Source organism: Camellia sinensis, unplaced genomic scaffold, assembly GCF_055761805.1.
Source record: "Camellia sinensis isolate YWXY unplaced genomic scaffold, ASM5576180v1 Unanchor1, whole genome shotgun sequence".
Classification (NCBI taxonomy): Eukaryota; Viridiplantae; Streptophyta; class Magnoliopsida; order Ericales; family Theaceae; genus Camellia; species Camellia sinensis.
Genome location: NW_028128987.1, coordinates 19,454,391 through 19,526,479, shown reverse-complemented (window position 1 = coordinate 19,526,479; position 72,089 = coordinate 19,454,391). Strand labels below are relative to the sequence as shown.

Below are 72,089 nucleotides of genomic sequence, written 5' to 3'. Positions count from 1 at the left end.
AGTTCAAGCATGATTTTGGCTTTGTTTTAACATGTTTCAACTCTGTTTTTGGCTGGTTGTAACACTTTTTGCTTGCTTTTGGTACTTGTAGTGCAATCATGCTTTCCTAGCCTAGCATACTTGATGATTTAGCCTATCACTCTAGCTTGTGTTAGTTTGATTCTAGCATGTTTTTGCCACCGATTTAGCATGCTTTAACTCTGTCTTGAGTGGTCTTGGGCATGTGAGACTTATTATGCATGGTTGTAGTGCAAAGCCTTTGCTAGTTTTGAGTTTTAAGGCCCTTAACATGTTATGTATGTGATGATTTCATGTTTTGGCATCATTTAGCATGTAATTTCACTGCATATAGTGTAGCCACACTCTCACATATTTCACTCTTTCATAACTTTTGAGAGTTGTGCTGTATGCCTTGTTTATGAGCCAATACATGAGCATGCATTTCTTGACTTTCATGCTACCATCTCAGCATATTTTAGCCTCTATTTTGGCATGTTTGAGGTTTGTCCAGAGTTGGTTTGGCCATTTGAGTTTGTTATTGCATGGTCCTGGTATAAAGCTCTTCACTAGTTTTGATACTTAAGTCTCCTAACATGTTGTACATGAGTTGTTTACATGTTGCAGTCTTGTGTTTCATGCCATTTCAGCACTGAAATTCTGCCACCTACCTCATTTCTTCATTTTTCTATTTGTTTTGAGGATTGGTTAGTCTTGAGATTGTGTTTAAGCTTGGGACTGAGGCTTATGCTTAAATGGCTTTAACCCTCTTTTGAGGGTTCCTCTTAGTCAAAGGCACAGTCTCTCTCATGTCTTAAACCATTCTTTTGATTGACCTCTCTCTCATTAGAGGACTTTCACATTTGGACAAATCAATTAAGGAATGGTTTGGTAACTTAAAATGTGTAAACAAGAATGGAATCAAGTAAAACATGCCAAGATAAGCATTGTTATTTGCATTGCATTGTGTTCAATTGGACGTTATATTGAACACAAGGTAGATTGGTCCATTTCATACTCAAAGTGATGAAAATGAGCCAATCTTCCTTTGTCTCCATTGCCTTTGATCATCCATGATAAGGTAGTGGTCCTAGTGTCTTGTATTTGTGGTATTTATTGAATTTGTACAAGTTGGATCTTTGGCCATCATGCATTGAGGTGCTTGATTGATGGTTTTGGATCCAATGGTACCTCTCCCTTGATGTTTTGAGATGATAGGGAGGTGCACAATACACATGTACCCTTAGGAGACCCTCCATTTTCCTCTGGTTTGAGCTCTGTTGCAGAATGGTGATGCAGCACACCAGTGGCCGGCAGTGCCTCACTGATGGCCGGTACTGCTTTATCATTGGCCGGCAGTGCACATATTTGGCCGACAGATGGCCGGCAATAGCTCCTCATGGCTAACAGGCCACTGGTCCATTTCCCAGCATGAAATTGGTAAAGTGGAGCAAAAAGTTCTTGGAGACACCCTGCAAACAGAGCCTCTCAAGAGCAAACCGGAGGGCGTTTCGGGGCAACAACCGAGTGCATGCATCCTCCGTTATCTGAACTAGAGCTGAGGCAGTGTAGTTTGTAATTAAATGCTTTACTTGTTAGTTAGGATTTGTATTGTAATCTAATTAACTAGTTGCTAATTAGTTATGTGTTGTAATAATTATGTAGCTTTAACTTAGCTATTTCTTTATGTTTTGTTGTAATAATTAGTAAGTAGTTTACTAGTTATTCGATTGGTTTGTAATAATTAGTCTATTTAGTTTAATTAGATTAGTTTGATTAGCTTAGCTTAGATTAGCTTAGCTATTATTCATTTAGACCCTCTTTCGTGAGGGCACAATGTTGTAATAAGGGTGCGTGTGTATGTGCATGTCTTCCAACCCCATGTCTTTCTCCCTTTTATTTACCCGCTTTCGATGGTTAGATTAGGGACATTTTCAATTAGCATACCTTTTGCTCGCATGTCTGCATCATTTATTTGTCTTGCATGCACCGGGCTCGACGCATCATTCAAACTGCATTGTACTTCAATACTTCTTTGAATACATGTATCAAAGTGTTGCATTCATATGCCATCTTAGATAGCCTAGCCTATTTAGTTGCGTTATTGCATGTGTTGCATTAAGTATCTTCTATAGTTAGGATCATGCATATTTCTAACTAGCTTTTGTTTTGGCTTGGAGTACACTGTGAGTTTTACGCTTTAGCATACTTGCATGAGTGTGAGTGTTGCCATGATAGCATGCTTGCCATGAGGCTATTTGCTTATATGATAAACTGCATGAATGCCTGTGGATGAAGGCTTGATTACTTGAATTGGGATAATTCGATAATTATGGGTTTTAAGCCCACTTTGCGAAGTGGCAAAATCATGTTTTAAAGCCCACCTGAGGGTGGCAAATCCATGCTTTAGCCCACTTGCGTGTGGCACTTTCAAACCATTTCGAAAAACAAACATGAATTGAATTCGTTCCAATTCTTGCGATTTTAGTCTATACTTGTATGTTGTGCGCACCACATTGTAATGTTAGGTAATAATCAGAATAAGAACACATGAGGTTTATAAAACAACATGTCATGTTTAGTAGAGGCCGATCCTTTGATTGGGTGAGCGGTGGTGCTCATTTCATGACCTTCCCCTCTCGTACCCAAGTTCCCGAGCCGAGGTAACTTTGGTGATCACGAACACGTGGCCTTTGACGCGAGTCAGGGTTTCCTAAATTTCCCAAAAACAAAATATTTAGGTGGCGACTCTGTAATCTAGCAAAGTAGTCCAGTTTTGGCATTATTTGATTCAAAATCTGACTTTCCAAAATGATTTGCCGGATTGGACTCTTTGGTGTTTATTAGTTTCACATTGCACTTTGTGAGATTAGATTCAGAACCGTGACAGGAGTCTGAACTGTAGAGGACCAATTCGCGCCTCTCCGAAAGAGGGGCGCGCGAAGAAAGTCGAGTCTATAGCTGGTTGCCAACCACGCCTCTATTGATTGCAAAGCCAAAAAAGATCTCCCTCCAGCTACCAAACCAACTTGAGCTTGTCTTTGATAGAACCAGAATTTCCACCCCTCCTTATCTTATATCCTCTATGACAGCCCAACGACTTCTAAGACAGGGTTGTCGTAGTTATATCTGTTATGTGATCGATACACAAAAAGCGGCCCCCCCCCCGGTTGATGTAATCTTCATGGTTAGAGAATTCCCAGATGTCTTTCCTGAAGACTTACCTGGTACCCTCGTTGACCGGGAAATAGAATTCACCATTGAAACTTAACCTGGTACACAACCAATATCAAAGCTCCTTACCACATGTCAATGACAGAATTGAAAGAACTGAAAACCCAACTTTAGGAACTACTGGATAAAGGCTTCATTCGACCCCTCACCCTAGGGAGCTCCAGTATTGTTCGTAAAGAAAGAGGATGGCATGATGAGGTTATGCATCGATTACTGGGAGCTGAACAAGGTCACCATCAAGAATCGGTATCCTCGGCCACGAATTGATGACTTGTTCGATCAACTGCAAGGTGCCCAAGTATCCTTTTAAATCGACTTACGTTCTGGCTACCATCAACTAAAAGTCAAAATGGAAAGTATCGAAAAGACTGCCTTCAGAACCCATTACGGGCACTACGAGTTTCTCGACATGCCATTTGGTGTCACAAATGCTCCAGCAGCCTTCATGGACCTCATGAACCGAGTGTTCAAACCCTATCTTGACAAGTTCATCATTGTCTTCATTGACGACATTCTCGTATACTCCAAGTCATCGGAGGACCATGAGCAACACTTGCGAACGGTCTTGCAAACACTATGTGATCACAAATTGTATGCCAAGTTGAAGAATTGTGAATTCTGGATCACTAGTGTACACTTCCTCGATTATGTCATTAATAAGGATGGCATCTTAGTCGACCTCCAAAAAGTTGCGGCAGTCGTAGATTGGCCGCGACCTACTAACGTATCTAAAATTTGAAGCTTCTTGGGTCTAGCAGGCTATTAACGACGCTTCATTCACAATTTTTCAAAAATAACATCACCCTTGACCCAACTAACTCAGAAGAACACACCCTTTGAATGGACTGACAAGCAGGAACGTTGCTTCCAAAGCTCCTATACTAGCACTTCCTATGGGAACGGAAGGGTTCGTAATTTATAGTGACGCCTCATAAAATGGTTTGGGTTGCATTCTTATGCAAAATGGAAAGGTCATTATATATGCCTCACATCAACTAAAGACTCACAAGAAGACCTACCCCATCCACAATCTGGAATTGGCTGCAGTAATCTTCGCCCTCAAAATCTAGCGTCATTATCTCTATGGTGCAACCTGCGAAGTTTACACTGATCACAAGAGTCTTAAACATCTATTCACACAGAAGGAACTGAATATAAGGCACAGACGGTGGCTAGAATTTATGAAGGACTACGATGTAGAAATCCATCACCATCCAGGCAAAGCTAATGTGGTGGTAGACACACTGAGCCAAAAAATGACCAGAAGTTTGGCATGTACTCTCATTTTCCACAAGATCAATGGAGTGCTCACCAACATAATCATGTAACCCGCATTGATTGAACAAATTAAAGCACGCCAATGTAAAGGTAAACTTTTGAAGAAAAAGTACAAGCAGCAAAGAAGTACACCCAATCCTAACTTCACTATAAACAATGGGATGCTAAAATTTCAGAATCGAATTTGCATACCTGACGTTCCAACGCTCAAGAAGAAGATATTGGTAGAAGCTCATAGCTCGAGGTTTCCAGTCCACCGTAGTAATACAAAGATGTATCACGATTTGAAGGAACACTACTGGTGGACAGGAATGAAAAGAGACATAGTAAACCACATCTCCAAGTGTCTGTATTGTCAATGTGTTAAAGCAGAATATCAGTGACCTGCAGGAACGTTGCAACCACTCCTTATGGACTTCGTGGTCGGGCTACCACAGTCAGTCTTGAAGAATGATGCTATATGGGTTATAGTAGAGCGATTAATGAAATTGACGCATTTTTTACCAATCAAAATCATGTACTCCCTTACTAAGTTTGTCATTTTATACATTAAGGAAATCATTCCTTTGCATGGTACCCCAGTTTCAATCGTGTCTGACCGAGACCCCCGCTTTGTATCTCACTTCTGGAACAAATTACAAGAAGCTTTGGGAATAACACTGAAGTTTAGCACTGCTTATCACCTGCAAACTGATGGACAATCTGAAAGAACATTCCAGACTTTTGAAGATAGGTTGCGTGTCTACGTGCCAGACCTCAAGGGTAATTGGGATGAGCACCTACCTTTAGTAGAATTCGCATATAACAACAGCTACCAAGCAAGCATTGGTATAGCACGTACGAAGCATTGTATGGAAAGAGATGTCGATCACCTCCGTGTTGGGCGGAAGTCAGAGACTGCAGGTTATTAGGCCTTGAAATCGTACAGATGACGAGTGATAAAATTCAACTCATCCAACAGCGAATCCGTACTACCCAGAGCCACTAGAAAAGCTATGCAGATACACGGAGATGGGACTTGGAATTTCAAATAGGAGATCATGTGTTCCTAAAGATCTCACCAACATGAGGGGTTATCCGATTTGGGAAGCAAGGAAAGTTAAACCCACGTTACATTGGGCTATTCGAGATACTGAAAAAGATTGGTCCTGTGACATATTGCCTTGCACTGCCACCTGAACTATCCAATGTACACAATGTGTTTCACGTTTCGATGCTTCAACGGTATCTCTGAAATCCAAAGCATGTTGTCGATTATGGGAACTTGGAAGTTCAAAAAGATCTCTCTTATGAAGAACAACCAGTGCAGATTCTCGATCATTGTAATCAAGTTTTCCGAAACAAGACTATACCTCTTGTAAAAGTCTTATAGAGAAATCATCGAGTCAAATAAGCGACATGGGAAACTGAAAGTCAAATGTGAGCCAAATACCTACACCTCTTGGAAAAACAAGGTATGTTAAGTTTGAGGACAAATTTCTTTTTAGGAGGGGAGAAATGTGACACCCTAATTGTTTAATTAAATACCATGTATAATTAGAATAAAATAAAATAGTGAATGTTATGGTTGTATGTGATAAAATGAAATTTAATTAGAGGTTATATATTATCAAAAAAAATAGTATATAATTAGTTTAAAACTTGGGCCAAATTAGAATTAAATCAAAGATTTAAAAAAAAAAAAAGAAGAGTACGGTGGTTTATCACCATCCTAATATATAGGATGGCGACTAAGGAATATAGCCAAGGTGAATCACCAGCCTAGGCCATATAACCTTGATGAATAATCCTAGTAGATGGTCACGTGGGGGTAGCGGGAAATGGCACCTGTTAGACAGGTGGCCAGTTTTAAGCAAGCCACACATAATGGTTAATTAGAAACCATGCAATCACCACCTATAAACAGTGAGCAACTGAGGGAGCTTCGAAAATATAGGAAATATACAAATAACTAAGGAGCAGCGTGCTAGTAGCGGGTAGTCTATAGTAGGAAAGTAAAGGCTAAGGGTCAATATTTAGGTGAGCTATATTATACATTGAGTCACCATAATATATTCTGCGTATCCATAATATATTTTACTTATGTTTTGAGTTACTATAATTTATTTTACTCAATTTGTGTTTTATAAATTATATTAATATTTCGATTTCGTTAATTATTTTCTAAACTCTATTTGCTTAAATTAAAACCCATGGATATGTTTGTTTAAATTTTAATAATTATTTGACAATAATTTTATAAACAATTATGTTTTGTAAGTACCACCACGGTAGTTCCATGCCTTGGGAGACTTAAATAAACATTGGCCTCTGTTTGGTCACTTTGTGGCCCTCTGTTTGAGATGGATCTATTGACTTCTGTTCTGACTGCCACTCCAGTGACCTCTGTTCTGTTCTGTTCTGTTCTATTTTGTACCGTGGTTATGGTTATTTATTTGCATCGTTTCTGTATTTCAGTTCTGTCACTTAAATAATTTGTTTATTCAAATTAAGTTATATTAATGTTTTAGCTTAAATAACTATCTATGGTTATTTTATGTCCCCTATACTCTTTGCATAATATTTCTCACTCTGCTGTGGCTTATAGTTGTTACCCTTTCAGGTGATGAGATATAAAGAAGAACTGTAACCTCGTATAATGGGACCCGTACAGAATTTGATGCCGACCTGTTGCATTTTGCTTTTCTTTTGTTTTTCTTTCTTTTTTCCAAAAATATTGTCACCACATAGTAAAATAATAAAAGCCCCACGGATGTATTTTCAATCATTAATAAAGTAAATTTTATGTTTAATTGTTTTCTTACTTCCATTCTGCCTTTGTCTACACCATTTTATTTGTTAAGATTAGAATTAATTAGTAAGTTGCAATTCCAGCCTAAGCCCCTGAGGTTGGGTTGTGACATGCAAAGCTCAACTAGACTGAGCCCTCCAAGCCTCAGCCAAACTAAGCACATGAAGAGCCCAGCCAGACTAAGACACCAAGCCTCAGCTAGATTGAGCATGAAAAACCCAACTAGACCGAACCCTCCAAGCCACAGCCAGACTGAGCATGAAGAACCCAGCCGGACCGAGCCCTCCAAGCCTCAGCCAGGCTGAGCATGCAGAGCCCAGCCAGACTGAGCCACCAACCCTCAACCAAACTAAGCATTAAGAGCCCAGCCAAACTGTGCCATCCAAGCCTCAACCAGACTGAGCATTTAGAGCCCAGCCAGACTGAGCCCTCCAAGCCTCAGCCAAACTGAGCACATGAATAGCCAAGCCAAATCGAGCCACCAAGCCTTAGCCCAACTGAGCATGAAGAGCTTAGCCAGACTGAGCCCTCCAAGCCTCAACCAGACTGAGCATGAAGAACTCAGCCAAACCAAGTCCCCTAAGCCTCAGCCAAACTAAGCCCTCCTAAGCCTCAACCCAACTGAGTTCAAAAAAGCCCCAGCCAGACTGATCACAAAAACCTTAGCCCGACTAAGTTCAAAAAAGCCTCAACCAGACTGAGTACAAAGTCCTTAACCAGACTAAGTTAAAAAAATCTAAAGATCCCATCCCGACCGAATTCCAAACAACCCTAGCCAAACTAAACATGCAGACCTCAGACTGACTGACCAGGATACCTAGCCAACCTACCTTATAGTCAGCCAACCATCCTTAACACCAAAAGTACAACAACAAGAAAGGTCCCACCCCCTTTGATTTAGGCCCTTGTTTACAAGTTTCAACCTTCCTTCTCAAACAAAATCTTCACTAGTTACAACATTGTTTCATTTGTTAAAATTTGACTGATTAAAATTAAAATTTACCTTTTGTTTTTGGACAAGTCCATTTTTTATGCAATCACATGGTTGGTGACCATTCTAACAACCTTTCTTGCAAATCGCCAGAAAGCGTCCCCTTTTTAGTTTTACTTAACATTTGAACCCTCACCTCCACCCTTACATTTTATATTTTTCAAACTCCATTTTGTTATTCATTTCAACTAATGTAACATGTGCAGGGCCAGTTCATTACACAATAGTGAAAAATGCAAAATGAACAACAATTTATTACTCCACAACTTACAAAAAAGGTTTTTTTACTATAACATAAATTTCTTACAAACTGTAAAATTCTTTACAAAGACAAATTAAAACAAAACAAACAAGATAGACAAGTACTAAGCTCTTAATAACTCAACTTGCTCCGCCTTTATCTCCTTCTTCCCTACTGGACACCAGATCTTCTTCTTCAATACCCTTATCTAGTAGGGTCTAGGCAATGTCTCCCTCTCCTGGCTTTATGAAGGCGAAGTCGATGTTTGGAAAGACCTCTCCTATCGTTTGTTAGAAGCTCACCCACCCACTATCCCAATAGATGCTCAACTGATGCTTGAAGTTGTCAGACTGTTGGAAGTTTTCTATTATTTCCGCCCTGGTCTACTCCTCTACCAGTTTAGCCGCCGCCCCATTTGAGGGCCAGCCTCATCTCCTTATTCTCTGGCTAGACTTGTGGCTACAGTAGCATTTATGGCTATTTGGAATTTTGCTGACTATTTATACTGCTCCACAGCTGTGCCACACAGGTCAGGGTAAGCCACTCTTTTTGACGTCGAGATATTGGCCAACTCTGTCAATTTACCCCTCTTTTCCTCCAAAGCCTCCTTCTTAACAGCAAGAGCCCTCTCCAATTCGACAACCCGTACATCTGCTTCATCATTTCCCTTCTAGGCCAAATCATGTAGCTCTTCATTATTGGTGAAGGCCTCCTCTAACCTTCTACTAGCAGTGGTGCAGGCTTCCTAGGCCTCGCTAGCTCTCTTCTACTCGTTCTCCATTTCAAATTCTAGCGACACCACCCTTCGACGTGCAACTTCGAGCTCAACCTTGATGACCGCCAATTCGGTAGCAACTCCAACCTGATCCATTCTGGCACGCTCAGCCATATAACTCTGCACCACTACCGACACTTCCATTTTCTTCGCCTTCTAGGTGTATGCAAGACCCTTCGCGCAAGCACTTCGTGTTGCCTTTCTCCAGCCTGCGGTCTCTACCCTAACATTTTGCAATTGCGCATGGACCTCCTCCATCTGGGCCTTGAGCGACTCCACCTCCATCTTCGCCCCCATTACCTTGCCCAACAAAATGGTCGCCAAGGTCAGTACCTCCATCTATGCTGAGCATAACCCTCTCAGCTTCCGCAAATCGTAAGACATCTTGCACGGCCGCATCCTGAATGGCCCCTAGCAGGCAGTTCGCACCAGCCTTGGCCTCACGCAACACCCTAGAAAACTTGCCCCCATCAACCACTAAGCGGCCGACCACTGCGTTTATGTAACAACCCCATCACGTATAATGATTAGTATTTGATTAATTAAGAGGATTTGAAATTTAATTGCCGCATATTATAATTTAATTTGGGACTTATGAGGATTGTGGTATCTGACTCATATATGATTCTATTAAAGATTTATTTGGAATTAGAAATTGAGGGTCCAAATGGCTTAAGGAAGTGAAGTGAAGAAGTTAAATCAATTTAATCTTAATTATGGACCCATTTGGGAGTTTAATTAAATATTCGATTCAGTTTAGTAACACTGAGATCCGATTAATTAGGTTCGCATTGGAGAAAATTAAGTTAATTAAATTATGAGGATTGAGAATTGTGATTATTACGAATTAAATTTATTTATGGGTTGTCCAATTTGGATATGTAATTTATTGACGGAAATTTGAGGTTTGATTAGAAACTAAAGGCTCAAATAGCTTGAGAAACCAAAATTGAGGATGGAAATAAGTTTAATTTAATATTTGGAGCCTTTTGGGAGTCTGACTAAAAATCTGATTCGGATTGATAAAATTAAACATAATTAATTGGGCCTTAATAGAAGTCAAGTTAGACTAATTAAATTATGCAGGAATTATGATTTGTTATAATTAATTTAATTATGTGTTGATCATGATTTATTAAGATTAAGTGATGCTTAATTGAATTAATCCTAGACATAAATTAAATTATGGAACAAATTAGAATTGTGTGTGGGTGTGCAAAGAAACTTGTGTGGGGGTATTGAGAAATCTGATTGTGTGCATATGTATAAGTGATGTGCTGGAAGCTTGACCCAAGGTGCACGTGTGCAATATGTGTCAACAAGAGAGGTGTGCTTGTGTGTGTGCATATGTTGAAATATTTGAATGAAGGCTTATTTGGGTGTTCTGCTGGAAACCCGTGTGAGAGAGGGAGAGAGTGTTCTAGGCACTTAGTTGCTGGAAAATAAAATAAAATGGGGGAGTTGCTCTATGTCAAGAAGAGAAAGATGGAGCTCAAGGAAGCATGGGTTTAAAGAAAGGAAAGGGGAAATTCAAAGGAAATTCACCACTCAAGAACTCTAGGTATGGAATTTAAGTTCAAATCTTTTAGATTAATCACTTAAAAGCTGGAAAAAAAAAGAAGATGAAGAAAATCAAGTTAAGTGTAGGATTATGGAAATAAATTTGAAAATTAATTAGTTTGAGTTTGATTTTTTATTATTCTTCATAAATTTAAGGTTCATCCTTACATGCATGTTAGAATTTCAAAGTTTTAGATTTAATTCATGTGTGAAAAGACTTATGAGATTAAATTTGGGTTTGCATGTAAAATCAAGTTAGGACCAAGAGTATGAATTATGATTTCTTAAATTTGTTAAACTTGGGTTCAATTTCATATAAGTAGATGAAGTTAGCAAGATGATGAATAAATGGAGTTATGTTCAATTTATGGAAATTAAATTAGAAATCAATTATTTTGACTTTAAATTTGTAATCTTGTATGAGATTAAGTTCCATTTGTTACATGCATGAATAAATTTTACAAGTTTAATACTCTAATGATACATACATCATGGATTTTGAAGGATTTAGATTAATTCAATCTCATATTTTGAAGAGAAAAAGGAAATGTTTTATGAACATCAAGTTTATGGAAAATTAGAATTAATCCCAATGCTAGATGAAGCTTTGATTTTATAATTAGATTTTTAATCCATGCATGTAATGTAATTTAAGATTTTATTTAAATTAAACATATTTTGATTATGAATTAAGTTGAGGTTACAAATTAAGTTGAGTTTAAGATTATGGAAATTAGTTGGAAAATTTATAAGAAGTTTCATGACTCCAATTCCATGATTTCAAGGAAAATAGAAAGAACTTTATGTAATTAAAGAGAAAATGAGAAATTGAAGCTATGGTCAAATGTATGAAAATTAACTTAGAAATTAATTACTTTGAGTTGAATTTATTTGTCCTAACATAAAATTGAGTTCCAATTGTACGTACTTTATGAATTTTTCAAGAGTTTTGAAAGTTTAATTCGTGTTTTGAAATTAGTGGGCTTGAAATTGGGTTTGATATGGAGAAGATGAGTTAAAACTAAATTTCGACAATTAGAGCTTGATTTTGAATGAATGATTTCTAATTGAAAGTGTTTACTAAATTATACAATGGTTCTCCGTTTTTGTGTACCAAAAATTCATGCTTTGAGGCTTTGAATATCAAATTTAAACTTCAATTGCAATTTTGAAAATTTTAGAATTTACGATGTCCGCTTGAGCGAGGAAAGTCTCGCTCGAGCATGAAAATCGAGCTCCCAGAAGTTTTTAAAATTTTACAGTCCGCTCGAGCGACCAAAGTGGCGCTTAAGCGAAGACCCCATTTTCAGCATATTTTAGAAAGTTGTATTTAGTTTATATTTTTATCCTCATCTCTTCCCAAAGCATTCTAGACATGATTTATGACTCAATAAAGATTAATAAGCTATCAATCAACATAAATTAGTTAGTTAAAGAATGAATCATTGATCATTGTTTAAGAAGCCAAGTAAAAGATCAATCTATTTGGAAAAAAAGGACTTAGTAATGAAAGAATATGTGAAATAAGAACCCGGTTTATTTGAATGGGAAATAATAAGCGTAGTAGAACTTCGGACTATTTAGATGGAAAAAGACTAGAAGAGTCAAGTTTGACCAAGGAAGTAATATTGTATTTCAATGTGTATATGTTATGTGCTTGTGTAGGTCACGCGCCATGGTCTGCCTAATTTATCTGATATGTCTTGTCTGTCTAAATTGCTTCTGCAGCTATCTGTGAGTAATAACATAGTAAAGCTATGTTCAACCTTATTTATTTTCTGTATGATGAAATAAGAATTATTTTTTGAAATGTTATGTTCTGTACAATGAATGATTGTCCAATTTCTTATATGTGTTCGTGACATCCTTAGTATCATGTGATATGTGTTGGCTGTTACCCGGTATTGAAGGTTCCATCATGGAACTTAATCTGTCTGCACTCTGGTACCTATACCGGAGGCTCCATCATGGGGCTCAGCGTGTTTATTTTCTGTTACCCGGATCCGGAGGTTCCTTTATGGAACTGGTTATTCGTAACCCTCACGTGTCTGCATCTGTTCTGTATCTGCTCTGTTAGCGCTTATGGATGTATCACGTATACTTACGCATGACTTATGATTTCTATATATGATCTGGACAAATTATGAATTTGATATGAAACTGAATTATGAATTCTGAATATGTACGGACTCATTCATTAAAACCCTTTACTCTGTTATTATTCACTTGGGCTCTAGCTCACTATATTATTTATGTATGTAGGTGATCAGACGCACGACCAGGCTTAGAGGCATCTGCCTAGAATCTGTCTTTGTCAGCCAACTTATGTGCCTCCCGTGGAGGTTCCGAATATGTCAAGTGATTATCGCTATGTGATTTAAAGTTTAAGTTTTGTTTTCTTGTTTAGTTAAACAAGTCTTGTGTATTTTGAAAAAGGGGCTAAGTCCTTTTTGTCTGATCTGTATATATATTATGACGTAGGGATGATATGTATATATGTATATAAAAAGTTTTAAAATTTTTCTGTCTCATATAAGTCTGCACAGCTCAATGGACGTTGTATATTTGTTATTTGCTTCCGCTAGCTCCTAACATTATGTTAATTTATCTCAGAGGCCTTCGGTAATCCCAAGATTACTGGCCGGTTACGATGTTGAACCTATAGGGACGGGTTTGGGTCGTGACAGTTTAGGTGGCGAGTGGTGGTTTTCATTATCTCCCAAGTGGCATTTGACTTTGATTCACTCGCTCGCTCTTCTCCCACTTCCTGCTCACCAACCACTCCCTCCACCTCTTGCCTGGGGGACAGTACCCACTTGCTCACCAACCACCCCCCACCTCTTGCCTTGGCGACAGGTCTGTCAATCGCTCAATAGTTGGCTCCCCCCTTATTCCTCAGTCAGGTCTACCATCTCAGTGATTGAAGGCTCAGCCATGTCCTCCTTCGCTGCTCATTCTGGGCCTAGCTTCTCCCCATCAACTTCTTGGGCTAACTCCACCGCCACCTCTTTAGCCTTCTTCAGAATGAGTCCTTTTTCACCGCCCTCGGAAGCAGATTTCCTCTTCTTCTTCAACACCAACTCCACCTCCCTCCTACTCCTCTCCTTTAGCGGATCCACTGGCACTCGCAAAGGCACAAAATTTCTTAAGTCCTTCTCTACCAAGGGTTTGGGTCGCGGGCGAACAGACCTCTTCGTGACTAGCTTAGGTACTGGACCCAACTCTTTCTCTTTATACCCCTCTACTATCGCCAAGATCCATCTGTCCTCTACCTCTTGGGCTTTCCTCCTTACCTCCATCTCTTTAGAAGTGACATCTCCCTCAGCAGGCTCAGGCCCCAAGTTCAAGGTGAACAAGGCCAAGGGCTTAATGAGATCATCTCATCTCAGTCCCGCCTTCTCCCTCCACTCCTTCACTTCCTTCACTCTCGCCATCACTGGCCTATATAGAGGTGGGCGCACTCCAAGCAGGTAGATTTAAGTTACCTCATATTCGCCCATATCCATGTCAAAGGGGATCGGATCACCCCCAACTACTAAGCCTGTGATCATGGAGATGTCCTAGCGAGTCATCGCCTCTCTACCAATGCTTCGAGTGAAGCTCGGCTCACCATATGTCGTGAGAGTCCGGTGCAGAATAAGCCGAAGCCGGCCTCATCAACAAGGTCACGGACCTCAGGAGGGAGCTCATAATACCAGTCTCTAGTTGTCACTGCCCTATATCCCCTGTAAGAACGGGAGTCCCCCCGTGGCAAAGAAAGAGTGAATAAGATAAAAGAGCATTCAGATGAAAGGCAGTGTCAGAAATACAGTCAAATGAAAGGCAAGAAAGCATGAAAATAAAGTTTGTAACTCAGAAGTGCCAGAGGAAAGGTGGGAGTACAACTCTCTCAGCAAAACGTCCTCTGGCATGCACTAACAAAATCGCCAAAGCACATCATGCCGCCAGGCGCCAGCATATACGTGCAAGCGTGATAAGTGACCAGATCAAAGGGTCATATCCTCAGTAGTAGTGGCTCAGGCTCGAGTCCTGGAGCGAACTCTGCCTCGAAGTCGGCCACAAGGCCTTCTGCCGCCTTGCCGGCCTCAGCGACCACTGGCCCCTCGACCTCGACAAGGGTGATAGTGGAGGTGGAACCTCATGAGGAGCACCATCATGTGGAACATCATTTGCCATTTGGAAAAGTGGGTGAAAATGGGTGAGAATGATAAACAATGGAGAAAATAGGGAAAACTTTGAAAAAGTCAACCTTAGGAGAGAGAAAAATGAAAGAAAAAGTCAAAACCCGGGAAATTTTACAAAACCCAAGAGAAACTCAAGGGGAACAAGCCCGAAGTGGTGAAAACACAATAAATAAATAAATAAATAAAAATTCAACGAAAACAAAATATGTTCGGTTCAAAGTGTAGAGGATTAAAGAGAGTTTACGAATAAAGTTTGCGTGGGGCATTGAAAAACGTGTACAAAGCACAAATCTAGAGAGAGGAAGCACTTAGAGAGAAAAGGGAGAGTGTTTTCGAACTTGGGTGTGTGAGCAAATGAGGTTTCGATGCGTATTTAATGGCGACCCGAGGTGAAATTTCGAATATGCCCCGATTTTACATTAGTGGCTGGCAGGTGGTTGGCAATCCTCACTTGTGGCCAGTTGCGGTTTTGTTCCTTTTTTGCCCTAGCAGTATATGGGAGGTTCTTTCTTGGGTCCAGATCGATTTTTGAGGAGCTCGAAACTGTGTTCTGATTGTGCCATTCCTAATACTCGTTGTGTTCTAGTGCTTGAACGTTCTCCAATTGCCAATATGAATAGAGTGTATCCTTTTTGTGCATGTTGCAAAGTCTCCGAGAGGTAAGTCGGAGGTTGTCACCGAACATCACTTTTGTTCGTTCTGTTAAATTACATATTTGTTCTCTTCTGCTGCATAGAATGTGCGTTTTCATATACACTTATGTTGCACACGTGCCCTGCATCGTTCATGAATTATGCATTGAATATGTTTTCTAATTTGCATAGAATATGCTCTTGTTTCTTGCATAGAACATGCTTTCAATTAACATCATACGTCGGTTGTCTATCATGCATGCAACATGCATTGTCACTGTATTGATATGTAATCTTGTTCACTTCGTGCATCTATCACACTTGTTCACTTTGTGCATCTATCGCACTTGTTCACTCTGTGCATCTATCACACTTGTTCACTCTGTGCATCTATCGCAATTGTTCACTTCGTGCATCCATCGCACTTGTTCACTTTTTGCATCCATCGCACTTGTTCACTTCGTGTATCTATCGCACACTTTCACTACATTGTGTATTTATTGTACAACCTCGTACCTTTTGCCTTTATTTCAGGACGCGTAAAACGCGACCCTGAGCGGTCTTTATCTCAGGACGTGTGAACCGCGACCTTGAGCGGTTTGTATCTCATGATGCGTAAAACGCGACCCTAAGCGGTCTTTATCTCCCTGAACGGTCTTTATCTCAAGATGCGTGAAACGCGACCCTAAGCGATTTTTATCTCAGGATGCGTGAAACGGGACCCTGAGTAGTTTTTCTCCTCTTCTCATGATTTCAGCGTGATTAGAGTATCTCAGGACGCGTGAAACGCGACCTAGAGCGGTTTTTCTTCTCTTCGCGCGATTTCAGCGTGACTAGAGTATGTCACGACGCGTGAAATGCGACCCTGAGCGGTTTTTCTCTTCTCTTCTCACGGCTTTGGTGCGTGGTTAGAGTGCGCATTTTAGTTCTTCCCATGTGAAACGTGTTTGGACTTCCTATTATTGCTTATTGCATCTGTTATTGCTTAGTGCATCATCTTGCATGATCATGAGTTTTCCAAATAGCCGGCTTCGCGAAACGTGTGAGTCCAGCTTTCAAAGTATTTTTTGTACATATCATTTGCATCTTGCCCCAGAACTATACTGGTTTGATTCCCTGCAAAATCAGTTTTTCGAACTGTAAGAGTATCATATTCGAAAGGAGCATGAAAAGCAAGCTAAAGTCATTGCCCAACTTATGGGCAAATTACATAACAAAGCTTGACTATGCCATGTTCCTTTTTATTATTAATAAGTTGCTCTACTTAACTATTATCTACCTGCCACTAATTTATGAGTTTCTTAGGTTCGTAATCCATAATTTCAACATTGAATGACATTGGTCCCTTTAAGTATCAATTCCAATAATAAGACGCATTGCCTCTACTTTAGAACACCATTTTAGCACTTAAAAAAATAGCAACAAGTCATATGATGGTTCCAGCAACTAAGTTTTCCAAAAGCTATCAGACATCACACATTTATAACAAGTGCAATATCAAGTTCTCATTTTTGTTTCACATTACCGTAATAATCTATATTCCAATTACCATTATACTAGAAAGAAGAAGAAAATTTACCTTAGGTCCCTTCACAGTTAAGTAATCACCTTCATGCATCTCCCGAAAATGGTAGAACATCCATCCTTGTGGATACATCTAATTAATATCAAGATTCGAAAACCCAAAAGCAATCTAAAAAGAACGAGAACTAGATAAAACTAAATCCAAAGTAGTAAATAACTAATGGAACATTTTAGAGCTTGTATACCTTTATAACAAGTTCAAAGTAAGCAACAAGTTTACCCTGACTATCCTTTCTTCTATTCGAGAAAAACAATGAAAATGACCCTAATTTTAAAACCAAAAAGTAGAATCGAAGAATAGAGAATGATTGAAAAATAGAGAAGAAGACCTTAATTTTTCGGTTCCTCAATCAAAATCCTTATTTTTCAATGGAAATCCCCAAATCAAAACCCTACTTTGAATCTTCAAACTTGATTTAAAAGTGATAAAATCTTAACTATTGGGTTCCTCAATCAAAATCCTAATTTTTCAATAGAAATTCACAAATAATAAATCGTAGTGTGAATCTGCAAACTTGGTTTAAGAGTGACAAAACCCTAATTTTTGAGTTCCTCAATCAAAATCTTAGGCTCTGTTTGGTTTAGATTTCAAAACATAGTTCCACCACTGATTTGAGTGTGGTATTTAGTTGCAGCTTTCAAATCATAAATCTACACTCATTTCTCAAAACTCATTTCAAACTATAACCATTACTTTTCAAAACTCATAACCAAACACATAACTCAAAACTCTTTTCAAAACTCAAAAATAACTTAATTTTTATTTTAAATATTTTTATTTTTTTATTTTTTTTATTTTAAATATTTTATTTTATTTTAGAGGAATATTTTTAATATTTTAATTTTCATAAAAATATTTTAATATTTTAATTTTAATATTTTGATATTTTAATTGTAAATATTTTGATTTTCGGAATATTTTTAATATTTTATTTTTCAGAATATTTTTAATATTTTAATTTTCTAAATATTTTTAATATTTTAATTTTCTAAATATTTTTAAAATATTTTTAATGTTTATATAGCCTAAAAAATGAATTGACAGAAAAATTAACTGATTTGAAAAAAAAAATTATTCAAAAATATTACTCAAAAACAATTATTTGAAAAAAAAAATTTATTTTTTTTATTTGAGTATTTTAAAAATAGTTTGGTTATGACTGTTGATCAAAAATACGGATATCGAGTTATAAGTTGTGTGTTTGATTATCAATTATAAGTTGAATTAAGTTTTGAAAACTCATCACCAAACAAATTTTCTTATTTCACATGTCACATCAAACTTTCAAAACTCAATTCCACATGCAATTCAAAACTCAATTCAAAAATCATCACCAAACAAATTTTCTACACTCAAATCATAATTCCACAACTCACAAACTCAAAATACAACTCATACTCTCAAATCATATTTACAAAACTCTACCAAACGCAACATTAATTTTTCAATAGAAATTCAAACCTAATTTTAAGAGTGACAAAATCTTAATTTTGGGTTCCTCAATCAAAATCTAATTTTTCAATAGAAATTCACAAATCAAAACCCTAGTTTGAATCTGCAAACCTAGTTTAAGGGTGACAGAAACCTAATTTTTCAGTTCCTCAATCAAAATCTTAATTTTTCAATAGAAATTCCCATATCAAAACCCTAGTTTTAATCTCCAAACATGGTTTAAGGGTGGAAGTGATATTTTTTGCCGAGTCTCTCGTGCATTCGTCTCTTCTATCTTATTCCAGCCATTTTCTCTCTCATCTTTCTTTCTCTCTCTCTCTCTCTCTCTCTCTCTCTCTCTCTCTCTTCTGCGTTTTTCTTTGTTCTTCTCTCATCCTGCTTTCTTTGTTTTTTTCTCTTCGAGTCAATTTTTTCTCCTCTGTAGTTTTCTATGTTCAAAGAGTTAAAGAGTGTATTTTGATTTATTTTTTTCCTAGTATATTTTTTGGTGTTGGGCGCTAGAGTGTTTTTTTTTTTTTTTTTTTTTATGTTGAGGATGAAGAGTTGGGCCTTATGATTGTTTCTTCTTTTCTTTTTTTAATTTTTTGGTATTTGGTGCTCAAAATTTTCATTTTGGTGCTACTTTTTTTTTCGGTCACACCTTTCACGACAGCAATTGCGTGTCATGAAAAGTGCAATATTTTAAACCTCTCGTTTTTTATGCGTTGTGAAAAGTGCAATTTTTGACGACTGACTTTTTGCGTGCCGTGAAATGTTTAATATTTTTAACAGCTTAACAGCATGTCATATGCACGTCATAGAAAGTTTTATTATTTACGGCTAACATTGCAAGCCGTAAAAAAATTATCGTTATTAGCATTCACGGCCTACGTAATAGACACGTTGTGGTTGGAAAATTATTTATAACATCCAAAAAGAGCAAGTTATAAAAGTGAGAAACCATAGCTTGCATTTACTGTATGTCGTTGATGTGAAGCCGTAAAAACCCAATTTTGTTGTAGTGTACACTTATCAGATTGACCTAATTTTTGTATGAATGAAATACACGAAGAACTCAACAAAATGAACGGTTTGGATTATCAAAATAGGGCATGTGGTGGGCCCCATGGGCCCAAACAATCCCCTCCAATTCAGATTTTGGACTGAAGGGAATCTTCCTCCAATGTATATATATATTGTAGATTTATTATTAGCAATATTTTTGTGAGTAATTTTTATGGTATGTAGTATTAATGTTGTGATGATTATACTTTTCAGTTTTCTTAATTGTGGCATTGGAGAATATTTTTTACAAATTAAAAAAAAATTATTTTAATTCATATATTTTTGTACAAAATATACAATTATTTCAAACTTATTAATATGTTCATTAAGAATACATACGTTAACAAAATCTCACATTTTTTGCCAAACGTTTTTATTATGTAGTACTCTTTTCGGAACCTGTTTATAAGTTAGTTTATTGGTTTATTTGACTCACATCACCTCTTTATTTTTTATATATTTTTTTTGTAATAAGTTTAAAAAATCAGCTTATAAGGCACTTCTCAAAACAATCCATAATTGTTTTATTATTACATTGATTTAAGGAATTGCAACAAAAAATTTGATTTTTAATATAGTGGTAAATTGGCCCCTTCAAAGATAACAGAGAAATTACCTATTAAAAGATTTATGATCACAAATTGCCCCTTAAATTTAATACACTTGAAATAATATCTTCTTTTAACAAGCCTCCATTCATATTTCCGTTAGCTTTATGGATGGAAATTTGTTGAGAGATGATATTATTTGAAGTATATTAAATTCAAAAGATAATTTTTGTCAATTAACCTTTTGATGGGAAATTGTTATTATTATTTCTTTTTTTCAGCACCTTTTAATGGGGAATTTCTCTATTCAACATTGCAACCAGCCCGCGGGGGACCTCGCTACAGCTCGGACTCGATTTGTAGTCACGGTTCTAAGTCTGAACCAAAGAGTCCAAATCCGGCAAATCGTTTTGAGAAAACAGATTTTTGAAAGAAGTGCCAAACATGGACTGCTTTGCCAGATACAGAGTCGCCACCTAAATATTTTATTTTGGGAAATTTAGGAAACCCTGACTCGGTGCCAAAAGGCCACGTGTCCGTCATCACCAAAGTTGCCTCGGCTTGGGAACTTGGGTACGATTAGGGAAGGTCACTTCGTGAGCACCCCCGCTCGCCCGATCAAAGATCGGCCTCTACTAACCATGATATCTATTTTTGAAAACATTGTGAGTTCTTATTCCGGTTATTAGCCTAGGTTACTATGTGATGCGCACAGCATACAAGTATAGACTGGATCGCCTGAATTGGAACAAAACATTTCATGTTCGCTTTTTGAAAATGGTTTGCTACCCGCAGGTAGGCTTGAAACATTTGATGATTTATTCCAATTTAAGTAACCCAACCTTCACCCACAGGCATTTAGGCAGTTATATCACGTAAACATATAGCCTCATGGTAAACATGCTTTCATGGCAGTCACTCGCACGCATGCAAGGATGCTAAAGCATAAAACTTACCGAGTACTCCAAGCCAAAACAGAAACTCATTAGAATTTCATGCATGATCCTAGCTATACAGAAATGCCTAATGCAACACATGCAAAAATGCAAACTATAGCAGGCTCGGCTATTCTAAACATGGCATATGGAATGCTACAGCTAACACGTATTCAACTTTGAAATTGAAATACAATGCAGTTAGTATGATGCGCCGAGCCCGATGCATGCAAAACAGATGAATGAATGCAAACATGCTATCATACTGTATGCTAATTGAAACATGCCCTAATCTAACCATCGTAAGCTGGTAAATAAAAAGGAAGAAAGACGTGGGGTTGGAAGACATACATCACACTCACACACACTTATTACAATTATGCCCTCGCGCAGAGGGTCCAAATAAATATACAGTCCCAAATAAAAGAATATTACAGTCCAAATATTATACAATTTCCTAATTAATTAACAAATTAACTAAGAAAATAAATAAACTGGCATACAAGTCAGGGAATGCCTTGCTTCTGATGGATGATGCATGTCCGGGTTGTCTTGCGCGGAAATCCACCGGGATGCCCCAATTAGCCTCTGTTTAGCAGTTATTCTTGAAACGCGTGCCAAGTCCCGAAAAGTTACTGATTCTTCATTTTGCTGCAACAGAGAGCAGGAAAGGGGCATGGCAATGTATTTTCACAGATATATGCATGCCTCGATCCTCGTGCCACCAATCACGCATATCGATGCATGATGGCAGAGGAGTCGAAATGTGCAACTTAATATAGAATGAATGCACATATAAACACAACAAACCCTAACTCCATCATGGGTAATCCGAAGTGTCGGTGACTGGGGAATTGAGACACGTTCCGTCACTCGGAGTACGAAACGTACCTCGTTTCCCGTGCCCGGGCTAACTCCTATCCCGGACACGATGCAATATGCATGATATGCATGAATGCAACTAAGATACAGCCTAGCATGCACAATGCTATGAAAATGAGATGTCTCGAAATGCGTGCACACGGGCACGCAAACTGAGGAAAATGACTGAATGCGATCTAAGATACAACCTAGTATGTACTATGCTGTAAAAAAAGAGATGCCTCGAAATGCGTGCACACAAGCACGCAAACCGAGAAAATGACATACACAATGCAAATGATATGAAATGCGATATGGGCTTACACTAACATGAGAGAGCCTCAGCCACACTCACGTAAGAGGCCGATAGATGAAAATGAAGTGCCTCGAAATGCGTGCACACGGGCACGCAAACCGAGACAATAGCATACGCAATGCAATATGGCTGAAATGGCATATAGAATGCAACATGGACTTATACTAATCATGAGAGAGCCTCAGCCACACTCACACAAGAGGCCGATGGATGAAAATGAAGTGTCTCGAAATGCGTGCACACGGGCACGCAAACCGAGGCAATAGCATACGCAATGCAATGGCATGGAAAATGATATGCAAACATGCTAATGGAATTTAAGCACTGAAATGTGGGGGAAAACAGCCCCGAAACGAGGCGAAAGTACACCCGATGCATGGAATAGTCCCGAAATATGAATTTTGGCACCCGAAATGGCCTATAGCTATACCAAACATGCACAATATGGACATGCAATGAAAATACAGAAGCAAGGCAATCCCAAGATAAGCATTTTTCCAGTTCAAAACATGGCCAAATAGCAAGCAAAAATAGTGCAAAACTAGCATGCAAGAAATGGCCCTAAACATGGGATTAAGAAGCAACTAACAGCTGCTGTCCTCAAAAAGGTTAGGGCCCTTCAACAAAGTTGAAGAGGGGCCCAAAATATGATGTTTTCCAGAACTGTAAAAACCCCAAAAACAAACACAGGTATGGCTGCACTCCCATGCAAGAAAAGGGCCAAAAGGTGGCCAAAGAAGGAAGTAGTAGATGCAAAGCCCAAACAGAAAAAGACTCTTCTACAACACTGATGAGGGACTAAAAATATGCACATTTACAGTTTATGGCCGGACCCAAAACAGTATATAAACATGCTCAAAATGCCATGCAAGATAGGGGCCAAAAGAGATTAAAACACAAAGTATACAAAATATTCATCAAACAGCCAAAGACTCTTAATGAAACATGAGGAATGGGCCAAAATAAGACTATTTCCAGTTCTGTAAAATGTCCAAAAACAGAAGCAAGATAGGCTAACAAATCATGCAAAAATGGGGATTAAAAGAGAGATATAACATGAAGTGTATAAAATATGCCTCAAACCATGAAAGGCCCTTAATAAAACATGAAGAATGGGCCAAAATAAGAACTTTTCTAGGTCTGTAAAATGACCAAAAATGGAACCAAGATAGGCTGCCAAGTCATACAAGAATAGGGGACCAAAGATGGATATAAAGACAAGTGGTACATGGAGGTCCCAAACAAAGATGAGCCCTTCTTCAATGTTGAAGAGGGGCTCAAAATACACCTACTTACAGTTCATGAGAAACTCCAAAATAGATCACACGTAGGTTAGAAAAAGCATGCAAAATATTGACATACAAAGAGGGTATTGAAGCAAGTGCAAGATGGAGGGCTCAAACAGGGTTGAGCCCTTAATGAGACATGAAAATGAGCTCAAAAAAATGACCTTTTCAGTTTTGGTCGGAGCTCAAAACAGTAAGCATGATGGCTAGAGGAATGGTGCAAAAATGAACTAGAAAAGAGGAAAAATGGACTCACCCTTGAAGATCAATACTTTTGTTGCTTCTTGGACCAAATTTGTTGCCTCTTAGCTGCTGGAATTCCTCCCCTTGCTGCTGGAATGGAGTGGTGGTGGTAGAGCTTGGTGGTGATGAAGAAAATGAGGTGTAGCTTAGGAATTTTCAAGGAAAATGAGAGAGATGGAGTGAGATAAGTGTATCAAGGCTTGAAGCAATTTTTTCTAACCCCTAAATGTGATATCACCTGCTGGTTATAAGGAAAAAAAAGAGGGAGTAAAGGACGGGCAAAGGTGGGGGAAAATTAGGCAAGTTTTCCCCCACAAAATATCCCCCGGATTGGGATATTTTCTGGGGGAAATAGCTATACAGCTGTAAAGTGGATATTGTAAGGATCATGGCCGGCCCCTTTTTGGAGCTCCAGGTGGCCGGCCGGCCACCTCCCCTAGCCGGTCGGCTAGGGGTCAAAAGGGTCAAGTTGAAATTGTGGCCGGCCACCACTTTTTAGGGTCCTCCCATGTGTGTACAACACAACCCTATGGTTCAAAATTCAAGAAAAAGGGCCTAGGCTGTTCAACATTAGCCCGGAAGGAGGGGGTCAAAAGGGTCAAGTTGAAATACTGGCCGGCCACTAACTTTTAGGATCCTCCCAAGTGTGTACATCACAAATATGTGGTCCAAAGTTCAAGAAAGTGGCCCCAAGGTGTTCAACATTAGCCCGGAAGTGTGAAAAAACGGGCATCGGAGGGCGTCGGAGGATATATAACTGGTTGCTGCAACAATTACTGGCCTCCCACCCTTCTATGGCCTTCCCAGTGATAAAACAGAGGTACCTGCCAAAAATGAACGAAAACCGTTGCAAAACGAATGCTCGGGGGCCAAAACGCACAGTTCGGGGTCCCGAAAATGGGCTGTTAAGCACCGAAAGTGGCATTCGGCCACGAAGTGGCTTTCTCAGACCCCAGTGTCCCTCAAAAGGGAGTAAATAAGATGTATGCCAAAATTTAGAGCAAACGGAGATGGTTAAGCGATCCCGAACCGAGGCACACGGCCAACGGTCCCGAAAAACCGAAAACCGGGCTCCGAAATGGGCAAAATGGCCTACGGCCACCAAATGTAGCCCACGGCCATTGAGAGATGGTCTACGGGACCTCTCCCTTCCCTCAGGAAAAGAAATCGAGAAAACTGAGTCTGGTTCGCAAACCGAGGCAAGGCACAGAAGAGGGTTCGGAAGTCCGGAGGCAGGGCTCGCAGCCGCGACTCTGAGACTTCTGAACAAGCACAACATGCAATATCACCAAGTGCTCAACTGGCGACGTCTGAGTCTTAAGGTCGGTCAAAAATGGGGTGTCTACAGTTGCCCCTCTTTGACAGAACTCGGAAGTCATAAGTGACGGGAGTGAATGTCAAAGCCCAGAGACGACCCATTTTTGACAAGGCCGAAGACTTAGACAAACATACAAGATAAACAGAGAGGTGCCCGCAGGCATGCCCGCAGGCAGGGGGGGCAAAATACAAAGCGATATGCAAGAAGCCGAACATAACTCAATGATCATACAAATGCAGCAAGCTGTAATGAAGCAAGTATTCGCAAATAGATGCAACAGTTTTAAGCAAGAATGCAGAGCAACAACTACATTTCATGCAGTTAAGAATGTGGAGAATTATTCAATCCTCGCCACATCTCACACGGAGAAGATACGATACCTGCGCAATTCGTTTGGTCGCACCAGCCTCAAATGAACCGTACATACAATATCGTGCCTGCAAAAGAGAGAAATTGCAACAAGTACAATATGCTACCAACATATATTCAATGTGATTCTGGAAGTTTGACACACGCAGTGCCGGTGAGTGAATGCATCGCAATGCAAGAGTGGAACATGCGTGACAACGCATGCTCAATCATAGAGGTATGCCAATATCAAGAAATGTGCATAAAAATGTAAGTATGCTCATGAGAATGCAAGTTATGTGCATGATAGTGCAAAACGAGCATAAATCAGGGTGCCCGTTTGTCATGAAATAACGAGTACGGAAATGCGTGTTTCGACGGAGGCGACTCGATCACGGTCTCCGATCCACTTCCTGGAAAGGCTACAACTCATTCAAAAAGGATACACTTTGATTTTGATGAATGATGATGAGACACATGTCAGAACTTGAAGCCGAAGTTCCGGCGGAGCAATTTCGCGACCGGAAGTGTACTTTTCTTGAACTTTTTCAGGTCCTGGGAACTCCAATCTTCCTCAAAATTTGCAGGGAGCTAGGTGAGCCTGTGAGGGACATGGCCGGCCAGTTTTATGAGGGATGGGAGGTGGCTGGCTGGTTTTACAAAAAGAGAATGGCTGGCCGGCCGATTTTCCAAAAAGGAAATGGTTGGCCGGCTAGAAAAGGTGGCCGGCCGGCCATCTGCCCAAATCCGAGGGCATTTTGGTCCTTTCACCTCCTTTCTTCATGCTCCTTCATCCCAAGAGTTTGAGCCTATAAATGCAGCCGAGATCTTCTCTTTTCTTGCCTCCTACACCACTTTCTTCTCCAGATCTGAGTTCCATACGCTTTTTCCAACGCCCCACGCAAGTTGTTTCCGCAAAAATATTCAGTTTCAAGCACTTTGAACTGATTAAATTTTGCTTTCGGAGCTTCTTTTCTCATTTCCGCCACTTGAGGTGAGTTTGTCTCAATATTTGGAAGATTTTCTCGGGAGTTGACTTTTGTTGACTTTTTCATTTCCCGAGAGTTGACTTTTGTTGACTTTTTCCAATTTTGGCTCATTTTCACTCATTTTTGCTCCTTTTGCAGATTTTCTGAAAATGGCGAGTCATTCTCCTCATGGTGGAGGCATTCCGGGTGCCGGGGACGATTTTGATCCCATGACTTTGCCCCCGAGGGTCCGACCTTTTATTCCCGGGAGGTACGCTCCGCCAGCACATGTCCTTCCTCGTGCCGTTTTCCGTCATTTCACTGATTTTGATGAGCGAGCCCCTGGGGATCTGCTTCTCCGAGAGCCAGAGCATCACCTCTCTCATGAGGCTCGAGAGGTATTTACTTCATTTTCTGCATTTTTTCGTACATTTCGTGCCTTTGCCATGCTTGAACACACAGTTTAGCTTATGACATAGTGCTTTATTTGCATCCTGAATATGTAGCTTAAACACTTGAATTTCTGAACACTCGGCTCATTAATTGATTGCGAACGCACGGCACACATTAGTTAAGAAATGAACACACGGCTCACACTCTGATTTGTCGAACACACAGCCCGAATTAAAATGGTGAACATATAGCACTCACTGACTTAGAGTAGAACGCACAGTCCAAACTCCGATTTTCTGAACACGCAGCCCACACTTAAATTTCCTGAACACGCAGCCCAGATTGATAGTGAACACGCAGCCCACACTAGTTGAAAGTTGAACACGCAGCCCAAACTTAAATTTCCTGAACACGCAGCCCAGATTGATAGTGAACACGCAGCCCACACTAGTTGAAAGTTGAACACACAGCCCAAACTTAAATTTCCTGAACACGCAGCCCAGATTGATAGTGAACACGCGGCCCAAACTTAAATTTCCTGAACACGCAGCCCACACTTATTGAAAGTTGAACACGCAGCCCAAACTTAAATTTCCTGAACACACAGCCCGGATTTATAGTGAACACGCAGCCCACATTGATTGAAAGTTGAACACGCAACCCAAACTTAAATTTCCTGAACACGCAGCCCACATTGATAGTGAACACGCAGCCCACACTGATTGAAAGTTGAACACGCAGCCCAAACTTAAATTTCCTGAACACGCAGCCCAGATTGATAGTGAACACGCAGCCCACACTTTAATTTCCTAAACACGCAGCCCAAACTAAATTTCCTGAACACGCAGCCCAGATTGATAGTGAACACGCAGCCCACACTAATTGAAAGTTGAACACGCAGCCCAAACTTAAATTTCCTGAACACGCAGCCCAGATTGATAGTGAACACGCAGCCCACACTTTAATTTCCTGAACACGCAGCCCGGATTTATAGTGAACACACAGCCCAAACTTAAATTTCCTGAACACGCAGCCCAGATTGATAGTGAACACGCAGCTCACACTTATTGAAAGTTGAACACGCAGCCCAAACTTAAATTTCCTGAACACGCAGCCCAAATTGATAGTGAACACGCAGCCCACACTGATTGAAAGTTGAACACGCAGCCCAAACTTAAATTTCCTGAACACGTAGCCCAGACTTATAGTGAACACGCAGCCCACACTGATTGAAAGTTGAACACGCAGCCCAAACTTAAATTTCCTAAACACGCAGCCCAGATTGATAGTGAACACGCAGCCCACACTTTAATTTCCTGAACACGCAGCCCGGATTTATAATGAACACACAGCCCAAACTTAAATTTCCTGAACACGCAGCCCAGATTGATAGTGAACACGCAGCTCACACTTATTGAAAGTTGAACACGTAGCCCAAACTTAAATTTCCTGAACACGCAGCCCAGATTGATAGTAAACACGCAGCCCACACTGATTGAAAGTTGAACACGCAGCCCAAACTTAAATTTCCTGAACACGCAGCCCAGATTGATAGTGAACACGCAGCCCACACTGGTTAAAAGTTGAACATGCAGCCCAAACTTAAATTTCCTGAACACACAGCCCGGATTTATAGTGAACACGCAGCCCACACTGATTGAAAGTAGCTTATACTGAACACACAGTTCGTACACTTCACTTCTGAACACACGGCTCATTCATTTTATTTGCATGCAGCTTATTTCACTTCATTGGCACGCAGCTCATTCATTTTATACTGACATATGTATTCATTCTGAATGCAGGTTGGTTCTCGCAGTGTACGGGGGTATGGCTCCACCGCCGCGCGGGACTGGTATGTTGAGCTCCCGGAGGCTGTCCGGGATTTAGTAGACTTGGCAGGGTTCTGGGCCTTCTGCATTGGGTTGTCACGTTGTCCTGCCAGGAGGACACTGATGGCGGCACTGGTTGAGAGATGGTGGCATACCACCAACTCCTTTCATTTCTCTGCCACCGGGGACATGACTATGACCCCTCTGGACTTCGCTGTGTTGACCGTCCTGGACATAGGAGGTCGGTCCATCCCCTATGACGAGGACATGGGCGAGTGGGAGGCCGGTTGGACATATCTGCTGGGGGCTCGCCCGCCTGTTGACAGGGTTTCTGGGAGAGTCCGATATACTTGGTTCTCTTCCCACTTCCAGCGGGCGGAGATGGTGCCCGAGACTCCTGAGGAGACGGAGCAGTATGCCCGTGGTTTTCTTATGTTCCTCTTCGGGACTACCCTGTTCGCCGATAGAGGGAACACAGTCGGGCTATATCTGCTGAGCGCTCTGGTTGACCTATCACAGGTCAATCGATATGACTGGGGTGGCGCCGGCCTGGCTACCCTTTACTACTATATGAGCGCGACCTCCCGCGGGCGGGGAGACTTACTTGGCGGTTATTGGAGAGCCTGGGAGGTACTTTTCTGTCCCCTCGATTTACATTTCTGCTTTTCATTACTTGTACATTGCACACACAGCGCACTTTACAGTCTGTATTTTGCTCTCAGCACTTTGTACTTACATTCTGCACTGCTTTTCTCAGCTATGGGTCTATGTATACTTCCCAGCATTAGCCCCAGAGTTGGAGGTGGCAGGGCCTCCCATGACCCCATATTCACTGGTGTTCGAGGGCCCGCACCAGCCGAGAACCCGAGAGACTCTCATTTATCTGCGACAGTATTTTGACACTGTGCGCCCATCAGAGGTACTTTAGAACCCTCAGTTCTTCCCATTTTTATCTCTGATTTGCCCTGCACGTTCCTGATTTCTGATTGGTTTATTCACTTGTTATCCGCAGATTACATGGCAGCCTTGGGCGATGGTCTTCGATTTCAGTATCCCGGAGGATCGGGCACCTCCCAGTACAGGTTCCTGCTCGAAGGACCAGTTGGCAGGGCATGGTTTCTGGGGGAACGCTTTCTGCGTCAGGTATGGGGGTATCTTTCTCAGGATCCTCCCGCAGTACCCCCAGTCAGTATGCGGACTGCTGACAGGCTCTCTTTCTCGGAGGTAGTCAGCGCTATGCTGGGTAGCGATGCTTTACTATATCTCGAGGAGGGGGATTACGGCACTTACCGTCATACATATTTGATGCCTCCATTGACGGGAGCTCGTACCCCGATGACGAGGCCTGCTGGTATGTCATCCTCGGGCCAGGCCCGGGCTCGGGCTGCAGACGCTTCTTCCACCAGCGGGGCTGGTACATCTAGAGGTAGGGGTAGACCGGTTCCCCCGATTCCTCCGACTTATCCTCATCCTGGATGGCCGGACATGCCGTCCGAATTGACGGGATGGCGTTTTGGGACTCCTTACCCGATTCTGCTAGAGCCTCCACTTCCTGACCATAGATATGTCAGGGATCCTGATTCGCCACCGGTATGATTTATAGCTTTGATTTATCAGTCGGGTACTTAGACATTCATTCCTTTACTGATAGTTTTGCCTTTGTATCTGCAGCCTCCGGCTGAGTATGTGGACGAGATTCTCGGGGTGATGGCCGCACTTGAGGGCATGGTCCTTCGGAGAGAGACGCACCTATCCGTTATGGGTGTGCAGGTGCCGTTCATTTTTCTTGTATTTATCACACTTCTGATGACACACTGGTTTTGAGCATTCTTCTGTATTGTAGAGCACATCCGACACACACCCCACTCACATACTGTACTCGTATCTGATTTTCATATTTGAACTGATGTATTGAACTTTTCATTTTCAGATGCCTCCTGTATATGCTCCGTCGCGGGCCGGGCCACCTGGGCCTCCTTGGGGAGCTGGGCCATCTGGGCCTTTATACGGAGCTGGGCCATCTGGGCCTTCTCAGGGAGCTGGGCCATCCAGGCCTTTTCGAGGAGCCGGGCCATCCAGGCCTTTTCGAGGAGCTCGAGGAGGGTCCTCCCGCAGACGTAGGGCACACGTTGTAGAGGCGGAGCCCAAGGAGGAGGAGGAGGAGGAGGAGGTTACCGACCGCCAGTCAGAGACATCTGCTGAGGAGGGGGGCTCCGGTCTTGGTTCAGGGAACAGAGGCGAGGCTGAGGGGGATTCTGAGGATGACAGCTCCGACCCGGATGATGACGATGGTGCAGAGGTTGTCCCGCAGAAGAAGATGAGGAGTGCTTCTCATTCCCGCTCCCGAGGGCATTGATGCTGTTGTTTCCTGCTTTATTTTTCTTTTTGCTAGTAGTTTGTAGCACTTTGCATATTGTTAGGCAGTTTTATTTTTTGTAAAACTTGTACCTTTGTTCGTTGTAAAGCATGATGGAATGAAACAGCTTTTGAAAAGGTGTTTGTATTTTAAACTTTTAGCATCGTATCGCATCATTTTATTTTGCACAAAAATGAAATTGAATGGGAATGTGCATTGTGTAATCACCAAGTCAGGTAGTGAACCGACGCAACAAACTAAGCAACTCAACTTACTAAGATATAACAGAACCTTAGGAAGTTTACAACTCAATAAGCAAAATACAATAGTGTTGACAACGTAAATAAACAAGACTTAAACAAAGATTGTTTAAACAGAGAGCAATGACTCGAAAACACGAAACACGTCCGCTCGACAAACAACTCGATAAGCAAAACAACAACTCAATAATCAAAACAACAACTCGATAAACAAAACTCAGCAACAACAGAGTGTGCTTCGGACGATCTGGGCACCGGAACGCATCCGAAACAGAGGGAAATGAAGGCCTTTGACTCTCCCGTTGCATGGAAATGCTTGAAACTTTCCCTCGAAGGGTAAAACAGGGCCAAGGAGATACACTGGAGTATTGCCGGCCACCTTTGGGAGCCGGCCGGCCAATTTTATGGAGAGTGGGAGCCGGCTGGCCAGTTTTTGAAAAAGGAAATGGCCGGCCAGCCAAAAAAGGTGGCCGGCCGGCCACTTATTCCTGCAGCCACCTAGTTTTTGACACGTGTCCCCGTTAATAGTGTTTTTTCCCTCTATAAAAGCCTCAACTTCGGGAACATTCATTTCATCTTAGTTTTACACAAAGATGGAGGCGTTTCTTGCGGAAAATCTCGCATCTTGGATCTCTTCTCTAGATGGCTCGGAAAAGCTGAACTTCCGGGGTTTCGGTTTGAATGCACTATTCACGCTGAGCCGTACTCTGCTACATCTCCTTTTTCTCCATGCCGCGGCAAGGTTCTGGAACCCAGTGACGCACGTTTTTAGCTTCGGCGGCCAAGAGGTATGTCCCACTTTCGAAGATTTTCAGGTTTTGATGGAGTCTGAATGTTCTGAAGTGATCTTGCCCCAGCTCCGTTTTGGCCATGCCCAGGCTTTAGGGCGGATGTGTGGGCTCACGGTGCATGATGCTCGATCTCTGATCTGCAGTGGGGAACTGGACATCCTCGGCTTGATCCATCGTTTTTTCGACACCGGTGACCGCAGCAACCATTATTGGCAGGGTTTCCAGCAACACGCCCTCTGCTTGTGTTTGTTGTCTCACTTTCTGCTTTCCTCGGGCTTCGGCGGAGCTAGCATTCGCCTGATTGAAGTTGCCCAAGGCTTGAGAGAGGGAAAGAGCTATTTCTTTCGGCAGCGCCTAGTCAATGCTCTTGACGAAAGGTGGTGGTTTGATTGGATGTGCAATTTGTCCGCAGACGGCATTGCTTGGCGTTGTTCTTGGCTCAACCTCCCGGCAATGAGCTATAGTATGTCCCGGCTGATTGGGATCCAATTGATTGGTCTAACCCACTGCGTATTCTATTTTCCGTTCCGATTCTTGCGTCAGTTCGGTCATGATCAGACCTGCCCACCGGAGGGGATTGAGTACCCAGCCGCTTTCCCGGTCTGGGGTGCACAGCTTGCCCGATATGCCACAGCATGGAGGACTAGAGAGCTCCTGGCCCCTGCTTCCGCTTTCAGTTGCACTTTGTCCGATGAGTGCTTGGATTGGCTCAACGAGGCGGCACAGGTTGGGCCTAGCTTCGCATCAGATGCTTCGTCCAGCTCTGGGAGGGGACGCAGAGATACTTGACTCAACTATGCTCCAAATTTATTGCTTATTTAGCATTTTCAAGTTTTTTTTATGAATGTAATAAAAAAGCAACCTCGATTGTATGCAAGAGTAGGAGAACTCTGTTTTGAAATCAATGAAATTGAAGGTTGTGGTACTGAAAATTTTCCGCTTTGGTCCAAAAATGGTCTTAGTCGTAAAAAGATTAATTTGAACAAAGTCGACTTTTATTAAAACTTTTCAAAACTATTTTCGATGTGGATCAGAACCGGACACGCCGAAGATCTGTCACTGAGATGCACAACCGCAGATCCCCGCAACTGGAAAGTTGCCCCTAGTCTGAAGAACAATGCGGCCCTGCATGGCAACGAAAAGTTGCCCCTAGTCTGAGTAGCTTTGCACCGTCGCGGCAACGGAAAGTTGCCCCTAGTCTGAACAGCACTGTACCGGAGATCGCGATAAATGCTGATGGATAAAGATGACTGAGATGATCAAAATGGACAGAGTTGATCGAGGAAAGGTTTATGGCTGAACTTCAGGATGAAGTTGCCTACGTATCCCAAAGATGGGAATCAAGCCTTACGTAGTTCAGGCCGAGGTTCATTCGAGTATTTTCACTCTCCTTTTGCGCTCTAACTTTTGCCAAGGCCACCCTTTGTGGGTTTTCAACCTTGCAAGCTCAGTTTTTATATTTTCTAATTTTTTGTGCTCTGACTTTTGCCTAGGTCGCCCTTTCGGGTTTTCGGCCTAGCGAGCCTCTCAAGGGTAATATTTCTTCAACTTGTCCATATTGATCGGTTGTGAGAACTCCAAGCCATCTAGATCCATCAGAACCACAGCTCCACCTGACCAGATAGCTTTGATGATGTAAGGACCAGTCCAATTGGGTTTGAACTTGCCCCTTGGGTCGTGGATGGGAGCTCGGTTGTCTTTGAGCACCAAATCTCCTTCTTTCAGATTCCTGGACTTAACCTTCTTGTTGAAAGCCCGGGCAATTCTGCGTTGATAGCCTTGGATGTGGTACAGTGCTTTCAGTCTCCTTTCATCAAAGAGCATGAGTTCTTCAAATCTGCTCTGCTGCCAATCTGCTTCGGCTATTTGGCACTCAGCCAATACCCGTAACGACGGAACCTCAATCTCGATGGGTAGAACAGCCTCCATTCCATAGACCAATGAATACGGAGTCGCTCCAGTAGAAGTTCTGATTGAAGTCCTGTAGCCCCACAGAGCAAATGGCAGCTTGTCTGGCCAATCCCGGTAGGTTCCCACCATCTTCTGCAGTATATGCTTGATATTCTTGTTGGCGACCTCGACCGCTCCGTTGGTTTGCGGCCGGTATGTAGATGACTTATGGAAAGCCACATTGTATTTGTCCAACAAGTCTATCACTTCTTTCTTAAAGTGGGAACCATTATCTGAAATTATCTCGTTTGGCACCCCGTAGCGGCAGATGATGTTGTTTCTGATGAATTTTGCGACGTGCGACGCCTTCAACACCGCGTATGATTGGGCCTCGACCCACTTTGTGAAATTATCTATCGCTACCAGGATAAACTCATGCCCGTTTGACCCCTTCGGGGTAACAGCTCCGATCACATCAATTCCCCAAACTGAAAAAGGCCATGGCGAAGTCATGTTGTACAGCTTTGACGGCGGGATGTTCATGCGGTTTGCATGAATTTGACACTTGTGGCATCGCCGAACAAAACTAATACAATCCTCCTCCATGGTTGACCAGTAGTAGCCCTGTCTGAGGATCTTTCTGGCTAGCATTACTCCATTCATATGTGCACCGCACTCCCCTCCATGGATGGCCTCCATCAGGCGCTTCGACTCTTCAGCTTCTACACAGAGCTTATGCATTCCCAGATGACCCCTTTTGTACAGCTTACCCCCGCAGATGATGAACTGAGCAGCCATTCTTCTGATGGCCCTCTTATCCTTGGCATTTGCCCCTAGTGGATACGCCTCCTTTTCCAAGAAGTTCCAGATGTCGTAATACCAGGGGTTGCCGTCTCGAGCCTCATCTATGGCGGAAATCGACTCGTATGCTGGCGCAAACTTTTGATCAATAATGACTGGACGCATCCGGACTCCGGACGGGATGTCTATCATAGAAGATAGAGTTGCTAGTGAATCTGCGAACCTGTTGTTCTCTCTTACGAGGTGGATGAAATTTAGCTTCTCAAACCGAGGAATTAACGAATCCAAGGTTTGGTGGTAAATTATCATCCTTTCCTCCTTGACTTTCCAATCTCCTTTTGCTTGAGATACAACTAGGTTTGAGTCCCTAATGACGTCCAACTGTCTTGCCCCTAGTTCTAGGGCTGCTTCCAGGCCAGCAATACATGCCTCATACTCTGCCTCATTGTTCGAGACTTTGAACTGGAGCTTGAATGCTAAAGGGATACGGGAATCATCAGGCGCTATCAGCAACACCCCTATCCCATACCCATACTGGTTTGACGCTCCGTCAAAGTACATCGTCCAAGTTTCATCTTCGACGTACAGAATGGCTTCATCTGGGAATAGGTACTCAACCGCTTCATCCCCCTCAACTGGGTGGTCGGCAAGGAACTCTGCTACCGCTCTTCCTTTTACTGACTTGCGCGTTGCATACTTCAAATCAAATTCGGAGAGCAACAGCAGCCAACGAGCTAGCCTACCCGTAAGTGCTGGTTTCTCGAAAAGATATTTGATGGGATCCAATCGTGAAACCAACATTACAGAGTGAGCTAACAGGTAGTGCCGCAGCTTCCTGGTAGCCCATACCAAGGCCAAACAAGCCTTCTCCAGCGGTGTATAGCGGGTCTCGTAATCTAGCATCTTTTTGCTCAGATAGTAGATGGCCCTTTCCACTTCGTCTTCTGACTCCTGCGCGAGCATGCAACCCATGGTAGTCTCAGTTACCGAAAGGTACAATATCAACGGTCTCCCCAGCTCTGGTGGTGACAACACGGGCGGGTTCTGTAGATATTCTTTGATATGTTCAAAAGCTGCTTGACATCGGCCGTCCCATTGGAATTTTTTTCCTTTCTTCAGGAGACCAAAAAGTGGTTCACAAGTCAAGGTTAATTTAGAGATAAACCGTCTTATGAATTGCACTTTACCTAGAAAGCCTCGCACCTCCTTTTCAGTCCTTGGTGGTGGCATTTCTAAGATGGCCTTGATTTTGGAAGGGTCGACCTCGATGCCCCTTTGTGTAATCAGAAACCCTAGCATCTTCCCTGCTGTAACACCAAACGTGCACTTCTGGGGATTCAATCGCAGCCGAAACTCTCTGATCCTTTGAAAGAATTTTTGTAAGGCGGTGTAGTGGCCTTCTCTTTCTTTGGACTTGACAATCATGTCGTCCACATACACCTCGACCTCTTTATGGATCATATCATGCAATATTGTAGTTGCTGCCCGTTGATAAGTAGCTCCAGCATTTTTTAACCCGAATGGCATCACTCTATAACAATATGTACCCCACGGGGTAGTGAATGCAGTCTTCTCCCGGTCTTCGGGTGCCATTACTATCTGATTATAGCCTGAGAAACCATCCATAAACGAAAGCAAGGCGTGTCCTGCCGTGAAATCCACCAATTCATCAATGTGTGGCAAAGGAAAATCGTCCTTCGGACTGGCCCTGTTCAAATCTCTGAAGTCTACACAGACCCGAATTCTGCCGTCCTTCTTTGGCACCGGAACAATGTTGGCCAACCAAGTTGGGTATTCGGATACCAGCAGGAACCCTGCGTCAATTTGCTTGGTGACTTCTTCCTTAATTTTGAGAGCCCAGTCCGGGCGGATCCTTCTGAGTTTCTGTTTGACAGGGCGGGCCTCGGGATCAAGAGGGATCCGGTGCTGTACAATCTCAGGATCGATTCCAGGCATGTCTTCGTAGGACCACGCGAAAACATCTTTGAAATCTTTTAATAAAGCGACTAAGCGCTCGCGTTCCTCCGAAGACAACGTGGACCCGATCTGGACCAGCCGCGGGTCCTTCTCAGTACTAACATTCACAGTAGTGATTTCATCCATTAAAGGTTTAACAAATCTTTCCTGCTCTTGATCAATTAACCGTTGCAAAACCGGAGGAATTTCTTCCTCGTTGTTTTCATCAAAATTTTGAAAATCCTGATTTAAGCAATAAATCAAAGGCACAGAGAAATACTCAGAAACCACATCCACATCATTCTCATTAAATATTTCCAAGCCGTCAGATTCCTCTGTTACAACAGACTCAAAAGAAAATGAAAATGACGACCTAGACAAGACTGTGGCATCCGGGTTATCACCCCCAGGAATACCGGACTCAGACTCAGTCGAGCTGGAACCTGATTCCGACGCACAAGTGTAGACACCCCATTTTTTACTGACCTTAAGACTCAGACGTCACCGATTGAGCGCTTGGTGATGTTGCATGTCGTGCTTGTTCAGAAGCTTCAGAGTTGCGGCCGTGAGCCCTGCCTCCGGACTTCCGAACCCTTTTCTGTGCCTTGTCTCGGTTTGCGAACCAGACTCGGTTTTCTCTGTTTCTTTTCCTGAAGGGAGGGAGAGGTCTCGTAGACCATCTCTCAATGTCCGTAGGCTACATTTGGTGGCCGTAGGCCATTTTGCCCATTTCGGAGTCCGGTTCCCGATTTTCGGAGCCGTCAGGCCGTGTGCCTCGGTTCGGGACCGCTTAACCATCTCCTATTGCTCTGATTTTTGGCATACATCTTATTTCATCCATTTTGAGGGACACTGGGGTCTGAGAAACCCACTTCGTGGCCGATTGCCATTTTCGGTGCTTAACAGCCCATTTCCGGGACCCCGAACTGCGTGTTTTGGCTCCGGAACATTCGTTTTGCAACGGTTTTCGCTCATTTTTGGCAGGTACCTCTGTTTTATCACAAGGAAGGTCACTGAAGGGTGGGAGGCCAGCAATTGTTGCAGCAACCAGTTATTTCTCTTCCGGAGCCTCCCGGCGCCCGTTTTTCGCACTTCCGGGCTAATGTTGAATACCTTAGAGCTAGTGTTGCCAACTTTCAACCACATATCTGTGATCTACACATCTGGGAGGCCACTAAAAGTTGGTGGCCGGCCATTAAGGTCACCTGACCCTTTTGACCCCTTTCTTCCGGGCTAATGTTGAACCCCTTGGACCTTTTTTCTCGAACTTTGAACCACATATCTGTGATGTACACACCTGAGAGGCCCCTAAAAGTTCATGGCCGGCCAGTAAGTCAACTTGACCCTTTTGACCCCCTCTTTCCGAGCCATTGTTGAACCCCTTGGGCCCACTTTCTTGAAATTTCAATTACATGGTTGTGTTGTACACACATAGGGCTACCTCCCCAATATCTGGCCAGCCAGAAAAACTTGTTGACCCTTTTGACCCCTAGCCGGCCGGCTAGGGGGTGTGGCCGGCCGGCCACCTCCAGCCAAAGTGAGAGGCCGGCCGTGTTCTTCTCACTGTGCCCTTTCCAGCTGTGGGGCAATATCCCCCAGATATTTTCTGTATCCGGGGGATATTTTGGGAGAGAGTTATGCTCTCCATTTCACCCCCCTTTTACACCCCTTTCTTGACCTTATAACCAGCTGAGGGTCTTCTTCTTTAGGGTTGGAAAAAATTCTCTCCAAGCACAAACCCTAAACTCCATTGTCTTCTTCTTCAATTCTTCAAAAAACCCTAAGTCCATAACCTTCATTCCTTCTACACCACCAAGCTCTACCACCACCATCTCATTTGCAGCAGCTAGGAGGGATTCTTGAAGGCTAAAGAGGCTGCAAATCAACCCAAGAAACAACAAAAGCTTGGATCTTCAAGGGTAAGTTACACTTTGATCCTTTTGACCCCTTTCCTTGATCTATTTCTAAGTCTCATTTCTTTTTGGTTTCAAGCTTCGGCCCTAACTGAAAAGGGCCATATTTTGAGCTCATCTTCACTTCTCATTAAGGGCTCAACCCTGTTTGAGCCCTCCATAATACACTTGCTTCATTGACCATCTTGTGTGTCATAGTTTTGCATGCTATTTTTGACCCATGAGCAATTTATTTTCGAGCATGTTATAAACTGATATGAGGCATATTTTGAACCCCTCTTCAACATTGGAGAAGGGCTCAACATTGTTTGGTGTTTCCATATGTCACTTGTAGTTATATCCCCTATTTGGCCCTTTTTTTTGCATAAATTAGTAGCCCTCTTTGCTTCTGTTTTTGGACCTTGGTCCGAACTGAAAGTGGCCTTATTTTGGCCTATACTTCATGTTTCATTCACACTTTTTTTCTGTTTGGTGATTATTTTATACACTTCATGTTTTAGCACCTTTTGAGCCTTATTTTGCATCATATTTTTAGCATGTTTGTATACTGATTTTGAGGCTTCCATATACTGTAAATGTTCATATTTTTGGTCCATCTTCAGTATTGTAGAAGGAAATTTTTCAGTTTGAGTTTTGCTTATACCACTTGCTTCATTACCCCTCTTTTGGCCCCTATTCTTGCATGCTATTTTTGCCATACCTATACTTGCTTTTTGGCCATGTTTATAACTGGAAAAGTGCTTATTTTGGGACTGTCTAGCTTCTGTCTTTGCATTGCATGTCCATGTTGTGCATGTTTAGTATGGCTATAGACCATTTCGGGTGCCTAATGTTGCATTTCGGGACATTTCCTTGCATTTCATGTCATTTCGCTACATTTCGGGACTGTTTTTCCTCATATTTTGTTGCTGAAATTCTGTTAGTATGCATGCATATCATTTTTGCCATGTTGCATTGCATTTCGTCATTGCCTCGGTTTGCGTGCCCGTGTGCACGCATTTCGAGGCACTTCATTTTCTGCCATTGGCATCCGATGTGAGTGTGGCTGAGGCTCACTCATGTTGGTATAAGCCCACTTGTCATTTCCATGCCATTTCATTGCATTTTATCACTGCCTCGGTTTGCGTGCCCGTGTGTACGCATTTCGAGACACTTCATTTTCTGCCATCGGCATCCGATGTGAGTGTGGCTGAGGCTCACTCATGTTGGTATAAGCCCACTTGTCATTTCCATGCCATTTCATTGCATTTTATCACTACCTCGGTTTGCGTGCCCGTGTGCACGCATTTCGAGGCACTTCATTTTCTGCCATCGGCATCTTATGTGAGTGTGGCTGAGGCTCACTCATGTTAGTATAAGTCCATTTATCATTTTCCATGTCATTCGCATCGTTTTAGCATCGCCTCGGTTTGCGTGCCCGTGTGCACGTACTTCGAGACATCTCATTTTCATCGCATTTACCATCGCCTCGATTTGCGTGCCCGTGTGCACGTACTTCGAGGCATCTCATTTTCATTGCATCTGTCATCGCCTCGGTTTGCGCGCCCGGGTGCACTTACTTCGAGGCACCTCATTTGCATTGCATCTATCATCGCCTCGGTTTGCGTGCCCGTGTGCACGTACTTCGAGGCATCTCATTTTCACCGCGTTTATCATCGCCTCGGTTTGTGTGCCCGTGTGCACGCATTTCGAGGCATCTCTTTTTTAGCATTCTGTCATTTTCTCGGTTTGCGTGCCCGTGTGCACGCATTTCGAGGCATCTCATTTCCATAGCATTCTGTATGTTAGGATTATATCTTAGTTGTATTTCATGCATATCATGCATATTGCATCATGTCCGGAATAGGAGTTAGCCCGGGCACGGGAAACGAGGTACATTTCGTACTCCGAGTGACGGAATATGTCTCAATTCCCCAGTCACCGACACTCCGGATTATCCATGATGGAGTTAGGTTTTAGCTATAGTTTCATTTGCATTCATCCTATATTGAGTTGTGCATTTCGATTCCTCGGCCATCATGCCTCGGTATGCGTGATTGGTGGCACGAGGATCGAGACATGCATATATTTGTGCAGATACATTGCTATGCCCCTTTCCTGCTCTCTGTTGCAGCAAAACGAAGAATCAGCAACCTTTTAGGGCTTAGCACGCATTTCAAGAACAGGTGTAAACAGAGGCTAATTGGGGCATTCCGGTGGATTTCCGCGCAAGACGACCCGGACATGCATCATCCATCAGAAGCAAGACAGTCCCTGGCTTGCACGCCAGTTTTATCTGCTTTCTTAGTTAATTAATTAATTAGAATTCTGTAATATTATTTTGGACTGTAATATTCTTTTATTCGGGACTGTAATATTTGGACTGTATATTTATTCGGACCCTCCGAGTGAGGGCACAACTGTAATAAGTGTGCGTGAGTGTGATGTATGTCTTCCAACCTCACGTCTTTCTCCCTTTTATTTATCTGCTTTCGATGGTTAGATTAGGGCATGTTTAAATTACAGTATGACAGCATGTTTGCATCATTCATCTGTATTGCATGCACCGGGCTCGGCGCATCATACTAACTGCATTGTACTTTCAATTTCAAAGTTGAATACATGATAGCTGTAGCATCTCATATACCATCTCAGAATAGCCGAGCCTACTATAATTGCATTTTTGCATGTGTTGCATTAGGCATTTTTGTATATTTAGGATCATGCATGATTCCTAACATAGTTTCTATTTTGGCTTGGAGAACCCGGTGAGTTTTTATGCTTTAGCATCCTTGCATGCGTGTGAGTGAATGCCATGATAGCATGCTTACCATGAGGCTATTTGCTTATCTGATATAACTGCCTGAATGCCTGTGGGTGAAGGTTGGGTTGCTTAAATTGGAATAAATCATCAAAATGTTTCAAAGCCTACCTGCGGGTAGCAAACCCTTTTCAAAAACAAGCATGAAATGTTTTGTTCCAATTCGGGCGACCCGGTCTATACTTGTATGCTGTGCGCATCACATAGTAACCTAGGCTAATAACCGGTATAAGAACTCACAATGTTTTCAAAAATTGATATCATGGTTAGTAGAGGCCGGTCTATGACCGGGCGAGCGGGGGTGCTCACGAAGTGACCTTCCCCAATCGTACCCAAGTTCCCGAGCCGAGGCAACTTTGGTGATGACGGACACGTGGCCTTTTGGCACCGAGTCAGGGTTTCCTAAATTTCCCAAAATAAAATATTTAGGTGGCGACTCTGTATCTGGCAAAGCAGTCCATGTTTGGCACTACTTTTTCAAAAATCAGTTTTCTCAAAACGATTTGCCAGATTTGGACTCTTTGGTTCAGATTAAGAACCGTGACACACATTTGAGAGTCCGAGCTGTAGCGAGGTCCCCCGCGGGCTTGTTACAGTTTCTGGCGACTCTGCTGGGGATTTAGAGAACTTGACTCGAACCCATGATATCTGTTTTTGACTACACTTATGTGTTTCTTTGCATTGCATTTGCATTGGTGCGCCTAGGACACCGTGTTTGCCATCTGCTATTCCTGAACGGTTTGCCGGAGGCTTGTCTTGTCAAGGCATGACCATAAGGCTGACCGGTTGTGGGCTCTGCCAGTATGGGAACACAAACCCCGGTTTTACCGGGGCACCCTTTTTGACCATTCAACCTAGTGCATATTCGGATCCATAGTGACCATTCCAAATTAGGACAGGTTGCTTACCCGTTTATAGGTTGTTTGAAACCGCTGCGTGCGTAGTGAAACCCTAGCTCCTGACAAAATAGGACAGGGAAACCCTACCCCAACATAAGGGTGTTTTGGCTCTCACTTATCTGTTATGTGCTTTAGAGTGCGTCTCTACAGGAATGCATATATCAGTATATAAGTTTGGACATCAGGCCTGCGGGCATCAGTTCAGAATTGTTAGTATCAGGCCTACGGGCATCAGATCAGTATATGAATTTGAGTATCAAGCCTGCGGGCTACGGTTCAGAATTATCATTATCAGGCCTGCGGGCATCAGTTCAGTATTGTCGACATCAGGCCTGCGGGCATCGGTTTGGTATTGCGGGTATCAAGCCTGCGGGCATCAGCCAGTATTTGAGGATTAATTATCTGCGGATATCAGATTCTGTTTCGGGGGAACAATGATACAGGGATGATAATCAGTGTTTGAGGACAGTGTATATTTCAGCTTATTGACTGTGTGTTGATTATGCCTGACTGTGTGTCTTGCATATTACTTTAAGCTGTTATGCTGCCCGTTTATCTGTTTATTTATTTCCTTTTCGCTTTATTTATCTTTTGCTAGGTCAGTTTTAGCACGATTGCTTCCGACCCAACAGGCATTCCCCAAGCACCTTGGACACGAGGTCGTCGACTCCACCGATCTGAGGATCTAATAGACGGACAGCCAGTGTTCTATTCTCTACCCCCTGTTATCAGAAGGAAGCCGAAAAGGCGCAGTGTGTCAGAACAGAGGTTGTCAGGGCAGTGGATTACTTCATCAGAAGACTATAGGACTGAGGTCTCAATTACTACTGCAAAAATAGATATACCAGTTAGACAGATGGAGCAACAGAATACATCAGGGATAGAGGCCCTAATGCGCCAGATGCAGGAGAGCATGAAACAGATGCACGATGATGCCGCCCGTCAAGCGGAATTCTCCAAACAGCAGGCCACAGTCATGGCCCAACAGGCTGAGTTGATTACCAGATTGCAACAACAGAACACAGCATCTGCTTCACAACAAATCCCTCCTCCGGCGGGGATCCCATTACCCGAGAAGGCTCCTGCTATTCAGGACGTTCCTCCGAACACCCAAAATACTGTACCGATTGTCCAAAATTTACAAGAGGACACGAGTCTTCCAGCGGGGCCAGCACCGCCCCCGATTCCACCACAACTGTCCAAGGTCCATACATCCAATCACCCGGACTCTCCATCCGAGGTCGAGGTTGATCATACGACTCTGAAATTGAGCAAATTGGAGAAACTCTTTAAGAAATCCCAAGGGGCTAAGGCTATGCCGGATATCGGAGATGGATATACCGAGGAGGCCGTGACACTCCCCGATAGGTTCAAAATGCCACAAATAGACCGTTTTGACGGGACTGGTGACCCCATGGTCCATATCCGACTGTTTGCGGATGTCTTGCGGCCAATGGGCCTAACACGACAACAGAAGCTCTCACTATTCGGCCGAACCCTGTCGGGTGTGGCCTCCCATTGGTACGCAAGATTATCGGATGAGGTGAAGAAGAATTGGGACGAGATGGCTGAGGCCTTTGTCACACAATATTCATACAACACTCAGATCGAGATCACAACTCGTGATCTTGAAACGACGAGGCAAGAACCCAAGGAATCTTTCTCGGACTTTGTGATCCGATGGAGGGCCAAGGCGTCGACGATGACTTTATGGCCTACTGACAGAGATCAAATTCGGATGATTGTGCGCAATCTCCACCCCAAGTTAATGCAGAGGATGATCGTAGTCCCCTTCCCCACTTTTGCAGACTTACATGATATGGGGGTTCAAATAGAAGATGCTATGAGGCAAGGTCTGTTTGACCAGGACAGAGAACAACCGAGGAGGACCTTTAACCGTAACAACAATGCGGGCCCCAGTGGCGCTGCTAATACAAGAGCCTCGGAAGTTGGTATGGTCACCACTACTCCCCCTCCCCCTCCAAGACCTATGACTGCCACACCATTCTCCGGCGCGTCCGGAAGTAACTCACAAAACAACCGATTCCAACCCCGGGGCCAAAGAACCTTTACTCCACTATATATGCCTCTGACCAAAGTTCTAGGAATACTGATCAGAAAGAATCATTTAAAACCCCTAGAACCAAAGCCATTACCAAATCCACTTCCCCCCTCATATGACCCGTCGAAATACTGTGCATACCACCAACAACACGGTCATGACACCGACCGTTGTTACAGACTGCGTCATGAGATCCAAGATCTTATTGACAAACAGGTGATCGCGCCTCCTGATAAACCTAATGTCACAACCAACCCTCTCCCACCACATAATCAACCTCCCCCTCCCAACAGAATTAACTTCATCCAGACTGGGGTCGTGTCTTACGATCCTAGCATCTATATTACCCCCATCCACCTACCCAAGCCGGAGGTGCTCCTTCCCGATTGCACTGACCTTTTGTGCATGGTGGACATCTCCAAAACCCAACCGGAACCGGTGGTGGTGACCGTCGAAGACAGGGCAGGGCAGATTTTGGGAGAGAATGAGTCTGTTGAATCTGGGACTGGACAGAATTTTGCTGAGGGAGCTTATGATCCGAGCAAGTACATCCTATCAACGAGCCGAAATGGGCTAAGTGTAGAATTTCCTGAGACAGGAGAACTGTGCATGATCCGAGGGGATGGATCTGAGCTATGGGCAGATGAGCCGACAACTGTAGAAGAGGACTTTGCTAACTTGCAATTTCTCGATGATCAGGAGCTGGAGGATGCATCCATCAACTGGAATGATTATGAGGGATCAGAGGAGGCCACGGGATGGCTCGAAGATCAACCGGATGCAGTGAGGGAGGCTCAACCAGAACAGAGCCCGGCAGGGGCAGAAATATCAGTTGTGGCCGGGACGGCCGAAAATCAAGTTGTACCGCCGGAGAGCGCCGGTGTTAAGAATTCCGCTTAGGACATGGGCATTACGGATGTGGGAACTATTGAACAAACAGCTGTACTGATGCAGTTGGAACAAGGAAAGTTTGAGGAAACTGAGAGAGCCAGAAAGGCAAAAGGCCCTGAGGGGACCGAAAGTGCTGTGTGCACAAAGACAAGCAATGCTGCGAGCATATGGACAGAGAGCACTGAGAGTGCGAATGGACCGGAGCCAGACAGGTGTCTGTTGGCTGCCAGTGGGATGTGGTGGGAAGATGATGATTTGTGTCTTGCCCATACCGATGAAGACTGGGGGAATAACCAGCCGGATGATACTTGGTATCTGGATGAAGTGGACCACATGACAAGAAGTGGGTGGTACTTCAAGCCCCCACAAATAGACCAACCCGAGGCATCCGGGAAGGACAGAGAAGCAGAAAGACAGAAGGAGAAGCAGATCGAAGACGAGGCTGTGTTGAAACAATTAAAAAAGATACAAGCAGACATCTCCATCTGGGGACTGCTAATGGCATCACGAGTGCACAGAGAAGCTGTCCTATCTGCCATGGACAAGTCGAAACTTTCCATAGACACCACGCCTGAACAGCTGGTTGGGCTGGTTTTTCCGGGAGGAGGTTCCCCGGCATTAACCTTTTCGGACAAGGAGCTACCGCCTGAGGGCACAAACCATAACAAACCGCTCTATATTTCCGTGGAATGTAGAGATAAGTGGATACCGGTGGTACTTGTTGATACCGGGTCTACGATTAACGTCTGCCCAACCAGAACGGCATATGCAATCGGGTTAAAACCCGCGGACTTCATCCCAACCACTCAAGTGATCAGGGCATATGACAATACCAGCAGAGAAGTGATGGGGACTGTTAAAATTCAAACTAAGGTTGGTCCAGGACAACACAGTATCGAATTTCATATCTTGGACGTTCCCGCAACCTTTAACTTACTTTTGGGGCGACCGTGGTTGCACCAGGTCAAAGCAGTCTCTTCCACCCTACATCAAATGCTGAAATATCCTCACGGGAAAGGGGTAGCAATCGTTTTTGGAAATTCATCGATCCATCCGCCGCCGGAAATGTCCACACCCGTCTTGGAGATCGAGCACGGCACGGAGGATGTGTTTTTGTCGGGGTTCACTTTGGCCGAGGCTCAAGTGGTGCAGAATGTCATGGCTGCGAATGAGGGCATGTATGTTAGTGCACAATCCATATACCTCATGAACAAGCTAAAACATACCCCTGGGATGGGATTAGGGAGAAGCGGCCGGAAAGGCGTTTCAGTATTGGCCGAAGTGCCGCACAACCCCCACGCCTTTGGACTGGGTTATCTGCCCACCAAGGAGGATTGGGTAAGGAAAGGGAAAGAAATGGCCGGAAGGGCCAGGGCAAAGAAGGCCGGGAAGCCATTTGATTTAATGCACAGGCCCATCTGGGGTACCCTAAACGGACGTTTCGTCCGGGAGGGGGAAGATTTTCCATTCTGTGGCTTCCCGGAGCCATGGCTAAACGCGAAGGGGGAGCGCGTGCCTGGTTTTGAAATCTTCTTCGACATACAATTATCTGGGGATGACGTTGCCGAAGCGCAGACAGACCCACCAACTGAGATTGAGCAATGTGAAGCAGTGGATCCTGAGAGTACAGAGCTGGAAATGGGGGTAGCACTGGCGAGTCTACTATCAGATCCTCCGATCGGCCAAGAGTGCTTGGGGGATAACTCTTCGGTTTCTGTGATTGGAGATGAAATAACTGCGGGCTTTCCAGCGCCGATCTTGGATGCATCTATCGCACCTTCTCTCATCTGGCAGTATGAAGAAGGCTTTTTATCTAGCAGTTCCGGGTCAGGTAGTGAGCCGGAATCTGATTCTACCGAATCTTCTGCGTCGGAATCAGATTCCAGCTCGACTGAGTCTGAGTCCGGTATTCCTGGGGGTGATAACCCGGATACCACAGTCCTGTCTAGGTCGTCTTTTTCCTTTTCTTTTGAGTCTGTTGTAACAGAGGAATCTGACGGCTTGGAAGTATTTAATGAGAATGATGTGGATGTGGTTTCCGAGTATTTTTCTGTGCCTTTGATTTATTGCTTAAATCAGGATTTTCAAAATTTTGATGAAAACAGCGAGGAAGAAATTCCTCCAGTTTTGCAACGATTAATCGATCAAGAGCAGGAGAGATTTGTTAAACCTTTAATGGATGAAATCACTACTGTGAATGTTGGTACTGAGAAGGACCCGCGGCTGGTCCAGATCGGGTCCACGTTGTCTTCAGAGGAGCGCGAGCGCTTAGTCGCTTTATTAAAAGATTTCAAAGATGTTTTCGCGTGGTCCTATGAAGACATGCCTGGAATCGATTTTGAGATTGTACAGCACCGGATCCCTCTTGATCCAGAGGCCCGCCCTGTCAAACAGAAACTCAGAAGGATTCGCCCGGACTGGGCCCTCAAGATTAAGGAAGAGGTCACCAAACAAATTGACGCAGGGTTCCTGCTAGTATCTGAATATCCAACTTGGTTGGCCAACATAGTTCCGGTGCCAAAGAAGGATGGCAGAATTCGGGTCTGTGTAGACTTCAGAGATTTAAACAGGGCCAGTCCGAAGGACGACTTTCCCTTGCCACACATCGATGAATTGGTGGATTTCACGGCAGGACACGCCTTACTTTCGTTTATGGATGGCTTCTCAGGCTATAATCAGATAGTGATGGCACCCGAAGACCGGGAGAAGACTGCGTTCACTACCCCGTGGGGTACATATTGTTATAGAGTGATGCCATTCGGGCTGAAGAATGCTGGAGCTACGTATCAACGGGCAGCAACTACAATATTGCATGATATGATCCATAAGGAGGTCGAGGTGTATGTGGACGACATGATTGTCAAGTCCAAAGATAGAGAGGGCCACTACACCGCCTTACAAAAATTCTTTCAACGGATCAAAGAGTTTCGGCTGCGATTGAACCCCCAGAAATGCACGTTTGGTGTTACAGCAGGGAAGATGTTAGGGTTTCTGATCACACAAAGGGGCATCGAGGTCGACCCTTCCAAAATCAAGGCCATCTTAGAAATGCCACCACCAAAGACTGAAAAGGAGGTGCGAGGCTTTCTGAGTAAAGTGCAATTCATAAGATGGTTTATTTCTAAATTAACCTTAACTTGTGAACCACTTTTTGGTCTCCTGAAGAAAGGAAAGAAATTCCAATGGGACGGCCGATGTCAAGCAGCTTTTGAGCAGATCAAAGAGTACCTACAGAACCCACCCGTGTTGTCACCGCCAGAGCCAGGGAGACCGTTGATACTATACCTTTCAGTAACTGAGACCACCATGGGTTGCATGCTTGCGCAGGAATCAGAAGACAAAGTAGAAAGGGCCATATACTATCTGAGCAAAAAGATGCTGGATTACGAGACCCGCTATACACCGCTGGAGAAGGCTTGTCTGGCCTTGGTATGGGCAACCAGGAAGCTGCGGCACTACCTGTTAGCCCACTCAGTAATGTTGGTTTCGCGTTTGGATCCTATCAAATATCTTTTTGAGAAACCAGCACTTACGGGTAGGCTAGCTCGCTGGCTGCTGTTGCTCTCCGAATTTGATTTGAAGTATGTAACGCGCAAGTCAGTAAAAGGCAGAGCGGTAGCGGAGTTCCTTGCCGACCACCCGGTTGAAGGGGATGAAGCGGTTGAGTATCTATTCCCAGATGAAGCTATTCTGCACGTCGAAGATGAAACCTGGACAATGTACTTTGACGGAGCGTCAAACCAATATGGGTATGGGATAGGGGTGTTGCTAATAGCGCCTGATGATTCCCGTATCCCTTTAGCATTCAAGCTCCGGTTCAAGGTTTCCAACAATGAAGCAGAGTATGAGGCATGTATTGCTGGCCTGGAAGCAGCCCTGGAACTAGGGGCAAGACGAGTGGACGTCATTGGGGACTCGAACCTTGTTGTGTCTCAAGCAAAAGGAGATTGGAAGGTCAAAGAGGAAAGGATGATAATCTACCACCAAACCTTGGATTTGTTAATTCCTCGCTTTGAAAAGCTAAATTTCACCCACCTCGTAAGAGAGAACAACAGGTTTGCGGATTCACTAGCAACTCTATCTTCTATGATAGACATCCCGTCCGGAGTCCGGATGCGTCCAGTCATAATTGATCAGAAGTTTGCGCCGGCATACGAGTCGATTTCCGCCATAGATGAGGTTCAAGACGGCAACCCCTGGTATTACGACATCTGGAACTTCTTGGAAAAGGAGACATATCCACTAGGGGCAAATGCCAAAGATAAGAGGGCTGTCAGAAGAATGGCTGCTCAATTCGTTATCTGCGGGGGAAATTTGTACAAAAGGGGTCATCTGGGAATGCATAAGCTCTGTGTAGAAGCTGAAGAGTCAAAACGCCTGATGGAAGCCATCCATGGGGGGGAGTGCGGTGCACACATGAATGGAGTAATGCTGGCCAGAAAGATCCTCAGACAAGGTTACTACTGGTCAACCATGGAGGAGGATTGTATTAGTTTTGTTCGGCGATGCCACAAATGTCAAATCCATGCAAATCGCATGAACATCCCGCCGTCAAAATTGTACAACATGACTTCGCCGTGGCCTTTTTCAGTCTGGGGAATTGATGTGATCGGAGCTGTTACCCCGAAGGGGTCAAACGGGCATGAGTTTATCCTAGTAGCGATAGATTATTTTACAAAGTGGGTCGAAGCCCAATCATACGCAGTGTTGAAGGCGTTGCATGTCGCAAAGTTCATCAGGAACAACATCATCTGTCGCTACGGGGTGCCAAACGAAATAATTTCAGACAATGGTTCCCACTTCAAGAAAGAAGTGATAGACTTGTTGGAGAAATACAATGTGGCTTTTCATAAGTCATCTACATACAGGCCACAGACCAACGGAGCGGTTGAGGCCGCCAACAAGAATATCAAGCATATACTACAGAAGATGGTGGAAACCTATCGAGATTGGCCAGACAAGCTGCCATTTGCTCTGTGGGGCTACAGGACTTCAATCAGAACTTCTACTGGAGCAACTCCATATTCATTGGTCTATGGAATGGAGGCTGTTCTACCCATTGAGATTGAGGTCCCATCATTACGAGTATTGGCTGAATGCCAGATAGCCGAAGCAGATTGGCAGCAAAGCAGATTCGAAGAACTCATGCTCTTTGATGAAAGAAGACTGAAAGCACTGTACCACATCCAAGGTTATCAACGCAGAATTGCCCGGGCTTTCAACAAGAAGGTTAAGTCCAGGAATCTGAAAGAAGGAGATTTGGTGCTCAAAGACAACCGAGCTCCCATCCACGACCCAAGGGGCAAGTTCAAACCTAATTGGACTGGTCCTTACATCATCAAAGCTATCTGGTCAGGTGGGGCTGTGGTTCTGATGGATCTAGATGGCTTGGAGTTCTCACAACCGATCAATATGGACAAGTTGAAGAAATACTATCCTTGAGAGGCTCGCTAGGCCGAAAACCCGAAAGGGCGACCTAGGCAAAATTCAGAGCACAAAAAAATTAGAAAATATAAAAACTGAGCTCGCAAGGTTGAAAACCCGCAAAGGGCGGCCTTGGCAAAAGTTAGAGCGCAAAAGGAGAGTGAAAATACTCGAGTGAACCTTAGCCTGAACTACGTAAGACTTGATTCCCATCTTTGGGATACGTAGGCAGCTTCGTCTTGAAGTTCAGTTATAAACTTTTCCCCGATCAACTTTGTCCATTTCGATCATCTCAGTCATCTTTATCCATCAGCATTTACCGTGATCTCCGGTACAGTGCTGTTCAAACTAGGGGCAACTTTCCGTTGCCGCGACGGTGCAGAGTTACTCAGACTAGGGGCAACTTTCCGTTGCTTTGGAGTGCCGCATTGTTCTTCAGACTAGGGGCAACTTTCCAGTTGCAGGGATCTGGGGTTGTGCATCTCAGTGACAGATTTTCGGCATGTCCAGTTCTGATCCACATCGAAAATAGTTTTGAAAAGTTTTAATAAAAGTTGACTTTGTTCAAATCAATCTTTTTACGATTTAGACCATTTTTGGACCAAAAGTGGAAAATTTTCAGTACCATAACTTTCAATTTCATTGATTTCAAAATAGAGTTCTCCTGCTCTTGCATTACAATCGAGGTTGCTTTTTTTAGTACATTCATAAAGAAAACTTGAAAATACTAATAAGCAATAAATTAGGGGCATAGTTGAATCAAGTATCTCTGCGAGAGCTGGACGGAGCATCTGATGCCAAGCTGGGCTCAACCTGCGCCTCTTCATTAAGCCAATCCACGCACTCATCAGATAAAGTGCAACTGAAAGTAGAAGCAGGGGCCAGGAGCTCTCTAGTCCTCCATGCCGTGGCATATCGGGCAAGCTGTGCTCCCCGGATCGGGAAAGCGGCTGGGTACTCAATCCCCTCCGGTGGGCAGGTCTGATCATGGCCAAACTGACGCAAGAACCGGAACGGAAAATAGAATACGCAGTGGGTTAGGCCAATCAATTGGATCCCAGTCAGCCGGGACATACTATAGCTCATTGCCGGGAGGTTGAGCCAAGGGCAATGCCAAGCAATACCGTCTGCGGACAAATTGCACATCCAATCGAACCACCACCTTTCGTCAAGAGCATTGACTAGGCGCTGCCGAAAGAAGTAGCCTCGAGCTGAATAAGCCGGGCAAGAGTCCACAACCTGCAACTTATCCATTAACCATACCTAGGGGAGGGATGGAAAATGAGAGAATAAAGAATAGAGAGATGTATGATGAGAGAAAAGTAAGACAAAGGTTTTGAGAGAAAAATCGAGCCTGAGGGTCGAGTGATGTGAGCAAATATATATGTAAGGTTGGGTGGGAAACATTACCTGCAGTAGCAGCGGACTCCCAGCAAACCTAGTCGCCTCCCGGCGATAGACAGAATCTAAACCCATCAATGTCTCGGCCAAAGTCATGGCAATACAGCTCTTTCCTTCTCTCAAACCTTGGGCGACTTCAATCAGGCGAATGCTAGCCCCGCCGAAGCCCGAGGAAAGCAGAAAGTGAGACAACATGCATAAGCAGAGGGCGTGTTGCCGAAAACCCTGCCAATGATGGTTGCTGCGGTCACCAGCGTCGGAGAAACGATGGATCAAACCGAGGATGTCCAATTCCCCACTACAAATCAGAGATCGAGCGTCGTGCGCCGTGAGCCCACACATCCGCCCTAAAGCCTGGGCGTGACCAAAACGGAGCTGGGGCAAGATCACTTCAGAGCACTCGGACTCCATCAAAACCTGAAAATCTTCGAAAGTGGGACACATCTCTTGGCCGCCAAAGCTAAAAACATGCGTCACTGGATTCCAGAACCTTGCCGCGGCACGGAGAAAAGGAAGATGTAGCGGAGTGCGGCTCAGCGTGAATAGTGCATTCAAGCCGAAACCCCGGAAATTCAGCTTTTCCGAGCCATCTAGAGAAGAGATCCAAGATGTGACATTTTCTGCGAGAAACACCTCCATCTTTATCTAAAACTAAGATGAAATGAATGTTCCCGAAGTTTAGGCTTTTATAGAAGGAAAAACACTATTCACGGGGACACGTGTCAAAAATCTGGTGGCTGCAGGACTGAATGGCCGGCCAGCTACTTTTTCTGGCTGGCCAGCTATTTACTTTCTGCAGAAATGGCTGGCCAGCCATTCACTTTTTGCAAAAATGGCCGGCCAACTCCCGGGGGTGGCTGGCAATGTTGCAGTTTGTCTCCTCGGCCCTGTTTTACTCTTCGAAGGAGAACTCCAAGCATTTCCATGCAACGGGAGAGTCGAAGGCCTTCATTCCGGATGCGTTCCGATGCCCAGATCGTCAGAAGTACACTTTGTTGTTGTTGAGTTTTGCTTATCGAGTTGTTGTTTTGCTTATCGAGTTGTTTGTCGAGCGGACGTGTTTTGTGTTTTGAGTCATTGCTCTCTGTTTAAGCAATTTTTGTTAAAGTCTTGTTTATTTGCGTTATTGCTTTTTGCTTATCGAGTTGTAAACTTACTAAAGATTCTGTTATATCTTAGTAGGTTAAGTTGTTTAGTTTGTTGCGTCGGTTCACTACCTAACTTGGTGATTACAATGCGCATTACCATTCAATTTCTTTTTTTTTTTGTGCAAAGTAAATGATGCGATACGATGCTAAAAGTTCAAAATACAAACACCTTTCCAAAAGCTATTTCATTTCATCATGCTTTACAACAAACAAAAGGTACAGGTTTTACAAAAATAAAACTGCCTAACAATGTGCAAAGTGCTACAAACTACTAGTAAAAGAAAAATAAAGCAGGAAATAGCAACATCAAAATCCTCGGGAACGGGAACGAGAAGCACGCCTGGTCCTCTTTTGTGGAACAACCTCCACACCATCATCAGAGTCGGAGCTGTCGTCCTCAGGATCCTCCTCAGCCTCACCTCTGTTCCCCGAGCCAAAACCGGAGCCTCCCTCCTCAACAGATGTCTCGAATTGACGGTCGGTAGCCTCCTCCTCCTCCTCCTCCTCCTCATCAGGATCCACCTCCACAACATGAGCCCTGCGTCTGCGGACAGGCCCTCCTCGAGCTCCTCGATAAGGCCTAGATGGCCCGGCTCCTCGGGAAGGCCGAGATGACCCCTCTCCCTGATAAGGCCCAGATGGCCCAGCTCCCTGATAAGGCCCAGATGGCCCAGCTCCCCAATGAGGCCCAGGTGGCCTGGTCTGCGGCTGACCGGACCATGAAGGCATCTGAAAACAAAGAGTTCAATTCAAATACATCAGTCCAAATATGTACATCAGATGCAGATACAAGCAAAAGCTACATAAAGTGGGTGCATGTAAATACAGTGTACAAGTGAGGTGTGTGGCAGATGTGCTCTACACAAGTAGTCTATCGATGCAGTAGAAATCAGCATGTCATCAGAAGTATGATAAATGCCAAAAAACTGAAGGGTACCTGAATGCCCGTGACAGACAACTGTGCCTCCCTGCGTAGGACCATGCCCTCGAGTGTGGCCACCAGCCCAACCATCTCCTCCATGTACCCTCGCGATGGCTGCAACAATGAGTTCATAATCATCAGTGAACAAATGAGTGTCTAAACATCTGAAATGATGGATGACAAAAGTGGAGCATACCGGCGGTGAGTCCGGATCAATGGCGTATCGATCACTGGGCATCGGAGGCTCTAGTGGAATCGGAATCGGAGAGCTAGTCCCATACTGCCACGCCATCAACTCAGTAGGCATATCTGGCCATCCCAGATGAGGATGAATCGACGGGTTCGGAGGAAACGGTCTACTCCCACCTCTAGATGTGCCGGCCCTGCTAGAAGAAGGGATGTCTGTAGCTCGAGCCTGAGCCTGATCCGAGGATGACATACCGGCAGGTCTCATCATCGGAATACGAGCTTCTGTCAATGGAGGCATCAAATATATGTGACGATAGGTGGCGTAGTCCCCCTCCGCAACATATAGCAAAGCATCGCTGCCCAGCATGGCGCCGACTACCTCTGAGTAAGAGAGCCTGTCAGCGGTCCGCATACTAGCTGGAGGTACCGCGGGAACATCCTGAGAAAGATACCCCCGTACCTGACACAGAAAGCGCTCCCCCAGGAACCAGACTCTGCCGACTGGCCCTTCGAGCAGGACCCTATACCGGGAGATACCTGATGCTCCGGTATACTGAAGTAGGAGATCATCACCCAGGGGTGCCCAAGGCTGCCAAGTAATCTGCGGATGATAAATGTATAAACCAATCAGAAAACGAGGATATACAGAGCAAGTCAAAGATGAAAATGAAAAGAACTGAAAGTTCTGAAGTACCTCTGAGTGTCGCACAGTGTCGAAGTACTGTCGCAGGCGAACCAGGGTCTCTCGAGGCCTCGCCCGGTGCGGGCCCTCAAATATCAATGAATATGGGGTCACGGGAATCCCCACCACCTCCAGCACTGGGGCTAACGATAGGAAGTATACGTAAGTCCATAGCTGAGAAAAGCAGTGCAGAATATAAGTACGAAATGCTGAGAGCAAAATGCAGACTGTAAAAGTACGCTGTGTGTGCGATGTACAAGTAATGAAGAGCAGAAATGTAAATCAGGGGGACAGAAAATACCTCCCAAGCTCTCCAGTAGCCACCAAGCAAATCGCCCCGCCCGCGGGAGGTCGCGCTCATGTAAAAGTAGAGGGTAGCCAGGCCAGCGCCACCCCAATCATATCTACTGACCTGTGATAGGTCAACTAGAGCGCTCAGCAGATATAGCCCAATGGTGTTCCCTCTGTCGGCGAACAGGGTAGTCCCGAAGAGGAACATCAGGAAGCCACGAGCATACTGCTCTGTCTCCTCAAGAGTCTCGGGCACCATCTCCGCCCGCCGGAAATGGGAGGAGAACCAAGTGTATCTGACTCTCCCTGAAACCCTATCAACAGGTGGGCGAGCCCCCAACAAATACATCCAGGCGGCCTCCCACTCGCCCATATCCTCGTCATAGGGGATGGGCCAACCTCCGACATCAAGGCCGGTCAATACAGCAAAGTCAAAAGGGGTCATGGTCATGTCCCCGGTGGCAGAGAAATGAAAGGAATTGGTGGTGTCCCACCACCTCTCTACCAAAGCTGCCATCAAGGTCCTCCTGGCAGGACAGCGTGACAACCCGGCGCAGAAGGGCCCAAACCCTGCCAAGTCTACCAAATCCCTGACGCCCTCCGGGAGCTCAGCATACCAATCCCGCGCCATGGTGGAACCATATCCTCGCACACTGCGGGAACCACCCTGCATTCAGAATGAATATATGTGTCAATAATGAAATAAATGGGCTATATACCAACGATAATGAAATGGGCTGTGTGCCAATAAGATGAAATGGGCTGTGTGCCGATGAAGTAAAATAAGCTACATGCAAATACTATCTACCTGGGCTGCGTGTTCAGAGAGTTTGAATTTTGGGCTGCGTGTTCAACTTTCAGTTTAATTGTGGGCTGCGTGTTCACTATCTACCTGGGCTGCGTGTTCAGAGAATTTGAATTTTGGGCTGCGTGTTCAACTTTCAGTTTAATTGTGGGCTGCGTGTTCACTATCTACCTGGGCTGCGTGTTCAGAGAATTTGAATTTTGGGCTGCGTGTTCAACTTTCAGTTTAATTGTGGGCTGCGTGTTCACTATCTACCTGGGCTGCGTGTTCAGAGAGTTTGAATTTTGGGCTGCGTGTTCAACTTTCAGTTTAATTGTGGGCTGCGTGTTCACTATCTACCTGGGCTGCGTGTTCAGAGAGTTTGAATTTTGGGCTGCGTGTTCAACTTTCAGTTTAATTGTGGGCTGCGTGTTCACTATCTACCTGGGCTGCGTGTTCAGAGAGTTTGAATTTTGGGCTGCGTGTTCAACTTTCAGTTTAATTGTGGGCTGCGTGTTCACTATCTACCTGGGCTGCGTGTTCAGAGAATTTGAATTTTGGGCTGCGTGTTCAACTTTCAGTTTAATTGTGGGCTGCGTGTTCACTATCTACCTGGGCTGCGTGTTCAGAAAATTTGAAGTTTGGACTGCGTGTTCAACTTCCATTTAAATTGTGGGCTGCGTGTTCACTATCTACCTGGGCTGCGTGTTCAGAGAGTTTGAATTTTGGGCTGCGTGTTCAACTTTCAGTTTAATTTGTGGGCTGTGTGTTCACTATCTACCTGGGCTGCGTGTTCAGAGAATTTGAATTTTGGGCTGCGTGTTCAACTTTCAGTTTAATTGTGGGCTGCGTGTTCACTATCTACCTGGGCTGCGTGTTCAGAGAGTTTGAATTTTGGGCTGCGTGTTCAACTTTCAGTTAAATTGTGGGCTGCGTGTTCACCATCTACCTGGGCTGCGTGTTCAGAAAATTTGAAGTTTGGACTGCGTGTTCAACTTCCATTTAAAGTGTGGGCTGGGTGTTCACTTTCGAATTCGGGCTGTGTGTTTGACAAGTCAGTGTTTGAGCCATGTGTTCTAATGTGGGCTGTGTGTTCGCAATTAATTAATGAGCCGAGTGTTCAGAAATTCAAGTGTTGAAACTACATGTTCAAAGTGTGAGCAAAGTACTATGTCACAAGCTAAATGTTTAAGCATGGCAAGGGTGCTAAATGTAAAATACAGAAGATGAGGTAAATACCTCTCGGGCCTCGTGAGAGAGATGCTGCTCCGGCTCTCTGAGAAGCAGATCCGCGGGTGCTCTCTCGTCGAAACTGGTAAAATGACGGAAAACGGCACGAGGGAGGACGTGCGCTGCCGGACGATACCTCTCAGGAATGAAAGGTCGGGTCCTCGGGGGTAGAGTCGTGGGATCGAAATCATCCCCGACACCTGGAAAACCGCCACCATGGGAAGAAGTACCCGTCATTTTCAGGAATCTGCAAAAGGGGAGCAAAAATGAGCAAAATGAGCAAAAATTGGAAAAAGTCAACAAAAGTCAACTCTCGGGAAATAAAAAGTCAACCAAAGTCAACTCCCGAGAAAATATTCTAAATATTAAGATGAACTTACCTCAAGTGGTGAAAATGCAAAAAGAAGCTCCGAAGCCGGAATTTAATCGCTCCAAAGTGTTTAAAACTAAGTGTTTTTACGAAAACAATTTGCGCGAGGCGTTGGAAAACGCGCGTAAAACTCAAAACTGGAGAGAAAAGTGTTGAAAGAGGCAAGAAATGAAGTGAGGTTCGGCTGCCATTTATAGGCCTCAAGCCTTGGGTGAAAAGGCATGCAAAAAGAAGGCAAAAAGACCAAAATGCCCTCGGAAAAAGGGCATGGCCGGCCGGCCCCTTTTTTTAGCTGGCCAGCCATCTGCTTTTTGCAGAAATGGCCGTCCAGCCATTAGCTTTTGTGAAAAACGGTTGGCCACCTCCCCTTGGGAAGATAAGTGGCCGGCCATCATCCCCACATGCTCACCTAGCTCTCTGCAAATTTTGAGGAAGATCGGAGTTCCCGGGACCTGAAAAAGTTCAAGAAACGTACACTTCCGGTCGCAAAATTGCTCCGTCGGGACTTCGGTTTCAAGTGCTGACATGTGTCTCATCATCATTCATCGAAATCAAAGTGTATCCTTTTTGAATGAGCTGTAACCTTTCAAAGAAGCAGATCGGAGGCCGTGATCGAGTTACCCTCGCCGAAACACGCGTTTCCATACTCGTTGTTTCACGACGAATGACACTCTGATTCATGCTCGTTTTGTACTTTCATGCACACATCTTGCATTCTCATGGGCACACTCACATTGTCATGTACATTTCTTGATATTGGCGTACCTCCGTGTTTGAGCATGCATTGTCACACATATTCCATTCTTGCATTGCGATGCATTCACTCACCAACACTGCGTGTGTCAAACTTTCGAAATCACATCAAATATGTGTTGTTAGCATATTGTACTTGTTGCAATTTCTCTCTTTTGCAGGCACGATATTGTATGTACGGTTCAATTGAGGCTGGTGCGACCAGACGAATCGCGCAGGTATCGTATCTTCTCCGTGTGAGACGTGGCGGGAATTGAATAATCCTCCGCATTCTTAACTGCATGAAATGTAGTTGTTGCTTTGCATTCTTGCTTAAAACTGTTGCATCTATTCGCAAATACTTGCTTCATTACAGCTTGCTGCATTTGCACGATCATTGGGTTACCTTCGGCTTCTTGCATATCATTTGCATTTTGCCCCCTGCCTGCGGGCATGCCTGTGGGCACATCTCTGTCTATCTTGTATGTTTGTCTGAGTCTTCGGCCTTGTCAAAAATAGGTCGTCTCTGGGCTTTGACATTCACTCCCGTCACTTGTGACTTCCGAGTTCTGTCAAAGAGGGGCAACTGTAGACACCCCATTTTTGACTGACCTTAAGACTCAGACGTCACCGATTGAGTGCTTGGTGATGTTGCATGTCGTGCTTGTTCAGAAGCTTCAGAGTTGCGGCCGTGAGCCCTGCCTCCGGACTTCCGAACCCTTTTCTGTGCCTTGTCTCGGTTTGCGAACCAGACTCGGTTTTCTCTGTTTCTTTTCCTGAAGGGAGGGAGAGGTCTCGTAGACCATCTCTCAATGTCCGTAGGCTACATTTGGTGGCCGTAGGCCATTTTGCCCATTTCGGAGTCCGGTTCCCGGTTTTCGGAGCCGTCAGGCCGTGTGCCTCGGTTCGGGACCGCTTAACCATCTCCTATTGCTCTGATTTTTGGCATACATCTTATTTCATCCATTTTGAGGGACACTGGGGTCTGAGAAACCCACTTTGTGGCCGATTGCCATTTTCGGTGCTTAACAGCCCATTTCCGGGACCCCGAACTGCGTGTTTTGGCTCCGGAACATTCGTTTTGCAACGGTTTTCGCTCATTTTTGGCAGGTACCTCTGTTTTATCACAAGGAAGGTCACTGAAGGGTGGGAGGCCAGCAATTGTTGCAGCAACCAGTTATTTCTCTTCCGGAGCCTCCCGGCGCCCGTTTTTCGCACTTCCGGGCTAATGTTGAATACCTTAGAGCTAGTGTTGCCAACTTTCAACCACATATCTGTGATCTACACATCTGGGAGGCCACTAAAAGTTGGTGGCCGGCCATTAAGGTCACCTGACCCTTTTGACCCCTTTCTTCCGGGCTAATGTTGAACCCCTTGGACCTTTTTTCTCGAACTTTGAACCACATATCTGTGATGTACACACCTGAGAGGCCCCTAAAAGTTCATGGCCGGCCAGTAAGTCAACTTGACCCTTTTGACCCCCTCTTTCCGAGCCATTGTTGAACCCCTTGGGCCCACTTTCTTGAAATTTCAATTACATGGTTGTGTTGTACACACATAGGGCTACCTCCCCAATATCTGGCCGGCCAGAAAAACTTGTTGACCCTTTTGACCCCTAGCCGGCCGGCTAGGGGGTGTGGCCGGCCGGCCACCTCCAGCCAAAGTGAGAGGCCGGCCGTGTTCTTCTCACTGTGCCCTTTCCAGCTGTGGGGCAATATCCCCCAGATATTTTCTGTATCCGGGGGATATTTTGGGAGAGAGTTATGCTCTCCATTTCACCCCCCTTTTACACCCCTTTCTTGACCTTATAACCAGCTGAGGGTCTTCTTCTTTAGGGTTGGAAAAAATTCTCTCCAAGCACAAACCCTAAACTCCATTGTCTTCTTCTTCAATTCTTCAAAAAACCCTAAGTCCATAACCTTCATTCCTTCTACACCACCAAGCTCTACCACCACCATCTCATTTGCAGCAGCTAGGAGGGATTCTTGAAGGCTAAAGAGGCTGCAAATCAACCCAAGAAACAACAAAAGCTTGGATCTTCAAGGGTAAGTTACACTTTGATCCTTTTGACCCCTTTCCTTGATCTATTTCTAAGTCTCATTTCTTTTTGGTTTCAAGCTTCGGCCCTAACTGAAAAGGGCCATATTTTGAGCTCATCTTCACTTCTCATTAAGGGCTCAACCCTGTTTGAGCCCTCCATAATACACTTGCTTCATTGACCATCTTGTGTGTCATAGTTTTGCATGCTATTTTTGACCCATGAGCAATTTATTTTCGAGCATGTTATAAACTGATATGAGGCATATTTTGAACCCCTCTTCAACATTGGAGAAGGGCTCAACATTGTTTGGTGTTTCCATATGTCACTTGTAGTTATATCCCCTATTTGGCCCTTTTTTTTGCATAAATTAGTAGCCCTCTTTGCTTCTGTTTTTGGACCTTGGTCCGAACTGAAAGTGGCCTTATTTTGGCCTATACTTCATGTTTCATTCACACTTTTTTTCTGTTTGGTGATTATTTTATACACTTCATGTTTTAGCACCTTTTGAGCCTTATTTTGCATCATATTTTTAGCATGTTTGTATACTGATTTTGAGGCTTCCATATACTGTAAATGTTCATATTTTTGGTCCATCTTCAGTATTGTAGAAGGAAATTTTTCAGTTTGAGTTTTGCTTATACCACTTGCTTCATTACCCCTCTTTTGGCCCCTATTCTTGCATGCTATTTTTGCCATACCTATACTTGCTTTTTGGCCATGTTTATAACTGGAAAAGTGCTTATTTTGGGACTTTCTAGCTTCTGTCTTTGCATTGCATGTCCATGTTGTGCATGTTTAGTATGGCTATAGACCATTTCGGGTGCCTAATGTTGCATTTCGGGACATTTCCTTGCATTTCATGTCATTTCGCTACATTTCGGGACTGTTTTTCCTCATATTTTGTTGCTGAAATTCTGTTAGTATGCATGCATATCATTTTTGCCATGTTGCATTGCATTTCGTCATTGCCTCGGTTTGCGTGCCCGTGTGCACGCATTTCGAGGCACTTCATTTTCTGCCATTGGCATCCGATGTGAGTGTGGCTGAGGCTCACTCATGTTGGTATAAGCCCACTTGTCATTTCCATGCCATTTCATTGCATTTTATCACTGCCTCAGTTTGCGTGCCCGTGTGTACGCATTTCGAGGCACTTCATTTTCTGCCATCGGCATCCGATGTGAGTGTGGCTGAGGCTCACTCATGTTGGTATAAGCCCACTTGTCATTTCCATGCCATTTCATTGCATTTTATCACTGCCTCGGTTTGCGTGCCCGTGTGCACGCATTTCGAGGCACTTCATTTTCTGCCATCGGCATCTTATGTGAGTGTGGCTGAGGCTCATTCATGTTAGTATAAGTCCATTTATCATTTTCCATGTCATTCGCATCGTTTTAGCATCGCCTCGGTTTACGTGCCCGTGTGCACGTACTTCGAGACATCTCATTTTCATCGCATTTACCATCACCTCGATTTGCATGCCCGTGTGCACGTACTTCGAGGCATCTCATTTTCATTGCATTCACTATCGCCTCGATTTGCGTGCCCGTGTGCACGTACTTCGAGGCATCTCATTTTCATTGTATCTGTCATCGCCTCGGTTTGCGCGCCCGGGTGCACTTACTTCGAGGCACCTCATTTGCATTGCATCTATCATCGCCTCGGTTTGCGTGCCCGTGTGCACGTACTTCGAGGCATCTCATTTTCACCGCGTTTATCATCGCCTCGGTTTGCGTGCCCGTGTGCACGCATTTCGAGGCATCTCTTTTTTAGCATTCTGTCATTTTCTCGGTTTGCGTGCCCGTGTGCACTCATTTCGAGGCATCTCATTTCCATAGCATTCTGTATGTTAGGATTATATCTTAGTTGTATTTCATGCATATCATGCATATTGCATCATGTCCGGAATAGGAGTTAGCCCGGGCACGGGAAACGAGGTACATTTCGTACTCCGAGTGACGGAATGTGTCTCAATTCCCCAGTCACCGACACTCCGGATTATCCATGATGGAGTTAGGTTTTAGCTATAGTTTCATTTGCATTCATCCTATATTGAGTTGTGCATTTCGATTCCTCGGCCATCATGCCTCGGTATGCGTGATTGGTGGCACGACGATCGAGACATGCATATATCTGTGCAGATACATTGCTATGCCCCTTTCTTGCTCTCTGTTGCAGCAAAACGAAGAATCAGCAACCTTTTAGGGCTTAGCACGCATTTCAAGAACAGGTGTAAACAGAGGCTAATTGGGGCATTCCGGTGGATTTCCGCGCAAGACGACCCGGACATGCATCATCCATCAGAAGCAAGACAGTCCCTGGCTTGCACGCCAGTTTTATCTGCTTTCTTAGTTAATTAATTAATTAGAATTCTGTAATATTATTTTGGACTGTAATATTCTTTTATTCGGGACTGTAATATTTGGACTGTATATTTATTCGGACCCTCCGAGTGAGGGCACAACTGTAATAAGTGTGCGTGAGTGTGATGTATGTCTTCCAACCTCACGTCTTTCTCCCTTTTATTTATCCGCTTTCGATGGTTAGATTAGGGCATGTTTAAATTACAGTATGACAGCATGTTTGCATCATTCATCTGTATTGCATGCACCGGGCTCGGCGCATCATACTAACTGCATTGTACTTTCAATTTCAAAGTTGAATACATGATAGCTGTAGCATCTCATATACCATCTCAGAATAGCCGAGCCTACTATAATTGCATTTTTGCATGTGTTGCATTAGGCATTTTTGTATATTTAGGATCATGCATGATTCCTAACATAGTTTCTATTTTGGCTTGGAGAACCCGGTGAGTTTTTATGCTTTAGCATCCTTGCATGCGTGTGAGTGAATGCCATGATAGCATGCTTACCATGAGGCTATTTGCTTATCTGATATAACTGCCTGAATGCCTGTGGGTGAAGGTTGGGTTGCTTAAATTGGAATAAATCATCAAAATGTTTCAAAGCCTACCTGCGGGTAGCAAACCCTTTTCAAAAACAAGCATGAAATGTTTTGTTCCAATTCGGGCGACCCGGTCTATACTTGTATGCTGTGCGCATCACATAGTAACCTAGGCTAATAACCGGTATAAGAACTCACAATGTTTTCAAAAATTGATATCATGGTTAGTAGAGACCGGTCTATGACCGGGCGAGCGGGGGTGCTCACGAAGTGACCTTCCCCAATCGTACCCAAGTTCCCGAGCCGAGGCAACTTTGGTGATGACGGACACGTGGCCTTTTGGCACCGAGTCAGGGTTTCCTAAATTTCCCAAAATAAAATATTTAGGTGGCGACTCTGTATCTGGCAAAGCAGTCCATGTTTGGCACTACTTTTTCAAAAATCAGTTTTCTCAAAACGATTTGCCAGATTTGGACTCTTTGGTTCAGATTAAGAACCGTGACACACATTTGAGAGTCCGAGCTGTAGCGAGGTCCCCCGCGGGCTTGTTACAACAAGATTCGGTGGAATCAGATTCCGGCTCACTACCTGACCCGGAGCTGCTAGATAAAAAGCCTTCTTCATATTGCCAGATGAGAGAAGGTGCGATAGATGCATCCAAGATCGGCGCTGGAAAGCCCGCAGCTATTTCATCTCCAATCATAGAAACCGAAGAGTTATCCCCCAAGCACTCTTGGTCGATCGGAGGATCTGAAAGTAGACACGCCAGTGCTACCCCCATTTCAAGCTCTGTGCTCTCAGGATCCACTGCTCTACACTGCTCAACCTCAGTTGGTGGGTCTGTCTGCGCTTCGGCAACGTCATCCCCAGATAATTGTAAGTCGAAGAAGATTTTGAAACCAGGCACGCGCTTCCTCTCCGCGTTCAGCCATGGTTCTGGGAAGCCGTAGAATGGAAAGTCTTCCCCCTCCCGGATGAAGCGTCCGTTTAGGGTGCCCCAGATGGGCCTATGCATTAACTCAAATGGCTTCCCAGCCTTCTTTGCTCTGGCCCTTCCGGCCATTTCTTTCCCTTTCCTCACCCAGTCCTCTTTGGTGGGCAGATAACCCAATCCAAAGGTGTGAGGGTTGTGTGGCACTTCGGCCGATACTGCGACGCCCTTCCGGCCGCTTCTTCCTAATCCCATTCCGGGGATATGTTGCAGCTTGTTCATGAGGTAGACAGATTGAGCATTGACGTACATACCCTCATTCATAGCCATGACATTCTGCACCACTTGAGCCTCGGCCAAAGTGAACCCCGATAAAAACACATCCTCCGTGCCGTGCTCGATTTCCAAGACAGGTGTGGACACTTCCGGCGGCGGATGGAATGATGAATTCCCAAAAACGATCGCTACCCCTTTCCCGTGAGGGTACTTCAGCATCTGATGTAGAGTGGAAGAGACTGCCTTGACCTGGTGCAACCACGGTCGCCCTAAAAGTAGGTTAAAGGTTGCGGGAACGTCCAAGATATGAAATTCAATGCTGTGTTGTCCTGGACCAACCTTGGTTTGAATTTTAACAGTCCCCATCACTTCTCTGCTGGTATTGTCGTATGCTCTGATCACTTGAGTAGTTGGGACGAAGTCCACGGGCTTCAACCCGATTGCATATGCCGTTCTGGTCGGGCAGACATTAATCGCAGACCCGGTATCAACAAGTACCACCGGCTGTTTAGGCGTGGTGTCTATGGAAAAACCAGCCCAACCAGCTGTTTAGGCGTGTCTATGGAGAGTTTGGACTTGTCCATAGCAGACAGGACAGCTTCCCTATGTACTCGTGATGCCATTAGCAGTCCCCAGATGGAGATGTCTGCTTGTATCTTTTTTAACTGTTTCAGCACAGCTTCCTCTTCAATCTGCTTCTCCTTCTGTTTCTCCGCTTCTCTATCCTTCTCGGATGCCTCGGGTTGGTCTAGGTGTGGGGGTTTGAAGTACCGCCCACTTCTCGTCATATGGTCAACCTTATCGAGGTACCAAGTGTCATCCGGTTGATTATTTCCCCAGTCTTCATCCGTGTGGGCAAGACATAAGTCATCGTCTTCCCACCACATTCCGTCGGCAGCCAACAGACACCTGTCTGGCTCCGGTTTAGTTGCACTCGCAGTACTCCCCGTCCACATGCTCGCAGCATTCTCTATCTTCGTGCACACGGCACTTTCAGTCCCCTCAGGGCCCTTAGCTTTCCTAATTCTCTCGGCATCCTCAAACTTTTCTCGTTCCAGCTGCATCAGTACAGCTGGTTGTTCAACAATTCCCGTATCCATAATGCCCAAGTCTCGAGCGGAATTCTTAGCACCGGCGCTCTCCGGCGATACAACTTGACTTCCGGCCATTCCGGCCACAGCTGATACTCCTGCCCCTGCCGGGCTCTGTTCTGGTTGGGCTTCCCCCACTTCATCTGGTTGATCCTCGAGCCATCCAGTGGCCTCCGCCGATTCCTCATAGTCGAACCAGTTGATTGACGCATCCCCCGGTTCCTGGTCATCGAAAAATTGCAAGTTGGCAAAGTCCTCCTCTACGGCTGTCAGATCATCTGCCCCTAGCCCAGATCCATCCCCCCGGATCATGCACAGCTCTCCTGTCTCTGGCAATTCTATACCTAGCCCAATTCGGCTCATTGATAGGATGTACTCGCTTGGATCATAGGCTCCCCCAGCAAAACTCTGTCCAGTCTTAGATTCAACAATCTCATTCTCTCCCGAAATCTGCCCTGCCCCATCTTCGACGGTCACCACTGTCGGTTCTGGTTGGGTTTTGGAGATGTCCACTATGCACAAGAAGTCAGTGCAATCGGGGAGGAACACCTCCGGCTTGGGTAGGTGGGATGGGGTGATATAGATACTGGGATCGTAAGATGCGACCCCGGTTTGGATAAAATTGATTCTGTTGGGAGGGGGAGCTTGGTTATGTGATGGGAGAGGGTTGGTTGTGACATTGGGTTTATCGGGAGGCGCGATCACCTGTTTGTCGATAAGGTCTTGGATCTCATGACGCAATCTGAAACAACGGTCGGTGTCGTGACCGTGTTGTTGGTGATACGCGCAGTACTTTGCTGGGTCATGAGAGGGAGGGAGTAGATTCGGTAATGGCTTCGGCTCCAGGGGTTTCAAATGCTTTTTCCTGATCAATACCCCTAGAGCTTTGGACAGGGGCATATATAATGGGGTGAAGGTTCTTTGGCCTCGAGGTTGGAATCTGGTGGTTTGTGTGTTGCTTCCGGACGCGCCGGAGAAGGGTGTGGCAGCCATGGGCCTTGGAGGGGGAGGGGGAGTGGTGGTGACCATACTGACTTCCGAGGCTCTTGTATTTGCAGCGCCACTCGGGCCCGCATTGTTGTTACGGTTGAAAGTCCTCCTCGGTTGTTCCCTGTCGTGGTCAAACAGACCTTGTTTCATTGCATCTTCGATTTGCACCCCCATCTCGTGTAAATCTGAGAAAGTAGGAAAGGGGATTACAATCATTCTCTGCATCAACTTTGGGTGGAGATTGCGCACAATCATCCGGATTTGGTCCTTATCCGTGGGCCTTAGAGTCATCATTGACGCCTTTGCCCTCCATCGGATTACAAAGTCCGAGAAAGTTTCCTTAGGCTCTTGCCTTGTCGTTTCGAGATCACGAGTTGTAATCTCGATCTGAGTGTTGTACGAATATTGCGCGACAAAGGCCTCAGCCATTTCATCCCAATTCTTCTTCACTTCGTCCTCTAACTTTGCGTACCAGTGGGCGGCCACACCCGACAGGGTTCGGCCGAATAGTGAAAGCTTCTGTGGTCGCGTTAGGCCCATTGGCCGCAAGATGTCTGAGAACAGTCGGAGATGGACCATGGGGTCCCCGGACCCGTCAAAGCGGTCAATTTGAGGCATTTTGAACCTATCGGGCAATGTTACGGCCACGTCGGCATATCCATCCTCGATATCCGGGATAGCCTTGACCCCTTGGGATTTTTTGAAGAGCTTCTCCAGTTTGCTCAATTTCAGAGCTGTATGATCAACCTCGAACTCGAAGGGAGAGTCCGGGTGATTGGGTGTATGGACCTTGGACAGTTGTGGTGGAAGCGGGGCGGAGCTGGCCCCGTTGGAAGATTCGTGTCCTCTTGTAAGTTTTGGATATTCGGCAGGGTATTCTGGGTATTTGGTGGGGCGTTCTGAACAGTAGGTGCCTGCTCAGGTAATGGAGCCCCTGCCGGAGGAGGGACTTGATGTGAAGCAGATGCAGCATTCTGCTGTTGCAGTCGGGTAATTAGCTCAGCCTGCTGGGTCATGATCTCGTCCTGTTGCTTGGCGAGTTCATCTCGGCGAACGGCATCCTGCTGCATGGCCCGCATGGTTTCTTGCATTTGGCGCACCATCTCCTCAACTCCTGTTGGCGTTGCCATACTGTTTTGATCTATCTGAACTACTGGCAGATCTGTCTCAATGGGGATCTCAATCCGACTGTCCACTGATGGAGGAAACCACTGTTCTGGTGATCTCTGTTCAGATACACTGCGCTTTTTCTGCTTTCTTCTGGTAACAGGGGGTAGAGAATGGAACACTGGCTGTCCGTCAATTAGATCCTCAGATCGATTGAGTCGACGACCTCGTGTCCAAAGTGCTTGGGGGGGTATCTGCTAGGTTTGAAGCAATTGTGCTAGAACTGCCCTAGACAAAAGATAAATAAAGCAATAAGGAAATAAATAAACAGATAAACGGACAGCATAACAGCGTAAAGTAAATGCATGACACACAGCCGGGCATAACAACACACAGTTGATAAGCTGAATATACACTGTCCTCAAATACTGATTATTATCCCTGTATCACTGTCCCCAAAACTGAATCTGATATCCGCAGACAACTGATTCTCAGATACTGACTGATGCCCGCAGGCCTGATACCCACAATACTGAACTGATGCCCGCAAGTCTGATGCCCAAACTCATACACTGATACATGCATTCCTGTAGAGACGCACTCTAAAGCACATAACAGATAAGTGAGAGCCAAAACACCCCTATGCTAGGGTAGGGTTTCCCTGTCCTATTTTGTCAGGAGCTAGGGTTTCACTATGCATGCAGCAGTTTCAAACAACCTATAAACGGGTAAGCAACCTGTCCTAGTTTGGAATGGTCACTATGGATCCGAATATGTACTAGGTCGAATGGTCAAAGAGGGTGCCCCGGTAAAATCGGGGTTTGTGTTCCCATACTGGCAGAGCCCACAACCGGTCAGCCTTATGGTCATGCCTTGACAAGACAAGCCTCCAGCAAACCGTTCAGGAATAGCAGACGGCAAACGCGGTGTCCTAGGCGCACCAATGCAAATGCAATGCAAAGAAACACACAAGTGTAATCAAAACAAGATATCATGAGTTCGACTCAAGTTCTCTAAATCCCCAGCAGAGTCACCAGAAACTGTAACCAGCCCGCGGGGGACCTCGCTACAGCTCGGACTCGATTTGTAGTCACGGTTCTAAGTCTGAACCAAAGAGTCCAAATCCGGCAAATCGTTTTGAGAAAACAGATTTTTGAAAGAAGTGCCAAACATGGACTGCTTTGCCAGATACAGAGTCGCCACCTAAATATTTTATTTTGGGAAATTTAGGAAACCCTGACTCGGTGCCAAAAGGCCACGTGTCCGTCATCACCAAAGTTGCCTCGGCTCGGGAACTTGGGTACGATTAGGGAAGGTCACTTCGTGAGCACCCCCGCTCGCCCGATCAAAGATCGGCCTCTACTAACCATGATATCTATTTTTGAAAACATTGTGAGTTCTTATTCCGGCTATTAGCCTAGGTTACTATGTGATGCGCACAGCATACAAGTATAGACTGGATCGCCTGAATTGGAACAAAACATTTCATGTTCGCTTTTTGAAAATGGTTTGCTACCCGCAGGTAGGCTTGAAACATTTGATGATTTATTCCAATTTAAGTAACCCAACCTTCACCCACAGGCATTTAGGCATTTATATCACGTAAGCATATAGCCTCATGGTAAACATGCTTTCATGGCAGTCACTCGCACGCATGCAAGGATGCTAAAGCATAAAACTTACCGAGTACTCCAAGCCAAAACAGAAACTCATTAGAATTTCATGCATGATCCTAACTATACAGAAATGCCTAATACAACACATGCAAAAATGCAAACTATAGCAGGCTCGGCTATTCTAAACATGGCATATGGAATGCTACAGCTAACACGTATTCAACTTTGAAATTGAAATACAATGCAGTTAGTATGATGCGCCGAGCCCGGTGCATGCAAAACAGATGAATGAATGCAAACATGCTATCATACTGTATGCTAATTGAAACATGCCCTAATCTAACCATCGTAAGCTGGTAAATAAAAGGGAAGAAAGACGTGGGGTTAGAAGACATACATCACACTCACGCACACTTATTACAATTATGCCCTCACGCAGAGGGTCCAAATAAATATACAGTCCCAAATAAAAGAATATTACAGTCCAAATATTATACAATTTCCTAATTAATTAACAAATTAACTAAGAAAATAAATAAACTGGCATGCAAGCCAGGGACTGCCTTGCTTCTGATGGATGATGCATGTCCGGGTTGTCTTGCGCGGAAATCCACCGGGATGCCCCAATTAGCCTCTGTTTAGCAGTTATTCTTGAAACGCGTGCCAAGTCCTGAAAAGTTGCTGATTCTTCATTTTGCTGCAACAGAGAGCAGGAAAGGGGCATGGCAATGTATTTTCACAGATATATGCATGTCTCGATCCTCGTGCCACCAATCACGCATATCGATGCATGATGGCAGAGGAGTCGAAATGTGCAACTCAATATAGAATGAATGCACGTATAAACACAACAAACCCTAACTCCATCATGGGTAATCCGGAGTGTCGGTGACTGGGGAATTGAGACACGTTCCGTCACTCGGAGTACGAAACGTACCTCGTTTCCCGTGCCCGGGCTAACTCCTATCCCGGACACGATGCAATATGCATGATATGCATGAATGCAACTAAGATACAGCCTAGCATGCACAAAGCTATGAAAATGAGATGTCTCGAAATGCGTGCACACGGGCACGCAAACTGAGGAAAATGACTGAATGCGATCTAAGATACAACCTAGTATGCACTATGCTGTAAAAAAGAGATGCCTCGAAATGCGTGCACACGGGCACGCAAATCGAGAAAATGACATACACAATGCAAATGATATGAAATGCGATATGGGCTTACACTAACATGAGAGAGCCTCAGCCACACTCACGTAAGAGGCCGATAGATGAAAATGAAGTGCCTCGAAATGCGTGCACACGGGCACGCAAACCGAGGCAATAGCATACGCAATGCAATATGGCTGAAATGGCATATAGAATGCAACATGGACTTATACTAATCATGAGAGAGCCTCAGCCACACTCACACAAGAGGCCGATGGATGAAAATGAAGTGTCTCGAAATGCGTGCACACGGGCACGCAAACCGAGGCAATAGCATACGCAATGCAATGGCATGGAAAATGATATGCAAACATGCTAATGGAATTTAAGCACTGAAATGTGGGGGAAAACAGCCCCGAAACGAGGCGAAAGTACACCCGATGCATGGAATAGTCCCGAAATATGAATTTTGGCACCCGAAATGGCCTATAGCTATACCAAACATGCACAATATGGACATGCAATGAAAATACAGAAGCAAGGCAATCCCAAGATAAGCATTTTTCCAGTTCAAAACATGGCCAAATAGCAAGCAAAAACAGTGCAAAACTAGCATGCAAGAAATGGCCCTAAACATGGGATTAAGAAGCAACTCACAGCTGCTGTCCTCAAAAAGGTTAGGGCCCTTCAACAAAGTTGAAGAGGGGCCCAAAATATGATGTTTTCCAGAACTGTAAAAACCCCAAAAACAAACACAGGTATGGCTGCACTCCCATGCAAGAAAAGGGCCAAAAGGTGGCCAAAGAAGGAAGTAGTAGATGCAAAGCCCAAACAGAAAAAGACTCTTCTACAGCACTGATGAGGGACTAAAAATATGCACATTTACAGTTTATGACCGGACCCAAAACAGTATATAAACATGCTCAAAATGCCATGCAAGATAGGGGCCAAAAGAGATTAAAACGCAAAGTATACAAAATATTCATCAAACAGCCAAAGACCCTTAATGAAACATGAGGAATGGGCCAAAATAAGACTATTTCCAGTTCTGTAAAATGTCCAAAAGCAGAAGCAAGATAGGCTAACAAATCATGCAAAAATGGGGATTAAAAGAGAGATATAACATGAAGTGTATAAAATATGCCTCAAACCATGAAAGGCCCTTAATAAAACATGAAGAATGGGCCAAAATAAGAACTTTTCTAGCTCTGTAAAATGACCAAAAATGGAACCAAGATAGGCTGCCAAGTCATACAAGAATAGGGGACCAAAGATGGATATAAAGACAAGTGGTACATGGAGGTCCCAAACAAAGATGAGCCCTTCTTCAATGTTGAAGAGGGGCTCAAAATACGCCTACTTACAGTTCATGAGA

The 72,089-nt window shown here is 44.4% G+C and overlaps 1 protein-coding gene across 1 annotated transcript; it reads right to left on the bottom strand.

Annotated features, from left to right (window-relative positions):
- Nucleotides 1–17,109: 17,109 nt before the first annotated feature.
- LOC145814121 (uncharacterized) lies at nucleotides 17,110–55,331 on the bottom strand. Its single transcript, XM_082910650.1, has 5 exons — nucleotides 55,210–55,331; nucleotides 54,523–55,116; nucleotides 54,342–54,440; nucleotides 17,263–17,340; nucleotides 17,110–17,145 (listed from the first exon to the last, which is right to left on the bottom strand). Exons 2-5 carry the CDS (start codon nucleotides 54,925–54,927, stop codon nucleotides 17,110–17,112), a joined length of 618 nt encoding a protein of 205 aa, XP_082766776.1. The 5' UTR covers nucleotides 54,928–55,116; nucleotides 55,210–55,331.
- Nucleotides 55,332–72,089: the final 16,758 nt, after the last annotated feature.

Bases quoted from the DNA above. Each gene is read 5' to 3' on its own strand.
- LOC145814121 (XM_082910650.1), bottom strand. From the start codon at position 54,927: ATGCGGACCGCTGACAGGCTCTCTTACTCAGAGGTAGTCGGCGCCATG. The intron at 54,441-54,522 runs GTATGCTCCACT...TCATTGTTGCAG, and splicing joins TTGATCCGGACTCACCGCCG to CCATCGCGAGGGTACATGGA. The intron at 17,146-17,262 runs GTAAATTTTCTT...GATGTCTGATAG, and splicing joins TAACTGTGAAGGGACCTAAG to CTTTTGGAAAACTTAGTTGC.